The sequence below is a fragment of the Lampris incognitus genome, chromosome 14, assembly GCF_029633865.1.
Source record: "Lampris incognitus isolate fLamInc1 chromosome 14, fLamInc1.hap2, whole genome shotgun sequence".
NCBI lineage: Eukaryota > Metazoa > Chordata > Actinopteri > Lampriformes > Lampridae > Lampris > Lampris incognitus.
Window position 1 is genome coordinate 38,579,793 of NC_079224.1, and position 71,456 is coordinate 38,651,248.

Here is a 71,456-nt window from a genome sequence, read left to right on the forward strand (position 1 = left end):
TCCGTTCTGTTGTTGACAGCCAGCAGTCCAAAATTACAAAAGCAGCCAGCTGTCCAAAATTGCGAAAAATACAAAATTACAAAATTGAAGGTAGCTAACGTTAGCTTTGCTTCGCACCGAGTTGATAGTTGATTGTTTCCTTAGCAACGCAGCGGAAATCCGGCGTCCGTTCGCGAGATTTGGGACAGGGTACGGGATTTTGGCGAGGGCTATGTAGGGTTCATAATATCGCTTCCGGCCGGCAGTCTCGCAGGAGACGCCTCCCCACTTCCGGGACAGGGCGAATCCCGGCCGAACCACTGCTTTCCCCCCCCCCACACACACACACACCCAGAGACGCATTCATGTGTGACGAACACAAGCCGACTCCGCCCCCCTCCCGAAGACAGCGTTGCCAATGATTGCTGCTTCATCGAGTCCGGCCATAGTCGGATCTGACGAGACCGCGGGCAACTGCATCGACACAAAGCCGATGCTTTAGACCGCTACACCACCGCGGACTTTTTTCTGCTGCTTGGCAATTTTTTTCCACACACTTCTCACTGATAACCTAACTGATAGTGGGTCAGCTAAAAATTAACTCCACTGTTTTTAACCTTGACTTGGCTTAAGAATAACTGATCTTGAATCTGTGCAGTGTAAGCCACCTGCTCTCTATGCCCACCCACCTTGACCGCTAGCCAATCTATACAGTGTATTGCCGCTTGCTCACCAGTCACCACTTGCCCAGCCATCTCACCAATACAATAATCAACCATGAGACTTAATTTTCTAGGAAACTTTTATTTCATTCTGACCGGATAATTATCAAGAGAATGGGTCAAGCTTTGTGTCATATATCTGTGGAGCCCAACGTAAAAAGAAAAATACATTGTTTTTCTCCCATCGTGGAGGGCCCTTTTATGCTTAGGGGCCCCTGGGCACATGCCCAGGTTGCCCATATGGTAGATCTGGTGTAGACCACAGGGTTATCTACATGTATCGCCCTGAGCTTTTCCCCCATCATAGTGGATGAATGGTGTTGAAGGCACTGGAGAAATCAAAGAACATGACCTCACAGTGATTCCAGCCTCGTCCAAGTGGGGTAAGCTTGTTGTAGCAGGTATATGATGGCATCATCCACCCTGATATGCTGCTGGTAGGCAAACTGCACGGGACACACTGCAGGGCAGACCAGGGATCTGAGGTGGGAGAGAACCAGCCTCTCCAGGATCTTCATCACGTGGGATATCAGCGCCTCTGGTCTGTAGTCATTTGGTACACGGGGGTGCCTCTTCTTGGGCACCAAGACCAGGCAGGACGTCTACCACCTGGTCCCGGTGCCCAAGAAGGGTCTGTTTAAACATCTGTTGTGAACAATGGTCAGCTGTCCTGGGTCTCTCAGTTTGGCCAGGTTAAGGATACGATATAATAAAATCTCCAACACCATCCAGCAGAAAATGACGACATCCTTGTATGTGGACCGAATCTAAACGTGTTGACCGGGTCAAAATCCTCCCCCCTTTTATTTAGGTTTCACAAGATAAAAATATGCCGTCAATAACGCAACTGTATATTTTTTCTGTGAGACCATTTTGAGGGTCTTTTTGGGCAGGGCTATATGTCTTCTTGCTGTTTGCTGATGTAAGTCGTAGCTTTGTGATTCAACCAAACACATTGTGACAGTACTCTCACTCGAATTCGCACAGTCTGACAAGGGGGTTGTCAAGACTTCACCTTTTTCTCGCTGTGCAATAAGACATACAACAAACATTTGAGACGGTCACAATCATACAACCCTATACGTTTATAGGGATGGTATACCTTCCTGTGTGTTAATAGATTGGCTGTATTGAAATGGAGGACTTCTGGAGTAATGCGTCAGAGATTATCTTAGACGGAGCAGTCAGTGATACTCAATATATTGAGTGCTGTATGTTCGTTTGCTGAATTGTATGTTAATCTTTTACAACAGCCTAATAACTGTTGCAGCGTAGAAATTACAAGTTCACTTATTTTAGTTCGAGAACATCACATCATTTTCCATTTTTTTTATGAGAAACAAGTCAAAATCAACCATGGGTATGAACAGCAGAAGATATGCGAAACAATCATCTATATGTTGCCGCCTCCATTAGGACAACAAGGGACATTTCAACCACACATACGTATACTGGTGACAGAAAGACCACACAGCCCTCTTATTTCTGACAAGATTCAGTCCATTTTTTCCCTTTTCGGTGCAGGAAGATGGCGGCGCGAACTCACATTTGCAGCGGCCTCACCCAGTACCGGTGTGGGAAGATGGCAGCATGAATTTACATTTACAGTGGTCTCACCCAGTACCATCCATGCAGTGTCTTTGTCCATGTCTGGGTCTAAGTTTATGTCTTCATTTGATGGCTGGGACAGCTGGCGCTGGATTGGCTGGGAGAGTTTGGTCTGCCGCGTCCTGTGGGCCCAGGGACCATGGCCCTGCCCAGAGCTGCGCCCAAAGAGGAAACACTGAGGGTGGTCTGACAGGACGCGGAAGTTGGGCAGGCTAAGCTAACTGCTTGCCCATGCAGACTGGCAGTGCCGATAACACCGAGGGCGGTCTAGCGGCAGCCTCGCCTGGTGTTGACTGTGTTTTTTTCGTCGTTGTGTGGAGTGCAGGGAGGTGTATCAAGAGTGTCTGGCTGGGACAGCTGGCATTGGATCAGTTGGGGGAGCCTGGTCTGCTGTATCCAGTGGGCCCAAGGACCACGGCCCTGCCCAGAGCTAAGCCCAAAGAGGAAGCACCGAGGGTAGTCTGACAGGATGCAGAAGCAGGGCAGGCTAAGCTAACTGCTAGCTCATGCAGACCGGCAGTTCCAGCAGTCATCCTGGCTGACGTTCACTCTCTTGGATAGAGAAAAAAAAATTTTTTTTTTTTTTGTTGATATGTTAGATATATATGTTTTTGTAGTTTTTTTTGGGAGTTTGGATATATATATGTTCTTGTACTTTGGATATGTTTTTTTTGTCTTTGCACTGCTGTGGGCTGGGGGAAATGATATTTCATTTCATTTCATGTACACAAGTGCATGGAATTAAATGACAAATAAATGTTCCTGATTCCCGCTTTCATCCATCACTTCACTGTACAAAACTAGCCTTTCCTATCAGTCCAGAGCAGAGGCAGAAGTTAGAAAATTCTGTTGAATTTGAACTGATACGACACCAGGATCATCCATCCATTATCCAAACTGCTTATCCTGCTCTCAGGGTCGCTGGGATGCTGGAGCCTATCCCAGCAGTCATTGGGCGGCAGGCGGAGAGACACCCTGGACAGGCCGCCAGGCCATCACAGGGCCCCCCCCACACCACACCACACCTTCATACCTAGGGGCAATTTAGTATGGCCGATTCACCTGACCTACATGTCTTTGGACTGTGGGAGGAAACCGGAGCTCCCGGAGAAAACCCACAGACACGGGGAGAACGTGCAAACTCCACACAGAGGACGACCTGGGACAACCCCCAAGGTTGGACTACCCCGGGGCTTGAACCCAGGACTTTCTTGCTGTGAGGCAACCGCGCTAACTGCTGCACCACCATGCCGCTCCACCAGGATCATATAAATTTTAAATCAAATACAGATCACAGCATTATCATTTGCAAACATTCTCACACGTGGCTGTGAACAGGCCTCCACTGCAGACAGGTATGTGGTTTCACATTCAATTGCAGTCAGTGCTTCTGTCCCCAGAGGCAACTATACCACCACAGCAACAGTCACATCGACCAGGTGCCAAGAACAATGAAATTATCCCTCTATTTTCCACATTCCCAAGAAGAATATAAATCTTCAATTCGCAACACCAAATACACACTCGATGTTTCTAGAGCGAATCCGTCAAAGGAAATGGGGAGTTGTTTACCATTTGCTGTATAAACACAGAGTAAAACGTGACTAAAAGAGGCAGTCAAGATGTAATTTTGATAAAAAAATATAATACTAAAGGGATTGGTGGAACAAAAAGAGCTTGAAAATTAGCATAACCACTGGTGAGAGAGGGCACAGATAAAGAATTGGAAGAGTTTGGAAGCCTGATAGAGCGATACAGTAGATATGTCTGACAGAGATAGGCGGAGATAGAGAAGTGATAGAGAGAGAGAGAGACAGAGAGAGACAGAGAGAGCGTGTGTGTGTGTGTGTGCATGGGGTGGTGAAAATGGAAGCAACCTGGAGACAGATGGAGGGATGGAGAGAGTATGTGAATCAAGAGATATGGAGATATGACACGAATGGCCCAGAAAAGTCAATAGCAATATGACTAGAGAGAGATAAAGTGGATAGAGGGGGGAATTGGGGCAAGGTGGGCCGCGGGGGGGGGGGGGTAGATGACAAAAACGCTCTCAAAGAAGGGCCAAGGAGATAGCGTGACAGGATGAGCGACAACGAACGAGAGAGTGATAAAGGGAGAGTGATGGAGAAACGGGAGAGTGAGAAGATGTGAGAGGAGTTGTTTGTTTGTCCTCAGGCTGCTCTCTTCCAGGAAGGACAAGGATGTGTGGGTGGTTTGCAACGTTTACCAACACAAAGTGTATGTTCGTGAGTGTACTGGTGTGTGTGTATGTGCTCATTTTTCACGGCAACCAGCCACCAATAACATTATATAACTGCAATCAAAACAGTAGAAGTAACCATGGCAACGCTTAACTAACAGCCATGAGCTTTTCATGAACACAGACAGAAGAACAACAACAAAAAGCCTTGAAAAATGAGAGACTTATTAATGATGCGAGGTACCTTTCAAGCAATCTGATGGCAAGTATCCTCTTGATATCCAATCCTGTCTTTTTTGTTTAGCTGGCAGCCCTGGATGAGCACATGGATGAGGTGTGTTGTGCTTCTGCTATCGAAGAGGTGGGGTTCTTCGCCAGAGAGCTCCTAATGGGAACCCAAACAGTGGCAGGGGTATGGCTGTCAGGAGTCAAATGTATTTTGGGCCTAGAACAAATAATGATGGCAAGGATGGAAAGAGTAACAAGGCGTTGGGTTACTATTCCAAAACTACTCCCTGTTCCCCGCACCCAGACATGACCCTCGTAAGGCCGTCTGGATACCCAGCTTAGGATAAGATAAAGGGGCTAAATAAGGTAGCTCTGGAGAATGCTATTTTGCTAGACATAGCTTAAAAGCTCGTTTGCATCTGTTTCCCCCTTGCAAGGGTTTAAGCTGGGCCTTTTGTGGCCTGAATACCGGCATCTCCACCTGTCCTCATTCCCAGACCCACAAAATCTCCAGATTCAGAGGCTGCCGAGAGCTTCTCGGCCCCCGAGTCCACTGCCCTATGGCTCGCAGGGTCTGCAGTGAGACAGACTGTTTCCCAGCATCCCATCTGTGGGTATTTGTGTAATTTCCTCAGAACTAAAAATAAGGAGCTATCAGATGTTTGTGCCCTTTAGGCTGTACCACCTACTAGACCAGGGGTGGCTAACCATGTGCCATGGAGAGCCATGTGTATGCAGATTTTCATTCCAGCCGGGCTCCGCACCAGGTGATTTCACTGATTAGTAACCTTCAACCAAAGAGGAAGAATGTATCAGTGAAATCACCTGGTGTGGAGTCAGGCTGGAATGAAAACCTGCATACACATGGCTCTCCATGGCACATGATTAGCTACCGCTGTACTAGACAATAAGAATTATCAGTGCACCTCTTTTCCAGCATAAGGTACAAAGCACTTTTCATTTAAAAATCAAAATGGGGCATCCAGGTAGTGTAGCGGTTTATTCCGTTGCCTACCAACACAGGGATCGCCAGTTCGAATCCCCATGTTACCTCCGGCTTGGTCGGGCATGCCTACAGACACGATTGGCCATGTCTGCCAGTGGGAAACAGGATGTGGGTATGTGTCCTGGTCGCTGCACTAGTGCCTCTTCTGGTCGGTCGGGGCACTTGTTCAGGGGGGAGGGGGAACTGGTGGGGGGAATAGTTTGATCCTCCCACACGCTATGTCCCCCTGGCGAAACTCCTCACTGTCAGGTGAAAAGAAGCAGCTGGCGACTCCACATGTATCGTAGGAGGCATGTGGTAGTCTGCAACCCTCCCCGGATCAGCAGAAGAAGAAAAAAATCAAAACAAATAAAGCTAAATATGGTGTGAGCACTAAAGAGAACATAGGCAAAAGCAAGACCAGAATGCCATTACTTAACACAGTTGGCTAAAAATGACTTTTTAACCGCGGCGTGTTAACAGTGACAGATTAAAGTGGCTCTCTTAGAGGACAGATGTGCAACAGTTTGCGCTGTTGCTGTGTAATAAATCCTTGAATGAAAGTGAAATTTAAATCTAGACTGCAACAACCAAAACCGCAAGTGATGGTGGCCTGAATGGCCATCAAGTGATATGAGGACATAGCAACGTGGCGTTCAGGCAGCAGATGTTGTTGGGACCTTTTATGCGATTAGAGCCGGCGCCATGGAAAACAACAGGTGACACCTGATGTGATGTGCAATTAGTCTTCCTAGAAAGTAGAAGAAGTACGATTGTGTAGAATCTCGTCAAGACTTGTTGAATGAAGAAAGGAAAGCAGTTAATTGGAATTCTGCCAGAATTAATCTAATGTCTGCCTAACCTTTCACAATCTCCACGGTGACGCAATAAAAAGTCACCTTTCCGTCTTTCATCAACACCTCGTAAACTCCAAAATTGTAATTGTGGGTGAATGGTCATGTGTATGTGTGTGCGTGCATGCTTGCAATGCAAGGGTGCGCGCGGCTGTGTGTAGGTATCGGTGTGCATGTGTTTACGGAGTGTGTCGAACGGTGGGAGCTGGGCGTGTGGCCTGATTGCCTTTTTCTCAATAACCCGTCCTGATTCAACATTGTAATCGAAAGTGTGTCGGGACTAAACAGATGCAGAAAGCGTTCTCCCCGTGAAGCAAGTTTTCATTCAGAGCTAATTAACGGGCATCTGCCGCGGTAGGCCACGTGACATTCCATCATGCAGATGCCAGGAGCCATGTGGGTTATAGAAACATTATGGAAATCAAACCAGCCGTTTCACTGCATTACATTGCAGCCTTTCAGTTAAGGGTAGCAACTAAAACAAAATGAAATAGCATTTGATTTAGCAGAATTCCTCACCTAGCTCATTGCTTTTATGTATTTTTTTTTTAATTTGTGACAGAAGGTCGTTTTAAAAACATCCTCCTTTTTTTTTTGGTTCTCTTTCTCTTGGATAGTTGTATTTTACATTCATCTCAAAACACAGGTGAAACACGAGCTGAGCAATGTCTAGGTGTCAACGTATTGTTTCTGACACCGCCGCTGTATTTGTGAATATCGAACTGAACCAGTGCAGAGGCTGTGAAGAAAATGGAGCTCGTGTTGAATGGTACACACCTCCCTCTCTCTGCATGCACCACCATTTTCTTCTAATACCAGTCTGGAGGCTGATAAGCTGCAGGTGCATATTGGTAAGGCTTTATTTATTTTTGAAGAATTTCAGAATGTCCCATGTTTTCATCTACATACTCACCGGGTCCCTTTTCCAGATGCCCATCATGTACCCTATCACACTGGAGCAGGGATTGGAGATGTTTTCATAAAGGTGACAGCCAGCTGACAGATGGAGTTTCCTGGAATGTGGAATGAAGTGTTCAGATTAGATATTGTCCCCATAAACAGGTTATTGCTAACAAATATAAAAGCACATATACAGTGATCAGTTTTTCCAGTTTTTGCAATTTGTGTGCAATCCTTTCAACATGGCACTTTGTTCTGTGTGTGTGTATGTGTGTGCGTGTGTGTGTGTGTATTTACGTGCGCAGGAATGTGAACAAACATCGTGTCCGATGATCTTTTAAAAAGGTTTATGATATGTGGAAGGGCAAGAGGACATAACATGGAATCATATTGGTTGCTCCTCATATTAGACTCTGTTTTTTATGTGGGAAAACACATTTATTTCCCGGGGCTGTTCTCATCCGCCTGCTACAGTGGGAATTTCATTTTCTTTGAGCATCGATCTGATTTGGACAAGAGGTGTGAGAAGAGAGAGAAAGGGGAGAGACAGTGTTTAGATTTCCTAGGGTCTGCGTGAGTGTTTTGAGAGAGCGTGGTGGTTCAGAAGCAGTTGGCTGGAGAGCCCCGCTGCACCTAATCTGAATTGAGAGCACGGCGCCTTGATTAAAAACCCATCGAGAGCACGTGCGTGCACGCACAGACACACCAACTCACACACACACTGACTCACGTGCACACACAAACACATATGCTCATTGTCTTTGTCTGCCACTTCAACACCATTACTCTCTGTGATACAAAAACCTTTTTATTTGGTGGGCTTATGAAACATAAGAGATAAACAGAAGCAGTCTAGAGGCACAGAGATCATGGCACTGTCATATTGCTTATAAACAATCTTATCTAAAGCCAGTGTGTGTATTTGCATGCATGATAGTGTTTGCGTGTACGCACGTGTGTGTGTGTGTGTGTGTGTGTGTGTGTGTGTGTGTGTGTGTGTGTGTGTGTGTGTGTGTGCGTGTGTGAAGTGAGTAATTTCCCATGAAATGAAGTAAGCATGGTACTTAGCAGGAGATAGGCAGACTGTATCTAAGCTAAAATAAGAAGGGAGACCAGTTTAATGCCAAGCTCGCTGGGAAAACCTGAGCAGCACACGTGAATTCATAATGCCTTAACCCCTCTTGCCATTTACACCCCTTTGAGCAAGGCATTTAATCCCACAGTTGCTCAGCAGAAACAGTGGCAGAAGGCTGTGTTTGTGTTGACTGGTTCCTGGGGTTTGTTGTGTGTAATTGTGTGTGTGTGAAGTCAACCTTCTCTGAATAAACAAAGGTTAAAAAAAAGAGACACAAACATGCACACATACATACACAGACATGCACTCTGGTGGCGGTATGAAGGACTGTATTCTATAGGCTTTTAGTCAGGGACTGAGTGGTGATTAATCTTTCACCGCTCACCGTCATATTCTCTCTCTCTCTCTCTCTCCCCTCTCTCTCTCCTTTTACAACCCCTTCTCTATAAACCATTTCCAGTTTAGCAGCTCTTAACCCCCTGGTCACTAGCAAAGCTTGGTTATGGTTGGAGGAAAAAGACAAGGGAGGAGAGGGAGAATTTTAATCAGCTTTACGTCCGCTGCTTTCCCTAAAGCTGCCCGTTCCATACGCCCTTCTGACAGAATGAACCGAGGACAAAGCTCAAGAGAGAGAAAGCCTCCATTTTGCCTTCCGATTCACCTTTACAACCACATCTAGCCACCCCCCCCCCCATGCACGCTCCTTGCTGCACCACCCCATCGACTCTTACAAACCCTTGATGGAGAAAATGAAGGCTATGCTAAGTCTGTTCACACATAGGAGCGGCCCCGGTACAGCTGCATTCCCCTGTCGACCACCGAATGCCCTGGTCATCCTCAGGGAAGCCGCGGTAGACATGGCCAAGGGAAGGGAGCGTTAACCGTACCTACATTATCCAGGTCAGTGCAGGGATTTAGCCCAGTTTGCTAGCTAGCCTTAAGGCTATTGGTGCCTCATTCTTATGTTTGTTAACACGACGGCCGCTCCTTTGCCCGTAAGCTCAAAGAAAGGCAATTTAAGAGTTTTGACCTACCTTGCAGGTACGTGTACATATTTCGTCTCTTAAAAAAAACACCTCAAAGGAAGCCGTGTCCTCCATTACCACACAGTCAGGTGACGGCGGGAAAAGGGCGACGAAACGGCCAAGCGTGGCAAGCTACGCGGCTGTCCGCTCGCGCCCGGATGTCTGTTGACGCGGATAATGTTGGCATGGGCTTGTGTGCCGTGAATTTATAATTATCTTTTTTTAAATATGTTAAATAGCTAATAACGAACAACTCGTGGAAGTTGTAGTTTAATAATAATTTGTTTACAGTCTGGCTAATAAACTATGGCTGTGTCCGAAATCACATACTAGTGTAACAGTCATTTATACCGTCACTATATGTGGTATTATAATGACATAAAATCTGTGTTTTACTCAATTGTGTAATACTAATGTGTATTATATGTGTTACTAAACTGTTGTTAACGTGACATGCTTGCCATGCCTTCGGAGTCAATGGCCGGAACGTTTGTTCAGTTCCTGTTCCCCCACGGTCACTTCCGTGGGTCCCCCTCTATAAATTATACCGCCCGCCAAAATAGACGAAGAAGACGAAGAAGAAGCTGATGATGACGCGCGTTCTATGTGTGATACATGCGAGAGGGGTTGAAGACTGTAAGTCACTGTTACCGGCGGATTTTGATTGTTTTTGTTTTAACTTTGTCAGAATAAACGGAGGTTGCCTCCAAAGATATCCTGGTCTGGGCCAATTCAGGCACAACGAACAACCACCAGTTACACTAGCATACTGTAGTACACCAAATAGCATGCAAGTTTTTTAGTATGTCTGGAGCCACAATATTCATCAACTATCTTGATATATGCTCAATAATCCAGGTAAAAATCCAAGAAGGTTGAACCAGTTCATCTGGATGCAGCGTTTATTGACAGATACGTTTCATCACTCGACTAAGTGACCTCTTCAGTCTGAACTGAGTGCAGGTATCACACCCCTTATGAACAATACAGCTGCAGAACGACCAAAACCAACGATCAGTTTCATATGCAAATATGGGTGTGACCATCAACTAGAGTTTCAATGGCCTTGTGCACTATTCAGAGAGGATTTGGGAATGTTTGCAATCACAGCAGTGTAAGACAGATACACCCTTAGGCCCCCCCGTACCCCCTTTGGTTCAGGGATGGTGGTCCCCCCTGGCCTCTTTGACTCCCCGTTCCCCTGCAATTAAGATGTTATTTAGTTTAGTGACGATGAAACGTATCAGTCAATAAACGTTGTACCCAGATGAACTGATTCAACCTCCTCTGATATTCGTCAAATGGTACGTGAAAAATACCGGGATATCAAACCACGCCCAGGGACATTTCAGAGTATGCAAACACAATGGCCAAATCCAACGGGCGGAAGAGTTTATGTTTAAGCATTGCTTTACACTATGCTGAGCAGAAAATGTTAAAAACCGTCGTTTATTTTTACATTTGACAAAAAAAAGAAAAAAGATGTGGGTCACCAGTGGAAGTTTGTACACAGCGTGTCGCCATTAACCTGCAGAGGGCTGAAAGGAAGTGAAGTAATGTGTCCAAACAGCTGTTTTACTTTTTACTCATAAATATAGTACATCAGAAGATAGACACGTATGTAGTAGTTAGTAGTATGTGATTTCGTACGCAACCTATGTCCCCATATCATCCTATCCTGCTGTTTTGTTTGTATTTTTTGGGAGGGGGGGGGATATTTGGCCTATAAATGTCCATGCATTTTATAAACATGTATCACAGGTTAAGTTGGAAACAGCAAGAATTTCCCCCCCCCTCCATTTAGGTGGAATACGGAGAGAGGAAAAGGGGGGTGCAAATAATGAAACAACAATAAATCATGATTTGTTGATGCTTCACTGCGTCAATGGAGAGCAAAAAAGGGAAGAAAAAAAGAGACCGGTTTAGCTTGTCACACCATGACACATGTTTGCAGTTTCATGTTACCAGCTTTCACTGAAAATGAAACTTGTCGCCTGTTGCCTCGTCCCTGGTAATGGGAACGTTTCATTAGTCTACTTACTCTCTCCTACTGGCCAACTTCCTGTCCTCCTGATGCCTTTCTCCTCCCAGGATGTCCGTTTTGCATGAGTAGAGAAAAGCAGCCCTCTTAATCATCTCTGGTACCACTCAGTCCCCTGACTGCTGCTGACAAACACACACACACACACACACACACACACACCTTGTAGCTTTGGCGTATCTCATAGGGTTTATATATGGAAGGCTTCGAAAACCGGGTTAATGCAGTTCAGAGATATGAGGACAGAGAGGGAGCAGAGACGGGGAGCGGGGAGTGTGTGAGGGAAAGGGGGGGTTGGGATGTCAGAAGAAGAGATTAAGAACACAGAAGGGTGGGATAAGTGAATGAGAAGAGGGGCAGAGGAGATGAGAGAAGGGAGACAGTGGAAAGGAAGGGAAGGGAGTGACTTAGGGTCAACATATGATCCAGTTGGTGAAAGAAGTGTACATGAAAAGATGATAGAAGGAAGGGGGGGGTGGGTTTTGGGAAGAGGCGGCAGAGGAGGGAGTTCACTAAATGGTGAGGCTTTTTGATGTTGACCTCCGTTCTTGATGTGTGTCTAGAGATTTGCTTTGGAGCAGGCGAAGCGATGCACCAGCACATCGGTGCTGTAGGTCAAATACGACTCCGAGTATAAACACAATCATCCCAAATTAAATGGCGCGCACACACACAAATGCAACATCTCCCGCTCTCCTCTCTCTCTCTCCCTCTCTCTCTCCTCATCCCCCTCTTCGCTTGTTTTGTCTCCCTCTATCCTCCCTTGCTGTTTAGCTAAAGTGAAATCAAGCCTGAAAAAGAGTGGGATTATTCCAGCAGACTGCATCCTATTACGCCAGAGCCATGCTCGGCTGCAGAGGCAGCCAGGAAACAGTGGCTCGGCCCCAGCAAACACATCAGTCCCGCTACCTCTCCGACTGTTGTTTCCCTTCGGCGATCATTTCATATCACGGTTTTGTAGAAGTAGGCTAATTCTGGACGACTGTAGCCGAAGACCAAGCCTGTGAGCCGTGAAAAAAGCTGCTTTAGTTTCTTGATATCGAGACAGGTAGTAACTGACGGCCCCATCGCACATCTGACCGCGCCGAGAACTCGCTGATGGTGTGACGAGATACAGAGATGCAATTTATGTTTCTCCACCTAGGGTACACCATCGCTGCAGTGTGCTTTAAGGATGCGGGTCAGCTGATTCTATGACGATACCGGTGAAGACAGATGGGCACATTATGTGGCTGCTGAAAAGAGTCTATGCTTAGGTTCGTACCCGGGTCTCTCCCTGGGACTACACCGTGTGCAGGTTGTTCGCTGGGCTGGCAAAACAAGCATTTCATTACGAGGATAGGCGTAAACTGGCTTTCGTGTACCACAATAAACTGTTCAGCGCCACAGCTGGCACCGTTACACTGCCCAGCGGCCCCGGGAGCTGTCCATGCCCTCTGTTGTCATGTGTGTCAGCGCTTGTGCGTGTGTGTGTGTGCGCGTCTGTATGTGTGTGCACCCATGTGCACTCCCAAATATTATGTCTGTCCAAGCGGTAGCTTCCTCCCCACCGGGCTATTGCAACTGACAGAGACGAAAAAGGGTGCTGTCTTCTCAGGCGCATGTGTGTGTACGGAGGTGCGTGCCGGTTTGTGTACGTGTATCCCACACCGGCAATGATGTGTGCAGTGTTGCGTGGCCTATTCTTCCTCTGTGCCGGACAGCTGATAATAAGCCAATCAGAGGAGCTGATGGAGAGTGGTGGGTGATGGAGCAGGCTATCTCCCATGAGGGGATGGGACTGACAGGGGATGGATTATGTCCGCTGCAGGCTGGGTTGCTGTGGGCTGGCGTGACTATTGAACAGCTGGGGCCAGGACTGCAGCGACACGAGTCGCCGCCGGTACGGGCCCCCTGTTTTTACAGAGAGTCCATTCCCAGTATCGGTTCAACCCGAGTCTTAGCGAGGTGACAGCTGCAAAATCCCGTCCGTCCGGCCCCGCCTCGCACCCGCCGAGAGGCCGAGGCTTTTGGCACGGGTTGTTCGACGTCTAACCATTCTTTACACCCGTTTACTGTGCAGCAGTATCCCAGCAAATGAAGTGTTGTTTGGGCAAGCGGTCCAGCTTCTTTCAATGCTCCCCACCTACAGAACAGGACACGTTGATAAATGAGTTTCAGGTGTGCATTAATTGCCGCGCTCTAAGTGAACAGGGAACATAAATGGTGATCTCATTTTCATTTTGGCACCCGGTGAAGCCATCTAAAAAGGGGGGCTCCCGCACACGGCGGAGAGCGAGGCAGTATCTTAAGAGATAATATGAGGCATACATCAATCAGCCTCGTATCAACCCGCTGCAGCCGCACATGTACATTACCGCTTATTTTGCCCCCCGTTGTCCGGTCGTCTCTTCAATACAGGCTCTGCGTGTGGTGTCCTGGCCTCGCTGTTGGCGCCCGACATGCCGAAACCAAAGCACAGCTCCGGCATACCGACATATTCAAATGTCAGGGATAAGAGTATTCCTGGATATCTGTGACCTGCGGGACGGTGACTCGTATGTTTACAGAGCCCCGTTTGTGCAAAAGGCCCGAGAGAATGAAGGAAAGCAAGCGGCTGTGAGGCGTCCCCACATCCCTCACATCCAGCATTCTCCTCCAGGGACCCATTCACGCTCGCTAAAGACCAGAAACAGCTCAGCTGGGAACTTTCATATAGTGCATCCTTCTATGTTGTGCGCTCAAGACCAGAACTTGGACCTGCGGTTTGTAGCTACAGAATTCAGAGTGTTGGTCTGTCAGGCATCGAGTACAGACACGGACGTGTATGGCATGAGGAGAGGTCTGTCCACAAGTGTAAGTGAGGGCCTGCGGCCGTGAGATGTGTGGTGTGTGTGTGTCTGAAGGTGCTTGGGCATGTGTGTGTGTGCATTTATATATGTGTGTGCAAGTGTGAGTCAAAGCCAATGTCATGTTGACAAGCAAGCGTAATACTTCCTTCTTTCTAGCCAATCACTGGCCACAGATACACATGGCTACAAGGAAGAGGATTAAAAAAATAAATTCATATTGGGATACACTTATCCCCCCCCCCCTTCCCCGCCATGATTCCGGTCCAGACCATTAGCATCCGCCCATCCGTTATCCAAACCGCTTATCCTGCTCTCAGGGTCGCGGGGATGCTGGAGCCTATCCCGGCAGTCACTGGGCGGCAGGTGGGGAGACACCCTGGACAGGCCGCCAGGCCCTCACCTGACCTACATGTCTTTGGACTGTGGGAGGAACCCCAGGCAGACACGGGGAGAACATGCAAACTCCACACAGTAACAATAACAATAACAATAACAATGTTTTCAGCCAAAACCACCTTATTCCTAATTCTGATGCAGGAATCTCTCCTGGACGTTTTGAGATTTGCTCTTCCATCGGACAACACTTTAGATTGGTGTATTTCTCCCCCGATGGACCATGGCAGCGGCCCGTCTGTATGCTCCAACCTATATATATATATATAGCACATAGATAGATAGATAGCACATATATATATATGTGCTTCGGCGGTTTGTGGACAAAGATGATGACTGCGAACGTGTTTCATGAACATCAGTGAGCCACACAGAAGCAGCTATCCTTGTCGCCGTGTTAGCTGTCGACAGCAAGACGGCCCAAACCCGTAACTCTGAAACGCTAACTGGCATAACGACCGACCGGTGGAGGTGACTTGCAAGCTCGCTGCAGCTCCTCGGGTCGCAAGCTGTCTCAATCTGTCCTGCCTCTTTCATCCTGGTTTCTCCGCTTTCATCATCATGGGGGACATTGTCTGAGGAGTCTCATAAATCATTCATTTGACAGGGTCAGCGAACGACAGAAGACAATGTCTGTCTCTGAACTTGTCGATTCTTCGGAGAGCGTGCAGCATTAGTGTAACCCCGTATGTGGGGCATGTGTGTGTCTGTGTGTGTGTGTGTGGGGGGGGGGGCAGAAAGACAGAGTTTTTTATTGAGCGTGTTTGTGAAGAATGAAAATGAGTGTGCGCGCGGGCGCGTGTGACTATAACTGCGAGCGTGTGTGTGTGTGTGTCAGTGTGTGTGTGTGTGTGTGTCAGTGTGTGTGTGTGTGTGAGCGATATCTCTTCTCTTTTGATCTCCCTTGCCATTATCTCCTCTTGCCCGCAGTCAAGTGTGCAGCTGTCAAGGCACCCCGTGAAACAAGGAGACGTCGGAAGTGTGTGTGTGTATGTGTGTGTGTGTGTGTGGGGGGGGGGTCACGTTGAGCGAGGACTGCGATGAGTCCTCAAGTCTCCTCTGTAACCACACAAAACACATGTTATATAAGACGGGAGGATGGAGGACGGAGAAGGGAAACAAGGGAAGATGCTGTCACGGCGGGCACTGAAAGACGTGAAGAAGAGGAGAGAGAGAAAGAGAGAGAGGGGGGGGGAGACGGAGCGCTATCATCGTTAAGAGTCTGACTCAGTCCTATTGTTCTGGATATAGAACTGAGCTCAGAGGCATGTTGCAAATGTACGACAGCTCAAGAACAATTACGTCCCTTCAAACCAGGATTAGACGCACACTGTGTGAGCAAACAGGGCAGCCTCGAAAATCCACACCGAGAAACGATTCGTGTCCCTTTTGAGACGGGGAGGAGGAGGAAACGACACACTCACTTAAATACAGATGGTATGTTACACCTGGACGTCCAAGCCAAGGACGGATGTTTTAAACTACACGTCGAGGCCTTGACCGGAGCGATAGTAGAAGTAGACCACAAGCACGGTGTTAAAATCGAGTCAAAACTGAAACACTTATCGTTTCCAAACATGACTTGGTACTTTAATCTTCATGTATTTTGTACTCTCTCTTTGCTGAATAAATAAACATACAGAAGGTAGAATTCAGTTTCTTCTTATTTTTCTCTTTTTTAAAAGCGCTCCCCTGCCCTGCTTCTCTCAGCCAGCCTTTCTTCCTGGTGCTCGTGACGTCATCAGACACGCTCGTTTACATACAGCCAATCAGATCAGATCATCGAATGATCAAACCCCGCCGGCCAGCCCTCGCTAGCACCGGTCACGCAAAGGTCGGCTCATGAATATTAATGAGGAATAGACCACGCCCCCGCGGTGCTTGAGATGGCTGAAAGACCAGGACAGGACCAGATAATGGTGGATGAATAAAGGTATAAAAAACACAGTATTAGTCACATAAATAAAAAGAGGTTGCTGAATGTTTTCTTGTACTTTGTTCAAGGCTTTTGGACATGAAAAATTCAATCTGATTTCTGATTTTGTTCGTTCGACCGAGACCGTCAATCGCTTTCGGCCGAGGAAGTCAGCTAAGGGGTTGACTTGGCGGTGCCGGTGGAGGGGAGGGTTTGGCAGCGTTCTGAGGATTCGCTCAAACACAGTCACACTCCACTTGTTAACCTTCCTCAACATGCACGACCTGGTAGGTTTCTCTGTACGTTCTCTCTGCAGGAAGAGGCCTGTATTATCCTGAACCGTAGCATACTTGTTTTGTTTCATCGTAGTACTTCAGTCGGCATACCGCTGAGTTTTCTTTTAAATTACTGTCTGATAATGCATTTATTCTGTTTTACAGACCTGCGTGACAGAACCTTGAAAAGTTCGATTTCAGTTTCAACACACATTTGAAGGACCTGCAACTCTCAAACGCAACAAAGGAGTGCACGTCCAAAGTTTTGCAGAACCGAGCCGCAAATTACTGTTATTAAATATTAAGGACCTCAATCTCACAGTAACACGGGCCTCGTATCCGGAAGGCTCCAGCGATGACTCGTAATTACAGCAATTCTCCTCAATTTCTGTTCGGCTCATCTCCAGAAAGGATCGCATTAAATTCCTCATCCACGTTCACTTGATTCTCGGGATTGTTTTGGCCACACTTCTGAATGGTACCGCTGTTATGTGCGGCCACGCCAGCCAACTATGTGTTGTATATTCCGGCATATTCTTTCATATCCCCTCTGTCGTTGTAACCATGGTTATCCGGAGAGACAGATGAGAGCCTTGGCATCAGTGTTCAGCCTCTCTAAGTGCCTTCAGAAAGGACTGGATGTGAAAGCTGCAGCCAAATAGCTGTAATTATGTACAATGAATCCACGGAGAGGGGCTGAAAGGCTGCTCACATACCAGGGAGGGAGAGATGGATGGATAGAGGGGGATAAAAAGACAGCGCGATAAAGGGTACAGTATGATCGAGCAGCGAAGTAGAACAAAAAAAGAAAAAAAAAGCCGGTTTACAAACCAGATGGATAGGTTGCGAAAGAGTCATACTCAAAATTAGGCTGCGGCGGATTTGAATATCATCAAACGGCTGACAAAACACAGCAGGCCCGAGTCCTCCCCTCGCCCTAAAACCTTATATCTCGCTCAAACACAGCCACGTCCATGAAAAATGCATTTGAAATAGAAGCCACAGATGGCCAAGATGAAGAAAGACGCGCCAGGACGAACAGCTCATTGTAAACCTCATTTGGTTCACTGGAGATGTGGGGTGATGTGGGGGGGATGGGGGGGGGCAGATTGTTGGGAGGTAAAATGGAGCCCGAGGGCAGCAGGTAGCCGTTTGGAAATCTTCATTTCCGCATTTAATGGAGCAAGAGTGCTACCTGATTGACACGGGTGTCGTAATGGTAGTTGTGTGAAATCAGAGGAGACTACAAATCTCCGCTCTGTCACATTGCATCAAACATAACAGCCGATCGGTCTACTCTTGCCCACCAACACAGGGATCGCTGCTTTGAATCCCCCTGTTACCTCCGGCTTGGTCGGGCGTCCATCCCTACAGACACAATTGGCTGTGTCTGTGGGTGGGAAGCCAGATGTGGGTATGTGTCCTGGTCGCTGCACTAGCGACTCCTCTAGTCAGCTGGGGCGCCTGTTCGGGGGGGGGCGCTGGGGGGGATAACGTGATCCTCCCACGTGCTACGTCCCCCTGGCGAAACTCCTCACTGTCAGGTGAAAAGAAGCAGCTGGTGACTCCACATGTATCAGAGGAGGCATGTGGTCTGCAGCCTTCCCCGGATCGGCAGAGGGGGTGGAGCAGCGACAGGGATGGCTCGGAAAATAGGGTAATTGGGGAGAAAAAGGGGGAACCCCCCGGGGAGCCCCCCCCAAATATAAAAGACATAATAGCTGATAATCACGTTAACATCACCGAGTTCCCATCTTCCTCAAGCCTCCTCCGTCTGTGTGTCTGCCACTCCATTTTCAATATTTGCTGCAAAAAAAATTCTTCCTCCCTCCCCCTCCCCCCCCTCCCCCCCCTCCCCCCTCCCTCACTCTCTCTCTCCCTCCCTCACTCTCTCTCTCTCTCTCTCTCTCTCTCTCTCTCTCTCTCTCTCTCTCTCTCTCTCTCTCTCTCTCTCTCTCTCTCTCTCTCTCTCTCTCTCTCTCTCCCTCTCTCTCTCCGTCCATCTCTATCGGCTCCTTTTTCCACAAACTTGAACCTTGCTCATTTTCGACGAGCGCTTTCTTGAAAATTGATTACAATTTCATCCATTCGCGATTTCAAGAGACTGGAATGAGTTATTGATCATAGACACACCTGGACAGACATGTATACACACACACACAGAGCGAGAGTTACGGATGAGAGAGAGCGGGATGGGGGGTGGGGTGGGGATGGGAGGTGGGGGGGGGTGGACTGCCACAGTGAAGCTGCTGATATCACACTGACGAGTATATCTATAAGCCTTTTGCAACGAGAGATAGGGCCGTGTAGATGTGTAGATGGGTTGAATGGTCCACGTCGATAAAGTACCACTTTTCCACTCCATAATGGGCAAACTCTCCCCAACACAAGGCGCCCACAACACACCCGGCCTCTGACTCAGACTAATAGCCCACAATTTTGCCAATGTCTTACAATGCCCCTTGCACAAATAGTGATCAAATGTCCCTTATTGTTATATAAGCTGTGCTGAAAGAGTGGGTCCACTCAGTGTGATTGTGTGTGTGTGTGTGTGTGTGTGTGTGTATGTATGTGTGTATATGTGTGTGTGCTTGTGCTTTGCTTGATGTCCGGCCTGCCAATTTATGGTGTTGGTTTGTGTCGATTCCAAATGCTGCCAACATTTTAATCACTTAAAAGTGCTTTTAAATTGCAAGTCTTTTTTTGGTGAGGAGCACCTCTGCTGCAGCATCGGGGCTGCGACAGGCGCTGTGAGGCATCGGTCTGGAACCGCTCCTGTAGCGCACACTGAAAGCCCGGGTAGCCGCAGATGAATAGATGGTAATTAATACACATGGCACCGTGGAGACCTCAGCACAATCTCGGGGCAAATTACTCCATCAATAACACACAGAGCTCAAAGACTGTGTGTGTGTGCATGCGTGTGTGCGTGCGTGCGTGTTCTTGTTCAGCTATATTTTGTGAGGAACAATTTGAATTTTTAACCATAAAAGTGAGGCCATTTTAGCAAACTGAGAACATTCTGGCTGGTTCCTGACTTCTTCAAAGGCGGCACAGTGGCGCAGGGGTTAGTGTGGTCACCTCACAGCAAGAAGGTCCTGGGTTCGAACCCCCAGGCCGTCCCAGGTCCTTTCTGTGTGGAGTTTGCATGTTCTCCCCGTGTCTGCGTGGGTTTCCTCCGGGGGCTCCGGTTTCCTCCCACAGTCCAAAGACATGTAGGTCAGGTGACTCAGCCATACTAAATTGTCCCTAGGTGTGAGTGTGTGTGTGTGTGTCGGCCCTGTGATGGCCTGGCGGCCTGTCCAGGGTGTCTCCCCACCTGCTGTCCAATGACTGCTGGAATAGGCTCCAGCATCCTCATGACCCTGAGAGCAGGATAAGCGGTTGGGATAATGGATGGATGGATGGCCTTCTTCAAGGGGCTATAGGGTTAAGACCTGGGTTTAGGGTTAAGGTTAGGGGCTTTCATGTGAATATGGTCAACGAGGGTCCTCACAAGTATAGAAAAACAAACGTGTGTGTGTGTGTGCAGGGGGAGTGTGAGTTTATGTGTGTGTCTGCATACACATTCATCACAACTTAATGTCCAGGGTGTGCGGTGGCCGTCTCTACAAGACCAGAGATGTACGGTCTTATAACTGAGCCGTTCACCAAGAGACGACAATGAGCATTTATGAAAATGAACTTGGCATTTCCGACTAAACAGTGCCAACAGCCTGGCTGCCGCAGTTCCAATTTCTCTGACAAATTACTCTTCCTCTCCTCTCTCATCTCTTTCTCCCCATTTCTTTTATCCTCCTCTTCCATAATCTCATAATGATGAAATGGGGGGTCACCATTTGAGGAACGAGATCAATGGGGGGAGATGCAAAGCTTACACATGATGAAAATCCCTCTCCATCGCTCCTCCTCGTCGTCCCTAGCCCATGCGTCCTATTCCCCGCGGTGGCCATTACCGTCTACCAGCGCGTCACCTCTGGCTGAGCGTGTCATTCCAGGACACGGCGCGTCAGGCCAGAAACCCCGGGTCCACTTCCGCTCTCAGAGCGCCGTCTCTCTCCGGACGTCACTCCTCTCCTTTCATCTCCCACGGCTGGGGGAGAAAGCGACAGATCAGGACTCTGATGAGAAAATGAACCCCCTTCCTTGGCCCGAGGGCAGAGTCAGGAACACAACGTAACCCGGCAGAAATCCCGCCCACGGACCCCCTCGTTCACATGTAGAGGTCTATGGCGGATCCGCCATGGCCATAGAGTGATGGGGAAAGACACGTGGCCCCTCTGTGGCTCAAAGAGAATACGAAAACGGCAGTGAAGGTTTCACGGTGGAAGGCGGATGGTGCGGAGATCCCGCTCCCCTGTGGTAAATGGACCAGCCCACTCCCAAGGACGGGGGGGGGGGGGACTGACTGCATTGAATGTTATAACTGTCTCCATATAGCGCTTCGTATCCCACACAGTGGGACGAAAATAACTAAAATCAATTCAACACAAACGCCAGACTACGGGCAACTGCAGCAACATACAGCAAGAGAAAGCAAAAACAAAATGCCTTGGTAAACATTTTTTTTACATTTTTTTTTTGAGAAGAGCTTTCATGTATGTAATGCATGCAAACTGACCGATCAGACGCAGCTAACTGATCGATAACTCCAATTCGGTCAACCATATGAACACAAATGTACCTTTCGCTTGCGCGCATTGTCAAGAGATGAAGGATCACATTGTTAGCTCTCAATTAACTGAACGGAAAGGGAAATCAATTATGCAATGCAATGATAAATGATTGGCTTAGGTGTTTCGCGTCCTCTATGTGAGACAAGCTCGACTGCATTTCCTCTTCCTCTCTGCGCCCCCGTACACTTTATTCCGCATACGAGGAACATGAAGGAGAATCAGCCGAAGCTGCTCTGGTCGGGGGCCACATTCCCCTATTCAGCAAACCGCAGCGCTCCACACGGAGCTTCAAAAGTGGCTTTGCTGTGATGGAGCAAAAAAAAAAAAGAAAGAGAAAACTTTGATGCAGAGGAGACGTCTGTGATGGATAATTTATTCGCAGGTCTTGTCATCAGCGTTGCCTGCTCGTCCCACTGTGCGCTTGGCTGACCTCTCATGCACTTCTGTGAATGCAGCCTTCATCAGTAGCAAACAGCCAGCTGCGGCTTGTTTCACCTATATATCTGTTATCTGGCTTCACGCGCAATGCTCAGCGTCAACCACATGAAGGCGCAGTCAACAGCTCCCGCGTGCCGACTACATCAGTGGTTCTCAACCTTTTTGGGGTCCTGGACCCCCTTTGTATTTTTGATCTACCCTGAGGACCCCTCCACCTGATCTTGGGGGAGGGGGGTTGCAATTTGATAGAAACAGTAGAAACTGCATTTTAAATTGCATTATAGCATTTATTCACTCTTTGGGGCAAAAATAAGAGCTTTCAGTTGTAACTTAGATATAGTTAACAAAACAGAATTCTTATGCAGTAACTTTCAGATGTATGTAACAAAACAGAATATGTATTCAGTAACTTTCAGATATATGTAACAAAACAGAATATGTATTCAGTAACTTTCAGATATATGTAACAAAACAGAATATGTATTCAGTAACTTTCAGATATATGTAACAAAACAGAATATGTATTCAGGAACTTTCAGATATATGTAACAACAGAATTCTTATGCAGTAACTTTTAACGATGCAAACGGGAGCGAGATCTCTTATTAAAATACAATAAATTACACTTGTGAAACAGATGTAATTAGAGAAAAAAGTCCTGTTACCCTTTACAGTTTAGGTAGATAAAGGTCTCAGTCACATTTGAGTAAAATAATCCTATTTCTATAAATGTCATAGGATCTTTTTTTTTTAAAGATATTTTATTTTCACGGACCCCTTGCAATTACACCGCGGACCACTAGGGGTCCGCGGACCCCCGGTTGAGAAACACTGGACTAGATGATAATGATGCCGGTGCCGAAACTCGTACTGTGGTCTCAGCCTGCGAATACCACAGAGGTGCTGCCGTTGATGTTATGTCACGCTCCGCCATACTCCTCCTCAGCGAGGAAGAGCAAAAGACTGGTCCCCACTCGGTGGCGGAGGCCGAGTTTGTCCTTTGAGCGTAGTCCCCGTTACATAAGGATGAAGGGGGACAGAAAGCTTCATCCAACCCCGGATCTCTCCAGTGCCTGAATTTGGAACGAAGAAGTCCGGAGGCAATGTTAGTTCCCTTAATAAGGCACCAGGCGTCCGTAGGGGGGCTTGTGTTGTCCTCAAAACATCCCTTCAGACTTCGGTCCGAACTTGCCAGTGACCTTAACTGAAAAAGAGAATGAGAACAGGGACCTTTGACCTGTGCGAAACACCCGGCCGTGAGAGGAAGTCTGTTTGGTGGAGGGGATCGATTCGATTTGGAAAGAAATCCAGTTTAGCCAAAGAAAATGTGACTCTGAAACGACAGCGGTGGCACAAAGCACTGTTTACTCCCTCACATTTTAAATCCTAACTGCCTGTGATGGTAAATCTAATGGCCCACTAAACACTGAGAACCAAATGGATGACGGCATGCATTTGATTAATGACACATAAATGGCTCTAAAAGCATCCATATGCTAATACTGCGTGAGTATTCATGAGAATTAAAGGTACCCTACGGCACATCCATACATTAAACGATATGTGATACACTTTGTATGTTAAATACACCGCCAACTAAGCTTTCAACTGGAGGTCTTTAAATAGTATCGTGTACTTTACCCGTGTTGACACAGCTGGCAGTCCTGCTCAACATCAGCGCCCTGTGTGTAAAACAATAAAGGGATTATAAGACGCCAACCTGGATGTCGTTTGAGAAAACATTTGAGATAACATCCATTTCTTGGTAAATCTACCGACGGGCGAGGTCAGCGATACCGTGTGAAGCCCAGCTGATTCCCGATGGCCTTGCGATGGCGTGCTACAGCAGGAAGGCCGCCGTCACAGCAAAGGAGTGAGTCATGGACGTTTCCCACAAGCTACGCCTGTTTACCAGCACTTCCTCCACCCACCCGTTCAGACAACCACTCCTGCAACCGCTCCTTCCTAATTATAACCCACCTCACGAAGTAGGGCGGCACGGCGGCCCAGTGGTTAGCACTGTTGCCTCACAGCAAGAAGGTCCTGGGTTCGAACCCCCAGGCCGTCCCAGGTCCTTTCTGTGTGGAGTTTGCATGTTCTCCCCGTGTCTGCGTGGGTTTCCTCCGGCTGCTCCGGTTTCCTCCCACCATCAAAATGACTTCATGTTAGGGTTTATACGCCTGTCTGTGCCCCTGAGCAAGGCAGTAGGAAGAAATAACTGGAGTTGGTCCCCGGCGGCTGCCCACTGCTCCTGGCTACACAGCTAGGATGATTAAATGCAGACAGGGAATTTCATTGTATGTATGTACAAATGAGAAATAAAGTGTATTCTATTCTATTCTATTCTTTTCGTCTGTTTTCACTCTCTCTTTTGTGGCTCCCATGTCACAAACATCCAAATACATTTGCTGGGCAACTTCAGAAAGTGCAGACATTTAACAAAACCCTCTCGCCTTATCAAAGCAGGTGGGCAAAGTTACATCCGGTTTTCTTTTAGGTATCGGCCGAAAGGTCACCCGCCAATGAAACAACTGGCAAATCGAGGCACAATCTAATTAAAATACTGGATGCGCACGAGTGTGTGGACATTTGGAGGTTTAACAAAGACAGCTAGGGAAAACGGAAGGGCTCCGGTTGGTTTTTACCCTACATCAGGGACACCAGCTCCGAAAAGTGACAGATGTACCGTGACTGTTATCTAAGAGAGTGGCGCCCTCTGGTGGACTAACATGGAATAATATCATTAGTATGTGCGGACAGAGGTTCTGATAGATTGTCGTTGAGTGTTGTAACAGTGGAGGATGCCACCAAATGAGACATTTCTGCTCTACACTTACGACGCTACTTGCAGGAGAAGAAAACCTACATTTCAGTCACTTCTTTTCTCCTCATTGCATCGCCAACTGCTCCCTAACATGATCAAAATCCCCCTTTTTTTGCGTGCTTGTTCCTTAAACGGGGCACGCGCACTTGACCCGATTGATGTAGTTTTCCGAAAGCGGCCCACCATTTGTCAAAGTCTTGTAATAACCCCACTCGCCCTCGTCGCGCACCCCGCCGGCTTCCCCATCTCGGGGTCGGACAGCTGTATCGCTGCTGTGTCGACCCCGCCTCGCTCAGCCCCTCTTGATTGACAGCTCAATGGGGTTTTTTTTTTATCCTCCGCCACCTGTGCTTGGCAGTCACGCCATTCAAAGGAAGGGGGGGGGGGACGACGACTCTGCTGGCGTCTCTGGAACGAGACAACGGCCCTCTGACACAAAGGATCCCCGACACTGGCGTAGGGGGGACGCCTTCCGCTGAAGCAGGTAAGTCTTTCTCCGACTCGGGTCAAAGGTTACGGCGAGACTGCGCGAGAGGCTATACGCGGTCGAAAGCGGTGACATCTGCCCTTTGTTTCGGGGGGGGGGGGGTCAGTCGTGTACGCGCGGCGGGGCTGTGTATTCTTCTCTCGCGCCCCCGGGTGACATTGCTTCAGCTATTTATAGGGCGGCTAAAACATTAGCGCGGCGTCACATCAGAAATGTCAAGCAAGACGCGGCGGCCCCGCTGGATTAAGATTTAATCTTGACGGTAAGGGAAGTGTGTCGGGTTTATTCGTGTGCAGGAAAGGTTATTCACACACGCGGGGGGGAACGTTATTCACATGATGGAAAGGTTAGTCACACACCGGAAGCGGCCCCGCTTGTATTGCCGTGCGCGGCTCAGAGGTGTCCTGCAGAGAGGGAGGGAGGGAGGGAGGGAGGGAGAGGGGGGGCAGAGAAGGACGCGAGGATTTCTACACACCCCGCGTTCACTAGTTTTACTAACGACTATGCGACGTAACGTGCCACAGCACATTTTGGATAACACCGGCCGGCAAGAGCCTCTAAAAGTACCAATAACTTCATTTGCTTGACTTTGCTCAGACTAAACCCTGCCGTGTGTGCGTGCGTGCGTGTGCGCGCGTGTGTGACGTACCAAACCAGGCGTGTCCAAATCTGCTGTCTCAGGGAAGGGATGGAAGACAGTTACGAGACGTTTGAAGAGGAACTAGGACCGCCACAAGCATCTCTCCCTGTGCGTCAGAGCCACAGACCAGGTGCGGACATACAGGCCAGCGAATAAACACCAACACTCAACACAATTCACATGCACACGGATTATGCCGTGGCGTTACAATAGATCCTCTGCTTCAGGATCCCAGGGCACTGGGGTATATGAATATTGGGAAACAGTAAAAAGCCTGTGGTCACTTCATGCTGCTGTACTCGCCAGGCCAATGAAATGTGATCCTTCAGCTGCACCGGCGTGATAATTCCCCTCACAGCCAAAGTGATGGCGGTGGAAGGGAGGCAGAGGTGGTCGCCATGCCAGTCACATTCATATCAGCGACCAACGCAGTGCCGTGGGTGCTACATGACCCCCCTCCCTCTAGTGCGTGCACACACATGATTTTCTCTGGTCCTGCAGATGTTCTGCTTTCTGGTTCTATTCTGACACCACAGCCTGGTCTTGTTGCGGTACCTGAGTTTACTCAGTCGTAGATTCAACAGGTAACAACAGGATCTGTTCCCAGTGCGTTGAGCATCCACACCACAGAGATGCCCTGGCACGAAACCAGAGAGACGAAACAGCATTTCAATTAATAGCCGGGGATTGTTTTCTGATGTGTGTTTTTTTATGTTTGTGCAGACCGGTATTTTGTGTATTTATTTACTTAATTAGAAAAGCTTATCTTTCATCGACTAATTTGACGATACACATAATAAACGCGATGTAGTGAATTCCAGATGAAGGAGGTCGATTGTTTTTAAGCCTTTGGTTGTTATGGTTTTGGTTGGCATCATCATGTCACTCCATGTCTTATTTTTCAGAAATGTACACTACCAGAAAAATGAAAGAGGTGAGTTTAAACCCAACAAACCCCCCCACCCCCCGTTTTCATGAGATCCACAGCTTCCCCGTCAGCTACCACTACTCGGAGGCAAAATATTGAGAAAACAAAAAAAACACGTCTTTCCCTTTAATAGGAATCTGCGCCAGCTGCACAGCCGCCTCCACTACCAGTCTCCAAAGTTCAGCCGAGAGAGCCCAGCCTCCCCAGAACCAGTAGGCTGCTCTCATCTCTCTCCTCTCTCACATTTTTCACCGCCACTCATCTGTCTGTGTTACCTTTGAATTCCCGCATCACCCGACCAACGCAAAGTATTTAAGCATTCTGTGTTGCTCTTTATCTCCGTTAGTGTCTCTGCGTAAATCCATGTCCATCCAGAATCTAACGCTGACTGAAACGCCTTGGGAGAATGTAACCCTCAACCGCTGTCTGTTTGTTGCCATCACCCTGCTGGTGCTGACGTCCGGCTGTCAGAGGCTGCACGGTAAGCAGTGATGGAGAGCTAAGAAGTGCAAGTACTTTGCTGCTGTACTTGAGTATATTTTCCAAATACCTGTCATGACGGGCGTCCAGGTAGCGTAGTGGTCTATTCCATTACCTACCAACACGGGGATCTTCGGTTTGAATCCCCGTGTGTTGCCTCCGGCTTGGTCGGGCATCTCTACAGACACAATTGGCCGTGTCTGTGGGAGGGAAGCTGGATGAGGATATGTGTCCTGGTCGCTGCACTAGCGCCTCTCCTCTGGTCGGTCGGGGCGCCTGCTCAGGGGGGAGGGGGAACTGGGGGGAATAGCGTGTCCTCCCACGCGCTACATCCCCCTGGTGAAACTCCTCACTGTCAGGTGAAAAGAAGCGGCTGCCGATGCCACATGTATCGGAGGAGACATGTGGTAGTCTGCAGCCCTCCCCGGATCGGCAGAGGGGGTGGAGAAGCGACCGGGACGGCTCGGAAGAGTGGGGTAATTGGCCAGGTACAACTGGGGGGAAAAATACCCAAAAAACCACATATATACATATATATGTATATATCTGTCATGACGACTTAAATAGATAGTTTCTGAGAATTTTTACTTACACAGTCACGTTATTTTGTTTTTTATAAGGCTATATATACACATATATATGCATATTTTTGCATAATTGCAATTCATTATCATCGTTTGTCTACCATTTTTTGTTGTCTTGTAATTTGTAACTTTTTTTGAAAAGTTCTGTATAAATAGCTATTATTATTATTATTCAACGTGTATATTGACTTGGAGAAAAAACATCTGATTCAGATTTCGTCTTTATCGTTCACAACTGTAAATTTGGTTTGTCGTTAGATCTAGGTCACATAGGGTAAAAACAGATAGAGACTGGATCTATGAGACATCTTGAAAGGACTGCTGGTTTAGGACTGCTCATCAACGATTCATTAGGTCCATATCCACGTACATTACTACTGTATGACACTACCTATATTATTTTTTCGTAAGTTGCAGTCAGGGTTTGCATTAGAGGTCATCTGCAGAAAAGAGATAAGTAAACGTACCTTAAGTCTTATTATAGGCTCCTTTATATCAGGGCACTGAATATAACAAGTACTTTTTACTTTTAATACTTGAAGTAAATTTTTTAGCAAATATTTCTTTTACTTAAGTAGAAATGTCAATGTGGTACTTTCATTTTTGCTAGAATTAATTTTGTGTCAGGATATTTGCACCTTTTAAAGGTCTGAGTACTTCTTCCGCCAACTCATGGTTTGTAAATCATTGTGGGGGACCGGAAACACAAAATACCCGAGGCCGCCATGACTGACTGTTGTGCTCTTTACGCAGAAACTTTGCGCGGCCAGAAGCCAGTGGAGGAGGAGGAATATGGACTGACAGTCAGACGCTCAGGTGGATTAAGACACAAGGCGCAGCTACCAGAGGTGAAAAAAATATATAAGACATGTCACATTCAGACTTAAAACACTTTTCAGTGACGTCTGTGGAACGTGTTCTTTAGCTGTTTCGAGATATACATCAACAATCAGGGCAGAGATTAAACCTTTATGTCTAGACCCTACACTGGTTGCTTGTAGAGTTAAATATATCGTGATTTTATCAGCCCTCCAACTGAGTTACCACCCAAAATGGCAGGTAGAGCCGTCGGTGATATCAGCTACATAATTACTGATGGAGGTGGGGCATCCGGGTAGCATAGCGGTCTGTTCCGTTGCCTACCAATACGAGGATCCTGGTTCGAATCCCCGTGTTGCCTCTGGCTTGGTCGGGCGTCCCTACAGACACAATTGACCATGTCTGCGGGTGGGAAGCCGGATGTGGGTATGTGTCCTGGTCACCGCACTAGTGCCTCCTCTGGACAGTTGGGGCACCTGTTCGGGAGGAGGGGGAACTGGGAGGAATAGCGTGATCCTCCCATGCGCTACGTCCCTCTGGTGAAACTCCTCACTGTCAGATGAAAAGAAGCGGCTGGCGACTCCACATGTATCGGAGGAAGCATGTGGTAGTCTGCAGCCCTCCCCAGATCTGAAGAGGGGGTGCAGCAGTGACCGGGAAGGTTGGGAAGAGTGGGGTAATTGGCCAAGTACAGTTGGGGAGAAAAGGGGGGGGCCTTAATGATGGGTTCCACTTTAGGATATCTCTATTAATGACTTAAATGGTTATGGCATTACAAGTATTATACCTCTTCCCATTTTCTAAATTCACCCATCTCTCAGCCAACAACATCTATATGGGAGGTCATTTTTTGGTGGCTGCCAGAGTTCGATGATGACGATGACGAGGAGGACAATGATGATGGAGGAACCAAAAGAAGGAAGGCAAAGAGAGGAGCTGCAGAGGGAGCATCGAGAGGCCTCAGGAACAGGCCGCAGCCAGGCAAAACACTGACAAAACAAAGAGCAGACACATTAAAGGACAGGAGAGCCAAGAGAGACAGGGATGACGAGACGAGAGACCCGAAAAATGACAAGGAAAAACGGGGCAAACAGAGAGAGGCGGAGGAGGAGGAAAATGAGGATGAGGAAAAAGATGAAGGCGCGGCAACTATGACGAGCAAAAAGCTGAAGGAAAAGAAAGAGAAGAAACAGGCCCACAAAGCCTGACATGAATTTGTCCTCTACAGCTTTTTTTTTCTTGTTTGCGTAAATTGATCTGGAAACATTTGTGCAAGAAAATTTGAGGGTGGAAGCTATGGCCAATGAGAAAATGCACAATGATGTAAACAGAGAAGATGTATAAAATTTAATTATAGATGTAAATACTGAAGACCTTCAAATGATGAGTGCTACCAGTCACATCTATTTTCAATGAGAGTCACAATGAATGCATCTACACTACTTTTCACGCTTTGCCTGGTTAAATGTGTGATATCTTGATTGCCTGTAAAGAGGTCTTATGATTGTAACTTTTAAAGGCAACGTCCGACATAAAGACAAAATCAATGATGTTCCAAAAAATGATGGACATAATTTGGCAAGCTTTTAAGTTGACTTACAAGTATTTTACTTGTGCTCTATTGAAAGACACCAGCTTAGGTGCCAATATTGCTTTCCTAGTCAACTAAGAAGAAGCACTTTGCTGTAGTTTTTAATGAGATGGCTATGTGAAGCTCCCTATGGAAAGATTTGGGAGTGTAGATTATGATGTTTCCTCTGTGGCCCTGATCACAAAACCACTAAATGAAACAATATAAGCTTACAATGTGCTTCATTTGTGTCTTTTGTAAAAGTCAGCAATTTTGGCCAATGATGTGAGTGAGGGAGGAGGGTGGCTAAATATACTTAGCACAAAAAGTAAGGAAATTTGTGTTTGGTAGATTATTTCTTTGTTGTAACAATGCTTCTTGGCAATAAATCTTATACCGTTGGAAAGCCTGTTTATTTCCCTTTTAAATGGCGCCACATTTGTAAGGAACATGCATATGTGAGATGAGCAGCAGAGCTGAGTATGTGGGTTGCGCCCATGAAAAATTTGCCAAATCTTCTCTGCCAATGCCAAACAGCTTATTTTGCTGTTGTTATTGACTCTTGTTTTGAGCTTCTGGTACCCCAGGTGCTGACAATCAGCTGCCTGATATAAGATTTATTGCCAAGAAGCATTGTTACAACAAAGAAATAATCTACCAAACACAAATCTCCTTACTTTTTGTGCTAAGTTTAGAAAAGTCCTGTGTGCCATTGGCTCTTGGCACGAGCAGTCCCGTATGAAGAAAAGCAACAGAATGGAGAAAAGATGAGAAATAAACAGGAGCAAGGCCAACATAGTCACAACAGTTGCTCTACACAATTTCAAGGAAGATGAGGAAAACTTAAGCTGAGACCGAGAGCTCACTGGCTCGGGAACATTGCCTCTTGCTATTATTCAGAAAACGAAAAGCCTTAATCTTCTCCACCTCGGTACTCTACAATTTAGCAAGGATTATGTTATTAGCACATTTCAGAAATATAATGCCGGCATGCTTTTCCTTAAATCTCACCACTCTGCAAAACCATAAAAGTGATGGACTTTCTGACAACTTCTCTCTCTCCCCATTTGGCTACCTTCACTTATTCTGAGTAGGCTAAAATCATCTTGAATGAACCTGTCTGGGAAATTTGTCTGATTTGCAAGACTATGGTGAGCGATCCATCCCAGAAACCTCAAACAGCGGCCAGGTGAATGTTCACATCCTCATGGATAGGAGTGAGTAATGCTCAGAAAAAGTCCCAGCAAAATGTCAAAAGATAGTCCTGCCCAACACTTCTGTGACATTCTGACTTGCTGAGTGTTTGACAATAACAGACAAGCGATAACAGCAATCTAAAATATTTGGCTGCCATTGAGTAAGTGCACAGCCCTCAAATTGATTCTGCAGCTACATAAAGCTTAACAAGCCAGGAATGATATATTATTTGGCAGGCATATTTCAGAGCAACTAGGAGAAGATGGGGATGGAGAAATTTAAACTGCCATAAGACTGCAATTTACAGACCTATCAGACATAGTCAACACCACCTCAGGACCGGAAATTAACATTCATCGCATACACAATGGAGGATTTATTACTTAGAATTCACTTTGCCAATGGAAGTTGAAGTCGGTATACGTTCTACAGAAGCTGGAGATTTGTATTCACATCCACTACTCGTGCCCTCTACAGTTAATGATTTCTGGCCACATTTGTGATTAAATGAGCATCATCACAGTGGCAACTTCTAGAGCAGCCAAAGTGAGCTGCTTCCTTGAGCCTCTGACAAGCATTTCTGACTTCTACTGAGAAGGATGTGTCAACCCAGATGCTCATTCATTCTATTAGCCCGTTGATGTTGAGACAGGGCAAGTTTAGAAAGTACTGGGTATTGTTGTAAACGGGAACAAGGGCAACTGCACGATGCTAAAGATGACTGTTGAGTCTTCTGAATAGATGCGAGTCTGACTGTACAGGACATCTTAGATGGAGAAAGTCTACATGATAATTCTAATTGCATACCTGCTGTCACCCATTTTTACTTTAACATCCAAAGCAGTTTTTTTCCTCTCCCAGAATAGCACTAGGGATAGTTATGTAGTATATTGGTTAATTGCTTGACCATATAAAGTAGCAAGAAATTCAAGACATAAAAATGTTCTTGTAGTATTTAATTACAAAGAGATTTTTGAGATGAAATCTTATTTGTCAAGTGAAACTCTATAACCAGAGGCAAAAGCATTTATACAAAACAATGTGGCCATATTTTATTTCATGCTATCACAAAGACTGCAACAAAGCAGCACTTCCGTAAAAAAGTAAATCCAGTGAATATGGACTTTCTGTATAAATCTGTTGAATAAAAGCCATGAATGCTTCCAAATATCTAAAATAAGATGGAAACTGTACTGTCAAAAATTAGATAGGCAATGTGATAGCAAACAATGGAGACTAATAGAATACACTAACATTGGATTAGTTACTTGATATCGCAAGACCCTCTGGAGGTGGTGGCCTCATTGGCATTGGGGGCATGGACATCTGTGGGGGCATCTGAGGAGGGATTGGAGGACCGCCTGGGGCACCAGGAGGGAGGGGGACAATAGGCATCCCTCCTGGTGGGGGAGGGGGCATAGTATCATTTGGGGGACGAGGACCAAGACCAGTCATTAGAGGAGGGGGTCGCTTCACTCCTGGTGGAGCTGTAGATCCACTGGACTGGGGAACAGTTTTTTCCATTTTGAAGTGGAACTGCAGGAAGAACTAGGAGCAAAAAATGAGTGTAATCAGATATCTATGTAGCTTCAATTGGATTTATAAAAAGAAAAACTCACTGAAATACTCTATTCTTTAATGCAATGACCAATGCTTATCAGTACCTGTTTAGTTTCTCTGTTCCAGTGTGTCCAGAAGCGGTTCTCTGCTTTATCAATTTCTCTACTGGGAACCTAAAAGAAAAAAAAATGTTACACACATTTCAAAGAAAACAAAAATGTTACACACACACACACGTTACTACTACTACTACTACTACTACTACTACTACTTTCGGCTGCTCCCGTTAGGGGTCGCCACAGCGGATCATCCGTTTCCATTTCTTCCAGTCTTCTGCATCTTCCGCTGTCACACCAGCCACCTGCATGTCTTTCCTCACCACATCCATAAACCTCCTCTTCGGCCTTCCTCTTTTCCTCTTCCCTAGCAGCTCCATATTCAGCATCCTTCTCCCAATATACCCAGCATCTCTCCTCCACACATGTCCAAGCCATCTCAATCTTGCCTCTCTTGCTTTGTCTCCAAACCATCCAACTTGAGCGGTCCCTCTAATATAATCATTCCTAATCCTGACCTCCTTTGTCACTCCCAGTAAAAATCTTAACATCTTCAATGCTGCCACCTCCAGCTCCAGTCTTTTCGTCAGTGCCACTGTCTCCAAAACATATAACATAGCTGGTCTCACAACCATCTTGTAAACCTTCCCTTTAACTGTTGCTGGTACCCTTCTGTCGCAAATCACTCCTGACACTCTTCTCCACCCACTCCACCCTGCCTGCACTCTCTTCTTCACCTCTCTCCTGCACTGCCCCGTTACTTTGGACAGTTGACCCCAAGTATTTAAACTCATATGCCTTCGTCACCTCCACTCCTTGCATCCTGACCATTCCACTGTCCTCCCTCTCATTCATGCATAGGTATTCCGTCTTGCTCCTACTGACTTTCATTCCTCTTCTCTCCAGTGCATCCCTCCACCTCTCCAGACTCTCCTCAACCTGCACCCTACTCTCGCTACAGATCACAATGTCATCCGCGAACATCATCGTCCATGGAGACTCCTGACTGATCTTGTCCGTCAACCTGTCCATCACCATTGCAAACAAGAAAGGGCTCAGAGCCGATCCTTGATGTACTCCCACCTCCACCTTGAACCCATCTGTCATTCCAACCGCACACCTCACCATTGTCGCACTTCCCTCGTACATATCCTGCACTACTCCTACATACTTCTCTGTAACTCCTGACTTCCTCATACAATACCACACCTCCTCTCTTGGCACCCTGTCGTATGTGTTCCCTATATCTACAAAGACACAGTGTAACTCCTTCTGGCCTTCTCTACTTCTCCATCAGCATTCTCAAAGCAACATTCTTAAAGCACACCCATGTTAAAAAAGTAAAATTTTTAAACTGGAACAGACATGCAACTCGGATACCTTGAAGGCAATGGTCTCATAGGGTTCTGCAGCCAAAAGCAGGTACTGCCAACGACGATCAGGTGGTTCGATGCGCTGTTCATAAGCAGACATGAAGCGATGTCTAGGTCCGATTCCTTCAGCTATCTCTGGGTAGTCAATCTGATGGGTGGAAGTAGGTGAAAAGGATGTTCAAACGCATATCTTTAAAAAGGCTCATATCTTAACAGCTGGGAATCACATTTGTTCTTATTTTTCATTTAAGAACATTCTCAAATTAACATATGTCACATTGTAAGGCCAAGACAACACACTAACCTGGAAAAGTAGAGACTGTTGCCCACTTTCTGGGTCCCTCTGTTTGGTTACTATAGGTAGTATGAACACATTATCAGTTATTGCCAGTCACTGTAATCTTCAATAAGGCCAATAGTAAAATGAAAAGATGACAGCATTGACGTATGTCAAGCAGCCACCTTACCTTTGTATCCTGGTCGACCAATCTTCACAAACTTCTTGACTTCAACCTTGACTTTCTCTGGAGCTGGCTGAGCAGGAGCTTCTTTGGCCTCTTTGGCAGCTCTTCTAGCTCTGAAATTAATGAAAATGTAGTATTTCCAGTTAGTCTACACAACAGACAGAGTAGGGTTATATGCGACATTCACATTCAAGTAACACAAAGACTTACAAATTGGTCTGATGTTTCTTTCCCTGTGTGTGAGCTAGATAGCTGCCCTGCAACAGACAGGAACAGTGATTTAATTTTTAAGCAAGGGGATCTCAAAACAGCGAATGACATCGATTGCTGACAAAGTGAGACCGTGTAGTAGTTTATGTTAATGCTGATTTACCTCATTGTTGTGGAGTGTCAGACAAAGTTTGCACTCATATGAGCCTAAATGGTTCTTCATGAAATAGGGGTCTTTGTTGATATCGATGGTCTCCAGGGCCAACTGACGTAACCGCTCTCGTCTGTCACGGTTACTCTCAGAGGCAGAAGCAACCCCACCGCTCCCTGTCTTTCCGCCAGCTCGATGCTGGAAATCCATCTTCGCAGAGAAATGGACTCAACCACACACACGTAAGTCTGGTTGACACTGGAGTCAGTGTTATTCCAAGCAGAACTCTACCGATCCCCTGTGGAATGATAAAGGACACATTATTTACACATGCCAAGAATGGTGTCAGGAATAGTCCCAATACCGACCTTTTGATTTATTCACTTGTTTGTTGGTATCAGTGACTTGATAATATTCAAGCAAAATATTGCAGTTTTTAGTGCACACACTTGATATAAGACAATAAAACATACGGTTTGAATGCATACAACGTAGGCAAAAATGACTTGGACACATCTATATAGTGTGAATACACGTGAACAGGAGGAAAGTTTTAAAGAATCTGAATATTCACAGACTTCAAACGCATATGAATGTATACTGGACGTTGTATTGTCCTCGATTGATCGTCAAGAGTTCGGGTATAAGCTTGAGTGAGAGCAAGAATATCACAAGATTTGATCACTTCTTTGACCATTGAGAATCATAACAAGGTGGCCAGCTTTTGACGGAGGGTCAGCCAAGCTTCCACCACACAATGACGGTTCGGTCTTGCAAGTAACAGACCCAACCTCGCACTGAGTTTCATACAAAACATGCTAATGCATCTTAACGCTAACGTGACTTAAGCTAACGTACGTTAGCATAAAGATGAAAGTATTTGTAAGATCAGAGCCATCGAACTGCATAGTATAAAGAGGACCATATGGGTCTATATGAAACAAAACCCACCAAATACGTATGGATATACATATTTATTTATATAGTAACATATATATATGTTCTTTCTTCAGCTACACTTACCGACTCCTAGACGTTGCGCTCACGCTAGTAACACAACTTACTATGCGCATGCGCGACCTTTTGTGAATCTTTATTGATAATTTGTACCAGTTTGGTGTCTTGTATCGTTAACCCGCAAAACGACTTTTAAGATCACGTAGGAAAGCTTTTGTACGGTAAATATAACGCTAATGTACTTGAATTCGGTATTATTTGCACAACCTCATTTGTGACGTTCGTGGTTTGTTGCCGAATGGCTACAGCATTATACGCGTTCGTATGCCGACACGGGCTGTCAATCAGAGCCTCGGAGCGGAAGTAGCTACGTTTGCGCGTGCATTTTGAGTTATGTCCACCCCGAGCTCCCATAGAGGGAGTGTGCTCTCTGTGGGTTGACGCCGCTATCGCTTGCCCGGCGTCGAAATGACTACCCACAGTGTGACAACCAAGATCTAATAGGCAGCAGCGAATTGGTGATCGGAATAGTACACGTAGCTGTCTACTAGAAATCGTGTGTGATTGAGAAAATGGCTGAACAAAACTAACTGGGGTTTATGAGGTAGCAAGTCAACGTGAATGTCCTGTCACCAACCCTCGTACCTTAGTCCGTGAACGGGATGCGTTTCAACGAGAAGGAGCTAGTTTCGCTTAGCCGCCAGCCCTCCGAGAAGGCGGCGGAGCTGGGGATGCGAGGACCAAAAAAAGGAGATGGTAGCCTGACTTTCCACTATACCAGCGTTTTTCGTTTTCGGGAAGTGCTTTCCCTTTCACGAGCGATGCGCTAAATGTTTAGCACCAAAGCCAACGTGTTTTATCAGAATAACGATGTGCTCGCCTCACAGTCAGTCGTGTAACAGTGCTACATTCTATCTGTGTTGTCAATGTCAAATTTGTTTCAGTCTGATTCCTAATTGTTGTCGTGCAGTTGTAAAGAAAAGGCTGGTGAAACTGGTTGTTAACTTCCTTTTCTATTTCCGGACAGATGAGGAGGAGGTAAGAAAAAGTGTGGAAAACATAATTTAGAGATTCACCTCTTCATTATGCTTTGTGCATTGAAAGCAACGATTGTCTTGCATATTCTGTTCTATGTTACATCACCAGATTTGGCATATCACATCATGTGATTTTTTTTGTTTGTATGTATTGCAGTGTATGATGCATATTGTTTTTTGTCCATCTATGTTAATACCCTGTAATGCACAATGAGGTGGCAGATGTTCCTTTAAAGTACATACAGATGATTTAATTCAACTTAAGCAACGTTTATATTTCAGCCGCTTGGGGCTTTGCTGCTTGAGCAGTGTCGGGTAGAGAGGGAGGACAGCCTGGCCTTCTCTATCGGTGAGTCAACTTCATTGTTCTTTTCACTGACATTATTCACACATGACTTTTCACCTACCTTGTGTTCGTACTCTCCAAGTCAAAAGTGGCGAGTAAGCTTACTTGAAATGTAGAGTAAACAGCTCTCTGGGGCTGTCGATTGCATCAAAAACTCTGCGTCATGGTCTGAACTGAGTAGGCCTACATCACCTCAAAACTTTTGATAGTTAAACTAATTCCAGTAGCCATCATGTCATCAATACAGATTCTATTGGACTGTGGCGGAAGTATGCATTGATTTGTCTATGTAAAGCGTTATTTGATGGGTCAGCCTTTATGGTTTGCAATTTGGTATCTGTACATGCATGTGTTTGACAGTAATTCAACAGTTTCAAAAATGATTTTATTGAAAAAAGAGGGAAATGGCAGATACATTCATACCAGAGTTTGTGAATCTGGTCATTAAGTACGAACGAAGCATTTTTCCTTATTTCTAGACATACTGATAAAATGTTCAATTTTTGTGTTGCAGTATTTCTGGATGAGGCAGAGAGGAAGTATCTGTTTGAATGTGACTCCGAAGAGCAGTGTGTGGAGTGGATAGACTCCATCGTCAAGGCCAGGTAAGATTGCATACGTTTACATCCCAGTGCATCTGATTTGATGGCATATCTTGATCGTAGTGGTCCATGAAGAGTAGACATTTCCCTTTAGAAATATAGAAAAAGATCAACTTTGTGTTTGACAATTTGAATTTACAAAGACTGAAGAAAGAAATGAAGAAATCCTAACTACCTATCATGTGCTCTATGCGACCAGAGATCTTAGCCAGAGATTGATTTTTTTACTTTTATGTTGCTTTTCTCCTGGTATCACATCTTTTTTCATTTCACTTTTTCAGTTATGAGTTTATGAGGAAGAACCTGATATTCTATCGTACTGAAATCCATAGGCTTACTGGCAAGGTAAGATTTATCACAATAGCATATCATGGTACTTGCCATTTTGTCTTGTTTCTGTCAATACCATACAAAATGGTTCACGCATAAGTTTCAGTATATTCATATTGGGACCGAACCCCCCTTTGGCTATGTTAGTGCTTCATTGTGCCAGAACATTTAAATTTGCTTCTATAATTTGTAAATTTTCTACATACACTGAGCCTTTTTTAAAGTAATGATTTTTTTCCCCCCTCGCCCTCTGCTTTCTTCTCCTCAGGACCCTCTTGAACAGTATGGCATATCAGATGAAACTCGCTTCCAGGTCAGCAGTGGCCTTTAACTAATACCTAAAGATACCTCCTCCATGTAGTTCAGTCTCGCCTATATCCACATTGCCTTTTTGTCTTGTCACTACACTTGTGAAGTCAATCGTCACTACCCCTTTTTTGCCTTTCTATTAATATTTTCTTAATGGTTTAAAAATCATGGCCCTATCAAGTATCTTGTAGCTTTACCCAACTCACTTTTAGTATCTCAAGTCTTTGCCAATCTGTAATAAACCTTATTCAGATATTACAGAATATAAGTGCATACAAAGTGATGACCAGGAATGTTTGTACTGCGGTTGTCAGCATCACTGGTAAAGCTGGACTCGGCAATCACATCACTGAACTTTATTTTGTGTTAAACAAAAAAATATTTTAATGTGTTTTTTGTTAGTTTTGTGTATGTCATTTTCAAACATTGCCTTGATTATTTGATTGATTATTTGCCTGAACTGTAAATATGTTTTATACTATGATCTCTACTGGTTGTATACTTGCTGTATTCTTAGATAATGTGATAATTTTAGCCTGTGTCTCCATTGTTAACCCTGAGGAGCACAGGTTGTTTTGCTCCAGAATTTTTGTTCAGGATTATCAGCTTGAGTAAGTTAGATGGAACATGAGTGCTGTAGTTATGCTGGACAGAAGTCTGTGTATCATTGGAGTAAGGTTAGTGTAAGCTAATGAATGCTAAGAGCCTCTTAGATAAGAACTCTTTCCTACTTGGAACTTTGGAAATGCACTATTTTTGTCTTGATTTGAAACGCTTGGGCCGTTTTTTTCTGCAGAGTAGAGCCATTTATTTTACTTTTATTGTTTATGCAAAAGAAGAGTTTTAGTTATTTATCATTTATGTACAGTATCACTCATTTACTTGTAACTGCTGTTGCTACATTACGGGACTTTGACTGAAATTTCTTACTGATATATTTTTGTTGGACTATCTTTATTGGTCTTAGCAAAAATATTCTTTCAGCTGAGGAAAACTTCATACCCAGCCACATGTCATTTCATGGCACTGTTGCATTCTGTAAATCTGTGGGAAACAATGGCAAGGATTGGTCATAGTTGATTTATTTACACAGGGGATGTGTTCAATCTTTGCATTTTTACTTCATGTTGGGTCACGGACATTTATTTCATTGCCATATTTCAGTTCAATGATTTTTTTTGTAATAAAATCTTTTTAAAACGTATCATGCACGGGGGGGGTGGTCTGTTTGAATTAATCAAATATTATGTAACAATAAATATTACAAGTGATGATGGCACTTACTTAATCATAGCAAGATAACATGCTTTTCAGTGATGTGAAATCATGCCGTCAAACATTTTTCAGAATCAGAATCATGTTTATTGGCCATGTAGGTTTGCACTACATGAAATCTGGCCTCGTGGCTTTCTGTGTACACAGAATGTCAGTGTAACGTAGAATAACAACACTACAATCTTCAGATATATATATACATAAGGATTGACTTATACAGGCGAAATAAGGAATGAAAAGTGCAGTGGTGTGGAGAATATATCAGAGATGCTGAAATGTTAGCAGGTTACTTACATACCACGTGTCTGAGGTAGATGTACATGGCAAGAGTGTACCAGTACACGTCACAATTTCAGCAGCAACATAATTTTGGGAAACATACAAACTGAATGTCACCCTGCTAATAATACCCTGTCCCACTTCTACCATTGCCACCTGTCAGAGATAGCTCTATGCTGCCCTACACGGAGTCCGCCATGGGGAACTTGTTTTATTTCAAGCACCTCCGTGCAGATTGGCGCTTTCTTTGACCGTGCTGAAACGGTGAGAATGTGACTGGAAATACGGGGCCCGTGGGTCATGCTGATTAGAAAATGTTCTTGTAAAGGTATATAATACGAGATGAATAACACTAGAAACAGATGGAGAAAACTGGCCAACCACTGAGTCACGTGTATTAAAGGTCCTGAAAAGCGCTCTGCCGCTCTTGCACCACACGTGCACTCTGAAAGGTCCATCTTCAAAAGGGAACTTTCTACCACCTTTGATTAAACCAAAACCGCCGAGACTCAAACATAACATCTGTTTGTTCCTGATTAAACCGCTATCCAGTCATATACCAAGCACCGCAACCGTAAACGTCAATTCGGACCCTTAGTTAAAAAAAATAAATAAAAAATTTCTACCCGAAGACCATCTCTCGACTCCTCGGCAGCCTGCCGGAAGGCGCCGCGTTCCCTTGACAACTCGAAGTGTGCGATTCAAAAACGGTGACGTCACAGCTTTCCCATGATCCTTAGGGAACCCCCCCCCCAATTGAATGTTTGGTAAAAACAGTTTCCGTTTATGCATTACTCTGTTTACAGGGGGAACAATCACGTAACGCCGGCCAAAGGGACCTACTCCGGCAAATCAGGACGACAAGCAGCACATATTGGCAAAACTTCAATCTTGCGACGGTACGTCTCTGTAAAATTGTTTTTGAGGACGGACAATGTTGCTAATACGGCGTGCTAGCCAGTTTAGCATACGGCTGAGTTACAGTTGTCGGGCGACCGGTACCGCCGGATTCGATCCGTTTTCAGCCCAACTCCTTCGGTCTTCTTTTGAGTTTCTATGTGAGTGGCCGCGACCTACAGTTAACTAAGTAACCGGCGGTTGCCTTCCCAGCGGTGTTGCATACATTCATCTGAGCGAAGTAGGGCGTTTAGTGCGATAATGGTGTCGATCTGATCTGAAACACTCCGCCGTTAGTGTTTATTCACGTGCCGCTGGCGTTAGCCGCCCGGAACCGGGACGAGAACGAACTTATGCGGGAAATCTAGGAACGGATCTTTCTTTGCCGTAGAGTTGGCGAGGCTCGTGCCGAAACGCGAGCCAACTGATATTACCCAGAACTCAAGGACGAAACATTCACCAGTGTATTTCGGCAACGACGAGTGACTAACTAATCCATAGAAGCTGTATGTATGGTAGCGAATTCGGGGGGACAACGCGACCACAGGAACTGCCGCGGCCGGGACGCGAACCCGTATCGCCCGCACCGCAGGAGACATCGCTAAGCGTTCGACTAAAGGGTCAGACCCGCGAGCCAGCGGCCAGCGTGTCTTCTTATGCATGCACGTTACAGTATATTACGAGTTCCTCTGATCGTCAGAATGGTTTATTGACAGATTTTACTCTTAACTATAGTCATGGACCAGGACTACGAGTGTAGACTTCTGCGGCAGATCAACGTCCAGAACGAGAACGCAAGCCCTATGGTAAGTGAATATCCATGTTCTACACGGTCTGCTCATTCATTCTCTGGGAGCTGAATGCATCTGGCATATGTTGTTAGTGTCGTTTCTGTCGTTGAGTGAGGCTCTGATTGACCAAATGTTATTTTTTTCTTTTAATTTTTGTTTTCATTTTATACACATCCCTTTGTCAGTGTTAAAGCTCTTTTATTTTAGCATTGCTTGGGGTTTTCCACGGTGTGTGTGTGTGTGTGGGGGGGGGGTTCTCAACAACGTGAGCTGAAGTTGTATATCACGCATTTTTAAGGCTATATTCTTTTTTTCTTATTTAAAGTAAAGATGGTAAACTTTTAAAGAAAGTCTATTACCTTTAATAGGACTAGTAGGGCAAATGGTATAGGCTTATTTTTACTTTAGTTAAAATTTGTTTAATAATTAATAAAGTAAATATCTATCTATCCATCTATCTATCGACTTGAATGGGCATAATAGTGGTTCAGCGTCCTGATGACTAGTTTGTGCCCCAGTGGATGATGAGAATCAAACCTTAAGTACTGATCAATATGTGTTGGTTTACGGGTAAATATCAACAATCAAATGTCCCCCATCACTAACTGCAATTTCACAGTCTAAAAAGGCTAATCTGTCATTTTCTCATTCTCCTTGGTGAACTTGATGTGGTTGTTCACCGAGCTAATGTGGTACGTCCTGAGATTTAACTTTGACCCAGGTGTCGTCCACAAATCTGAACCAATGGGTAGGTGGTGTCCCTGGATAGGATATTAGAGCCCTCGTTTCCGCTTTGTCCATATACAAGTTGGCCACTATAGGTGAAACTGGGGGCACCCATAGCACACCCATGCTTCTGCCTATAGTACTGCCCCCTGTATGTGAAATACATGGACTGAAGACAAAGCTTCAGGAGCAGATACACTTGGTCAGTGTTAAGGGTGATCCTATAGCTAAGGGTGGGGTCATCTTGTAATTTCATATGGAATACCTCCACTGCTTCATCAACAGGAACACACGTGAGGAGAGACTTAACATCATAAGAGACCATTGTTTCATCCCCCTCCATAATCATGTCCCTCACCCTATCTACAAAATCCATAGTGTTCTGAATGTGATGTTCATTACTGCCTACCAACGGGTTAAGAATAGATGCCAGAAAGTTAGAGATGCTATAGGTCACTGAGTTAGTCATACAACAATAGGCCATAATGGAACATTCTGTTTATGTATCTTAGATAAACCATACAGACTAGGTGTAGCTTCCCTTGGGTATAATCTATGGTACAAAATCCTGTCAATAGCATTTTCCTGTTCTAATGGCTTCAGACAATCTTATCACCTTTTTCTTGTAACCACTGGATCTCGTTTAAGAGGCTCATAAGTCTTAATGTCGCTAAGAAAAGTTTCTCCCAATAAATGTTGTGTGATTCAATGATGAACAAATGAACTGATTCAATTTTCTGTGATTTATATTATACAGTTTTAAATGTTATTATTTATTTGTGTTGTTCCAAATGTCTGGATAAAAATTACAGTTAGTGCAGAATGGTGTTTATATTTTTGGGTGTGTTAGCTGGAGGTGGGGGGGGGGGTAAACACAATTTTTGTTGGTTGGGAGGTGGGGCTGGAAAATGGAAGCCATCACATCCCACCTTACATACTGTAATTGGCAATATAATGAGGGATGTTTTCTTTCTTGGAAATGTTTATATATTAGGCTAAATCATAGACTACACAGTGTATGGATAATTCTAAGTGCATTTCCAAATGGTTTGAGGCGATTTTCCCACGTAGTTTGTGCTGTTGAATCACAAGCATTCATGGTTAGAACGCTTGTTTTGTCAATCAAAAGTATATAAAACTTCAGAGTGCTAAACCTCATTTCACTCAGAAAAAGCAGGAATTTCCAGTCAATATAATCTCAAAAGCAAATGGACCTATCTGAGAGGATGACAGGTGAAATAAAAATACATGGGCATTAAACCGATTTGGGAGGCTTCAGTCGCATGACTGACATTAAAAGCATTAAAGAGTAGACAAGCGAGTTCTAAAACAACACTCCACGTCATAAATCAGCATGATACAATTGGTGTGAAAAAGCAGTTCACAATAACAAAAAAACCATGTGTCTATTTTGTTTACTGGAAAGAAGCAGAAAACCATTTGGACTTAAATTGGCAAACTCAGCAAATTTGTGGCCTCATCACCTGTCCTGCGTTCTCGTGTGACTGACAAACACACACAAGCAGTGAGTGACAGTTTAGTTTCGCCTTTCATGATGTAAGCGCCGCGCAATTGGATGCAAGGCACCTTACATCAATAGGGTGAGAAGCAACTGGCTGTGGGGGGGGGGAGAGAAAAAAAAACACCAGGAAGAAAGTAGTTGGCTGGAAATGTTTTAATATCTGGCTGGCAGGCGGCTTTTATGGAAAACTCTGCTTGCTTGTGTATGATTGCCCCATTATGTGAATACAAGAATTATGCTTTTCTCTTGAAATAATTCTGCACTAAAAGTGTTTAAACTAGCTGAGGCATAGATGCAGGATCAACTGGCGGCGAGGTGCAAAAACAACAGCCTCTCCCTAAATATAGAAAAAACTAAGGAGGTTATTATTGACGTTAGAAAGACCAGCGTCCACCATACCCCTCTGACCATCAATGGTGTGGACGTGGAGAGAGTCAGCAGTGTTAAGTTCCTGGACCTCTCCTGGTCCTCACATGTCACTGCGCTCTCCAAGAAGGCCCAGCAGTGTCTTCACTTCCTGCGGTTTCTGAAGAAGGCGAGTCTCCCCCCACCCATCCTCATCACATTCTACGGAGGCACCATAGAGAGCATTCTGACCAGCTGTATTACTGTCTGGCATGGGAACTGCAAGGCCTCTGACCGCAAATCCCTACAGCGGCTAGTGAAGACAGCTGGAAAGATCATAGGAACTGCTCGCCCATCCATCCAGGCCATCTATGACATACGGTGCACCTGGAAGGCTCTCGGCATCGTGAAGGACCCCACCCACCATTCCCACATCCACTTCACCTTTCTACCCTCTGGCAGGAGGTACCAGAGCATCCATGCTGCCTCTACCAGACTATGCAACGGTTTCATTCCTCAGGCTGTGAGGTTCCTCAACAGCCTGAACACTTGGACCTTCCATAAAATGACTTTTGGGCCTTCCTACTCACTGTCTGTGTCAGGTGTGCTTGTGATGTATAGGTCTGAAGCAATTTTGTTTTTAATGCACTTTTCGTTTTTAATATTTATTGCATGTTATTTGTTTTTATGTGGCACTGTGGCCCATGTTAAACATAATTCTGTTCCCTTGTATGTATGAGACTTAGATATAAGGCAATGACAGTAAAAGCAGTCCAAGTCTAAAGTTGTCCGCTCTAGTCATTATCTTGATAATAGAATGATACCAGCTCCTCCCAAATTGTCCTTCATAAGTGGCAGCAGTGTTAAGGTGGCAGGAGAAGGTTCTCCACATGGAGCCACAAGCAGTGTAACCAGTCAGCCTATGTAATTTGACAGTGTCACGTTGTGGAGTGTGGATTAACATTAGGCTGAAGTGACCAAACGATTGGCATTTTGTGAATGCCACCTCCTCTTATTAACGCCTCACAGAAATACTTGTTAGTGTGTGGATCCCCACTGGAGATGGTCTTTCCTCTCTTCTCATTTGTAGAAGGCCATAGAAGCCGTGCGAGCGCTGACACCCACCAATTCCCCCTTGTCCTCCCCCAGCAAGCATGGTGACCGCTTCATTCCTTCCCGGGCAGGTGCCAATTGGAGTGTCAACTTTCATCGCATCAACGTGAGTCTCCTGCAATGCATGCTCAAACAAATTCCCATGCTTACTAAAGCGACCCTCTTCTCTTGGCTTCAAGAATATCATGTTGAATTACGGTTCAGAAGGAAACACTATTATTCATATGCATACTGCTTCCAACTTTCTGTAACTCCTTTGGGGTTTTTTTGGCTGAGAAAAATGTCCTCATTATTGCTACTTTGCTTCACCTAGGAAATTGAGAAAACACACAGTCAGAGCAGGAAAACCAAAGATGGCACAACGGATAATAGTAAAGGTAATCAATCCACGTTTTTCCTCAGAAACATTCATGCTTTTCTATTATATATATGTGGCTGCACTCTCTTTTCTTTTACAGCCTATTGCCACTATCACCTGCATCTGTCTATATATATATATATATATATATATATATGATAATTTTTCTGTGGCAGGACCTGATGCTGCAATTAGTGGCATTATTTGGTAACACTTTAGTATGGGGAACATATTCTAAGTAAAAAAACTTAATTACTAGTGAATTAGTAATGATCAAAATGTCACTTTAGTATGGGGAACATATGTTAAGTAACAAAAACTTAATTTAGAGTAATTTAACACTATTAACACTTGTAGTGTTGTGTTTTGTTATGTAAGAACAGACCATATTCATTAAGTGTTAGTAAGGGAGAATAACTCTTCTTGTGGTACTACCACCTTATAAAGTCCATACTAAGCAAAGCATATTGAGATGGTACTACTAATAAGCAATAATTCTGAGGTTATAGAGGGAAAACTCATAGTTAATGGCTTACTGGTTGTATATAAGGCCATGCAGAATAAGGCATTAATGAGTACTTAATAATGACCAATTAAGAGCCAATATGTTGCTAATTTGCATGCTAATAAGCACCTACTTAATGGTGACTATGTTCCCCATACTAAAGTGTAACCCATTATTTTAATGTAGGACAATTCTGCTTAACTACTGGCAACTCGGAGGTAATCAGGTGATTGTAGTCCTGTTCAAATCTCCTTAATGTATCACTTCATCACTGCTGGATGAAATTGGAGGCTGTGCCACAATATCTTTTGGCCCTTGTTGTGAATCTGCCAGCTACTGACATCACATCATAGAAACTCATCAAAGGAGAAATAAAATAACTTAAGATTGAAATCTCAAAGAGGATGAGACTTGTTTCTTTTATAGTAGTATTAAGTAAGTAATTACTTTGCTGAATCCATAGTTACAGAAAATACAGGATTCCTTTTTTCCGCATAGAAAATTATTGGTTATGACAGTTGAAATAATGCTCGTTTGACTGGTCAGAGTGCACAATTAAGAGCAAGTGCAGACCATTAAGCTTAACATTAACAAGTAATGAGCAGTAATTTGAGGTAAATCAAGAAATCCTGTATTGAAAACATGGTGCATGAAAATAACCAGACCTGGTTTAGTAAAACCAGTCCATTAAATATTACTTAACTTTAGAATTTGACCTTTTCCCATTTCAAAAACCCTTAAGAGGCTTTAAGAAAATTGAGGCAAGAAAAGAACATTCTGTATGATTTTAAAATTCAGTCTTGCTCCCTATTTCCCTAGCCTAAGATTTTTAAGATCTTAGGATAAAGATTGAGTTACGGAGAACAATGTGTTTTTAACTTTAAACACATTCGGGAACACGGTGTGCCCTCCCTTCCTCAAGTTTTTTTTGCCTCCTTTCTCTGTCTTTTCCTCTGCCTTTAGCGGATGGTCTGGCTTACTCGGCCCTTCTGAAGAACGAGCTACTAGGCGCAGGCATAGAGAAAGTCCAAGACCCCCAATCAGAAGACCGCCGTCTCCAGCCTTCAACCCCAGTCAAGAGGAGCCTTTTCAGTGTAGGAAATAACATAGCTACAGTTGATATGAGTTCCTAATCCTATGAAAAGTTACATTTGTCTTTATAATTTTTTAAACCCATATTCCAGTGCGTGTTAATTGCAGGCATCTTTTGTAAGCAACATCAACCATCTATATGTGTTTTGCAGTATTCTGTAAGTGCCAAACGAGCTCTTCCAGAAGAAGATGGCAACGCGGTCTCTCCATATTCCCTATCACCTGTTAGTAGCAACAGGTAATGAATGATAAATCCTTGTGTTGTTATTACTGTTATGGTATCTTTTGCAGTCAAGGAAAAAACACATTATCAGGTCAGTCAAACATAGAGCTACATGATTATGGCTAAAATGATAATCACGATTATTTTGCTTGATATTAAAATCAGTTATCGCAATTATTCATCCAATTTGGAGAACAGAATTGTTTTAATGAGCATTTTAAATCAACAGAAAACGGCCTTCACATTCATAATGTATTTTGTAACCCTATAAATAAATAAGTAAATAAACATTCACATGTACAAATTTTCAAATCAAAATAACCCTTTCTTCACCCTTGCTCTGCCCATGATCAATTAATTGTGGAAGCCAATATCCAAATCGCGACTAATATATGGTTAATTGTGCAGCCTTAGTTTTAATTTTTTTTAATTCTCCCCAATTGTACTTGGCCAATTTTCCAGTTTTAACTTATTTAAATTGCCTAGTTAATTCCAATCAAAATGTTTTGCCTTCCAGCCAAAAGCTGCTCCGTTCACCAAGGAAACCTACACGTAAGATTTCCAAGATTCCATTCAAAGTACTTGATGCTCCTGAGCTTCAGGATGACTTCTACCTCAATCTAGTCGACTGGTCATCTCTCAATGTCCTCAGCGTTGGACTAGGGACTTGTGTCTACTTGTGGAGTGCCTGCACCAGCCAGGTGGGTGTGATAAGTTAGCAGGATGTATTAAGGACACCAAAGAGACATTTGTCTCAAATGTAGTTAAGAACATTCTAAGCTGTAGGAGATCCAGGATAACTTGTCTTTATAATTTATGCAGAAATTCATTTGCATGACATCGTCACTACAAATTAAGATGTTTGATTTGCCTTTATACAATTTTTGTTCTATTTATCCATCCACAAAGATGAGGCTATTGTGGTTTGTAGATGATAACTCATGTAGAAGAGACAGAGGTAGACTTAGAAAACTTTAATGTCATCTGAGAGGCAATTTGTGGTACAGCACAGAACATTGAGACACATTTAAAGCACATCAGATAAACAAAAACAATAGTTCCAAGATCATGTATAGCAGCCATCATAGATATCATCACAGTCCAGGCAGGCATTTAAAGTGCATGTCTATCTGTATACCAACAGTTGTAATAAAAATGAATAGTGAGTACACTGCACATCCCCTATCTAGCCATGTATTTCACATCCCCTAGTCCATATATTTCCCTAGACTTCCCATGGGTTCCGCATCTCAATTAAGTTATCATGGGGATAGTTTTTTCCTCGGTTGGCTCTGATCTATACCTTCAACCAGAAGGGAGTGGCCGGAACTCCACTGAAAGTGTTTGGGATGTATCCATGTCCTTGTCTGCCTTCTCAGTCAGTCAAATTTCTGGGGAGATTTCATCAAATTCTTGAGTAATATTAAAAATAATATCTGCTGCTTCATCAGCATTTGCTTTGGATGGATATGAACAATAATGGGTTACATTTAATGGATTACATTTATATACTGCATTATCTAGACACCCAGAGTGCCTCACAGAGAAGGGGCTAAACTCACCTTAACCACCACCAATGTTTAGCACCCACCCAGGTGATGCACAGTAGCCATTTTGCACCAGAACGCTCACCAAATATCAGCTTGAGGTAGAGACACTGGGGGACCCCATATTCTTTGCAGTAAGACCTTTAATGATCACAGTGAGTCAGGACCTCAGTTTAACATCTCATCCAAAGGACGGCATCTCCTACAGCACAGTGTCTCCGTCACTGCACTGGGATCTATTTATTTATTTTTATTAGGGCCAGTGGGAAGACTGCCCCCTACTGACTTCCCAACAGCACTTCCAGCAGCAACTCAAGCTTTCCCGGGAGGTCTCCTATCCAAGTACTAGCCAAGCCCACACCTGCTTAGCTTCTGTCATTCGGCATTCATATGTTGGTATGGCTACCGGCAGTAGTGAAAAATATTTGTGGGAACTCACATGGAAGATAGGAGGGGCATAGGGACACTGAAAAGAGTTCAATATCGGGGGTACAGATCCTCTTCTTCACCACTGTTGTTTTGCACCACCTGTCATTTATCACGACACACACACACACACACACACCCTCCTTGCCTGTGGCATCTCTGCATCGGCCCATGCGTGTGACAGTAAATCCGTCTGAAAAAACACCAGAGGTATTATGGAACTGACATCATAGCTGTTCATATTAACGTCTCTTTGCCTATCTCTTTATCTTTGTAGGTAACACGTCTGTGTGATCTCTCTGTGGAAGGAGATTCAGTAACGTCAGTGGGCTGGTCAGAAAGGGTAGGTATTTTATCTCACCACCTCATGACAAATGTTTTCTCCCAAACGTTATGCCACGTTATGGGCATCCTTGACTAACTTGCATTCAAATTTTCTTAAATTCTTTTCTTGTAGTTATGGAGAATATCCTGTATAATTTTTCTATTAAGTGAAGCACACTTAAGTGTATTTATTTCCTTTAGAATCAAAGATAGCCTCTATGGTCTTTCAAGTCATTGTGTGTTGAGATGATTTCTGAATCTGAATGACTTCTATATCATACAAAATAATGCAGCTTCTGAGTGATGAATATTTCATGTGTATTTGAGCCAGCTAGCCAAATAACTAAATCACTAGCACTCTAGTCAATTAATAGTGGATTGCATTGCTTATCTACCAAGTTTATGGTAATTTTTGGAATAACATTTGTCATTCAGTGGCTAGAAAGTAGGTTGTTGCTACAGGTTTATGGAAAATGTGATATGATGAAATATAAAATGAAATTATAACTGAATTATAATTTATGATGGATCACATCTTGCAGTATATGATTGTATGATTTTTTTTGTATAATGTTCATTGATAATAACATTCAAGTGTTGAATGTGAGTCACTAGTTGCCATTGTTATGAGACTCACTGGCAGTGTAAAGATGAAATTACAGCACAACACATGCATGCCGTACAGTACTATGTAATAACCACTGAACATTTCATCAGTGGTTAAGTGACATTTTCAGTCTTCTTAGACTGAAGATGTCAGTCTAAGAAGTCTATTAGAGGCCTGGGAGGAGTTTGAGGGTTCTGTGCAGTATCTTAGCTGTAACTAGAACTGCACTCTTTTGGACAGAGACCTCTGATGTTATTCCTGGAATCTGCTTGAGCCACTCACCCAGTTTGGGGGTTACAGCCCCAAGTGCTCCTATTGCCATTGGGACTACTGTGGATTTCACCTTCCACATCGGATCTAGTTCTTCCTTCAGCACTTGGTATTTCTCTAGCTTCTCATGCTTTTTCTTTCTGATGTTGCCGTCGCTCGGGGTTGCAACATCGATCACTACTGCTGTCTTCTGTTCCTTGTCAGCCACCATAATGTCTGGTTGGTTAGCCAGCACCTGCTTTTCAATCTGGAACTTAAAGTCTCACAGGATCTTAGTTCTGCCATTCTCAACCACCTTTGGTGATGTCTCCCATTTGGACTTCGGAACTTCCAGTCTGTATTCAGTACAGATGTTCCTGTACACTATCCCAGCCACTTGGCTATACCTTTCAGTGTATAATTTTCAATTTCATTTAGCAGACGCTTTTATCCAAAGCGACTGTAGTAGCAAGGTAGTTGGCTTGTATAGCATTGGGAGTCTACGCCACGGACTCTTATTCATCCCAACTGGGGTTTGAACCCCCGATCTCCAGTGGGAAAGCCGGCGTTCTAACCTATTGAGCTATCCAGCTGCCAGTGTCCCCAGCTAGCATCTTATACCCTGCTACTAAGTGCTGGACTGTCTCAGAGGTGTCTTTGATCAGCCTGCATCTAGGGTCTTGTCTGGTGTGGTAGACCCTTGCCTCAACCGATCAGGTGCCAAATGCCTGTTCTTGTGCTGCTATGATCAGTGCCTCTGTGCTGTCCTTCCGTCCAGCCTTTTCTAGCCACTGGTAGGATTTCTCTGTCAGCCACGTCTTCTATTTGGTACATCCCATGGAGGGGCTTAGTCTTCAATGATACCTCCTCTTCTTCTTTCTCCCCAAACTCTTGTCTTCTGCTGCCTAAGGTACTCACATTCAGCAGTTCATCCTTGGGAGCCCTCTTTCTGATGTACTCATGGATGTTCCTTGTTCCATCCTGGATAGTAGCTGTGATACTCACTAACCCTCTGCCCCCATCCTTTCGTTTATCGTACAGTCTCAGGCTGCTGGACTTTGGGTTGAACTCGCCGTGCATTGTGAGGAGTTTCCATGTCCTGATATCTGTGGCCTTTACCTCCTCCTTTAGCCAGCTTATTTTTCCAGCTGGGCATCTGATGACTGGTAGGGCGTATGTGTTTATGGCTTGGATCTTATTCTTCCTATTGAGGTGGCTCCTCAGGACCTGCCTTGCTCTCTGGAGGTATTTGGCCATAGCTGACCTCCTTGCTGCCTCTTCTTGGTTCCCATTTACCTGTGGGATACGTACTTGTAACTGTCCTTAATGTCTGTTATACTGCCATCTGGTAAGTCAACCCGTTTCAGTCCTCACCACCTTTCCTCTTTTTGCCACCATCTGACCGCACTTGTCTAGTCCGAATAACATCCGGATGTTGTCGCTGTAGAACATGTTGAGGTGGATCAGCGAGTCAATGTCTTGCTCATTCCTGGCATACAGCATGATGTCATTCATGTATAGGAAGTGGCTGATTGTAACTCCACTTCTGAACTTGTATCCATATCGACTCTAGTTGATGATCTGACTGAGGGGATTCAGGTCCATGCAGAACAGCAGCGGAGAAAGTGCATCACATTGGTATATACCACATTTGATGGTTATCTGTGTGAATGTCTTTGAGTTGGCCTCTAGTGTTGTTTTCCACTGCTGTATTGAGTTCTTGATGAAGGTTGTTAGTGTCTTCCTGTTGGCTTTGTATAGTGCAAAGCACTCCAGCAACCATGTGTGAGGTATTGAATCATAGGCTTTTTTTGTAGTCAACCCAGGCTATGCTTGGGTTGGTCTGTCTGGTCTTAGAGTCTTGGGTGACTGCTTTATCAATGAGTAGCTGATGCTTTGACCCTCTGGAGTTTTTCCCAGTTCCCTTCTGAGTGCTGCTCATATATTGACACGTGCCCATTCAACTTAGCTGCTATGATGCCTGACAAAATCTTTCATGTTGTGGAGAGGCCGGTAGTTTGAAGGTGTTGTACCCTTGTGGGGATCCTTCATGATCAGTATTGTTCCCCCCATGTTAGCCAATCAGGCTGAGACCCAGATGTTTGCAGCTTGTTCATCTGTGTCGCCAGGTGTTCATGTAGTGCCGTTAGCTTCTTCAGCCAGTAGGCGTGAATCATGTCAGGGCCAGGTGTCCAGCTGTTTGTTGGATGATGGTAACTGATTCTTGTTCTGGGATATTGCTGTGGTCTGCTCTTAGGTATACCAGCCACTGGGAATTGGCGTTTTGTAATGCCTCTTTTTCTCATATATCCTTCCAGTATTGCTCAGTCTCTGCTCTGGGTGGGTCTGATGTTGTTCCCTTGTTACTCTGCAGCTGGAAGTACACTTTGGATGGTTCTTTAAGGAACAGGCCATTTACTCTTGGTTTCTGCTTCTCTGGTGTATCTCTTCAGCCTTATGACCAGAGCTGTGAGCCTTTGTTTGGCAGTTTCCAGGGCTTCACTTACAGATATATTGCTGTACTTCTTCAACCAGGGCCTGTATTTCATCACACCTTTCTGCACCTCTGTTAAATGGCTAACATCTCTCTGAGCTGCTTTGATCTTGGCTTCCAGCCTTCTCTTCCATGGAGGGTACTGTTGGTGACCTGTGTTCTTGATCCTCTACCCAAGCATCTCCAGAATTACAATTGCAGTGGCATATGCAAGCTCATTGGTCTCCTTTATGGTGGCAATTGAGATACTGCGCAAGGCTGTGTTCACATCCAAAGCAGACTTTGTGATGGTAATTTGTCATTGAGGTCGAACCTGGGGGTTGACTGTCTTTAGTCTGGCCGTGATTCTCATTTGAACCTCAGTAGCTTCAGCTGTCGTGGCTGGTAGGATTGTTTCAGCTGGTTGGAGTCGGTCCTCATTTATCGCCTGCCTACTGGGCGGCCCTTCAGGGTGCTAATTGTATAGTCATCCGGTTGGAGCCTCTCCATCTCAAGTTATTACAGTAGCTTCCTTCTATTTATGTTCAAGCATTTAGCCACTAACTGCTTCTGAGTCAGTGTGGAAGTAGGTCTCCTACTGATCCACAGTTTCCAAATATGCTTCATATAGCCTCTCTCCTGGGGTCTGCAGTTATAGTAGCGTTCCATCAGTTCCACGTTCTTGGCCCTTTGTCCATGAATGTCTTGTTCCTTGTTCCAGTAGTCCCATTTCTCATCAGGTTGTCCTTGTTCCTTAACACCTGATGCGGACCTTGTTAACCCAGGCAATGTCCAAGCCGGTATGATTCTATTCGTGTTACTCTCACTCATGTCTGAGGTAGTTGGCTTGTATAGCATTAGGAGTCTAAGCCACGGACTCTTACTGAAGACTTGTCCCAACCGGGGTTTGAGCCCCCCATTCTTGGGCAGGAAAACCGGCATTCTTATCTACTGAGCTATCCAGCTGCTATATAATTTTGATGTGTGTTTCAGGGTAACCTCGTTGCAGTGGGCACTCATAAAGGCTACGTGCAGATCTGGGATGCGGCAGCAGGGAAGAAGCTCTCAGTTCTGGAAGGACATACAGCCAGAGTGGGTGAGTTTAAAAGGGGTGACTGAAGCTTTGCGGAGTGGCAGTATCGTAGCCTATGAGGTTTATCCGAGGCGCGATTATTGCTAGTTGAAAACTTTACCCAAAAAGGGGGGATTGAGCCCAAAGGATGCTTTGTGATTGAAAAAATGCGTCAGTGTCATTGATTTTCACAAAGTTAATTGAGCACCAGTCACATGCAGTCATTTAATGTTATTTTTTCAACGTGTATTTGCCCGCAGGTGCGTTGGCGTGGAATGCTGACCAACTTTCGTCGGGGAGTCGCGATAGGGTGATCCTGCAGCGTGACATCAGAGCCCCGCCCCTCCAGTCGGAGCGTCGTCTCCAAGGGCACAGACAGGAAGTCTGCGGACTCAAGTGGAGCACCGATCACCAGCTGCTAGCATCGGGTGGAAATGATAACAAGGTAATCAGAAAGGGGCTCAAACCAGAGTCTTTTCTTCTCTTTTAATAGCTTAAGTAGTATCATACATTTTTCTATCCTTTTGACATTTTCTTATTTTTTAAGAAGGGACCACAGGCTAACAGGAATCTTCTTTTCTTTCCTTCTTTTTTCCTCCCACTGTGGTTTTCTCTGCCTCCCAATTCTCTCTAGTTGCTAGTGTGGAACCACTCCAGTGTCCTGCCAGTGCAACAGTACACAGAGCACCTGGCTGCAGTAAAGGCCATTGCCTGGTCTCCCCACCAGCATGGCCTGCTGGCCTCTGGAGGCGGCACGGCAGACCGCTGCATCCGATTCTGGAACACACTGACAGGCCAGCCGCTGCAGTGCACCGATACTGGCTCCCAGGTTTGCAACCTGGCCTGGTCTAAACACACCAATGAGCTGGTGAGTCAGTAGATGGCACGCATCGATCCACATATGCTATCTCGTAGTAGGATACACGTCTGGGTTTCTGGGATAAGTGCAGAAACCTTTAAGCTACAATTCTGAAGATCGTCAGTTTTAACTTACTAACACCTTTGGTGACTCTGATAACTGCAGTGGTGTCTGACTGCTCCAAATCCCAGAGATTCATTAATATTCATATTCATTAATATATTCATTATATATATATATATATATATATATATATATATATATATATATATTCATTAAAATTTCAGTTGATGGTGAATTATGGTGTATGGCTTTTTGATTCTTTTTCATTCCTGATGTTGCTGGAAGTATTAGTTGTTGAGTAACTGACTGACAGAATATCTATTCTGTTGTTTATTTATGTTTGAGTAAGGGGCAAGCAAAAGATTTTCTTCCCCCTGCTCCTTTTTAATCATGGAATGTGTAAATTGAGTTGCGTTTGATCATGAATTGCTTGTTTCTTTCTGGAGCTGTGTATTACCATGAGTGGAATAAATAATAATGAAAAAATGAAAGAAAAAAAAAATCAAAATAAGTCACCAGCACTGTTGTATAGGTACCTTGCCCCCTTCTTCTTCTTTTTCTTCTCTCGGCTGCTCCCGTTAGGGATCGCCACAGCAGATCATCCATTTCTATCACTTCCTGTCCTCTGCACCTTCCTCTGTCATACCAAACACCTGCATGTTCTCCCTCACCACATCCATAAACCTCCTCTTTGGCTTTCTTTTCCTCTTGCCTGGCAACTCCATCTTCAACATCCTTCTCCCAACATACCCAGCATCTCTCCTCCGCACATGTCCAAATCATCTCAATCTTGCTTCTTGCTTTGTCTCCAAATTGTCCAACCTGAGTTTTGTCCCTCTAATATACTCGTTCCTAATCCTGTCCATCTTTGTTGCTCCCAACAAAAATCTTAGCATCTTCAACTATGCCACTTCCAGCTTCACTTCCTGTCTTTTCATCGGTGCCACTGTCTCCAAACCGTACAACATAGCTGGTCTCACTACCATCTTGTAAACCTTCCTTTTCACTCTTGCTGGTACCCTTCTGTCGCAAATCACTCTTGACACGCTTCTCCACCCACTCCACCCTGCCTGCACTCTCTTCCGCACTCCCCGTTACTTTGAACAGTTGCCCCAGGTATTTAAACTCCTCTACCTTCGCCACCTTTACTCCTTGCATCCTCACCATTCCGCTGTCCTCCCTCTGGCTCACGCATATGTAGTCCATCTTGTTCCCACTGACTTTCACGCCTCTTCTCTCCAGTGCATACCTCCACCTCTCCAGGTTCTCCTCAATCTGCTCTCACTACAGATCACAATGTCATCCGCAAACATCATAGTCCAGAGACTCCTGCCTGACCTCATCTGTCAACCTGTCTATCTCCATTGCAAACAAGAAAGGGCTCAGAGTCGATCCTTGATGTAATCCCACCTCCACCTTGCACCCATCCGTCATTCAAACCGCACATTTCACCACTGTCACATTGCCCTCATACATATCCTGCACCACTCTTACATACTTCTCTGCCACTCCCGGCTTCCTCATACAATACCACACCTCCTCTCTCGGCACCAGGTCATATGCTTTCTCTAAATCTACAAAGATACAAAGTAACTCCTGACCTTCTCTATACTTCTTCATCAACACTCTCAAAGCAAACATCGCATCTGTAGTGCTCTTTCCTGGTGTGAAACCATACTGCTGCTCACTAATCATCACCTCTCCTTTTAACCTAGCTTCTATTACTCTTTCCCATGACGTCATGCTGTGGCTGATAAACTTTATACCTCTAGGTAGTACTACTGCCCCCTGCCCTAAAGAAAACTTTTATGAACTTAAATGTTAGCTTCTGATGTTGCATCAGTTTGTAAAGGTCTTCTGAGGTTGTTTTGCCAAATCTACTTAATAGCTGCTACTACTAAAACTTTACTCCGCCATTACCCGCCTTATTGTACCACATTTGACTCCATTTGGTTAAGACATAAAACGCCATGCACTATATCCTTCTTTTTTCTTAGAAATTCTTGCTGTGAACACGTGAGCCATTATCCAGATATTTGTTGATTGTCTTAAATATGCCAGCAATAGAAATTGGTTTGCAAGTAGTAAATCTTGCTTGTTGTACCTTTAAATTTTGTATATCAGATATGTGCTTTTTCATCACAGGTGAGCACACACGGTTATTCCCAGAACCAGATCCTGGTATGGAAGTACCCCTCTCTCACTCAAGTGGCCAAACTCACAGGGCACTCCTACAGAGTATTGTACCTGGTCAGTAAAACAATATGTTTGTGCTGCTGCAGAACAGTGCCACCGTCTTTATAGAACTTATTCTAACACACATATCTGCAGGCCATGTCCCCTGATGGAGAGGCCATCGTGACGGGTGCAGGAGATGAGACACTCAGGTTCTGGAATGTCTTCAGCAAGATGAGATCTACTAAGGTAACCATCAACATTTCTCCATTTTATGATTTACTCTGAAGTCTTTGTTTGGTTGCCCCTCCCCCATGCTTTACTGAAACCACTCTGTCAGATACAACGCTGTGATTTGACTTGACATTTACAGTATCCCTTTAGAAATGAATGTCTGTCAGTATTTGTTCAAGAGTCCTCGGTATACTTCCTTCATGTTGATTTTCTGTTCTCCATCCTCATCAGGAATCCGTGTCAGTACTGAACCTATTTACAAGGATCCGGTAGTAAGCAGACCTCTGGGGAACAAAAGATGGAACAGTCTCTGGGAGGGTGTTTTATTTTTTGCATGTAGTTGCATTAAGTTTATGGAGTCCAGTCACAGTAAATGGGGGGGCCCCCTTACAATTGAGTCTTCGTCTCGGTGGTCTACAGAGGCCCCTTCGTTTGCCCTTAATTAGACAGTGGAGTTGCAGCTGAAGCTGAGGGAGCCATTTAACATGGTTGAGCTGCACCGACTGGAGGAGACCTGTTGCCCACTTTCTTCAGATTTCTAGAACCACTGTCTCTAGCACATCACGCCCCTCCATGAGACCACCGGGGCCCTCCTGTGAAAAAAATATCAGGGTGTTCTCCCTGTGTGATTCTGTTTTGTTTACAGACTGTGCATGGCTGCCAAATATTGTGTTTGTATTTTTATGAATGTCTATTTATTTTGTATTTTTAATGTACTATGACAGACTTTTTCTTTTCCTCTGTAGTTTTGATTGCAGATGTTTGTCAGATTTGTGTAGTTTGGAGGGGGATTTACTTTGTTCCTGCCTTAAAGGGATAGGATGTGGAAGAAATGGTTGTCCTAAATTTTGATATCTTACTGAAGAGCAATGACGTTTCACAGTTTGAGACCATGCTTCCCCATCTTGTACCGTTTTTTTTAAACTAAATGGTTCACCGAGTGGGAACAGGGAGCTCACGCCGTTTTTTGTCTTGTTTTTTTTGGATCCAGTCCACCCTTGATTCTCTTATTCTGTACTCTCCAGCTAACATTGAGTTTATTTCAGTCTAATGTTCGCAATTATTGGCTAAAGATTTCTTATAATCTGGTAAATATGCATGGTGTTTACATTTGTACAACTGAAAAACTGCCAGTTTGGGTAATGTCTTTTCAAGGTATACATGTGTAAATTGCTTATAAAAAATAATGGAAGATAAAAAATCACTGCCCTGAAACTAAGAGTGATACTCTTGTGTTTTTCTTACCAATCTTAAAATTTATTTTATGACATTGTAAGTAAGAAAGTAGGGAAACAAGCAAAGCGACAATCATTTATGCTTGTTTCCCTACTTTTTTTAAAGTGAATATTAGGTCGAATTTCTTTTTTTAAACATGTTTGGTTAATTGATATAGTTTGCTGTAAGAATTTAAGTGAACTGTAAACTAAAATATTATAAAAAGGCATCAAAATGCAATCGTGTGTGTGTGTGTGTGTGTGTGTGTGTGTGTGTGTGTGTGTGTGTGTGTGTGTGTGTGTGTGTGTGTTCGTTCTCTTTGCTTCATGCCATTTCTCTATTGAAAGTGAGAAACTGACGCCACAATTTACGTCTGTGTTTTTGTTCATGTTAAGATTGAAATGTCTTCTACGCTTCTCTCCTCCATTCCAATATTTACCCCTCTCTCAGTTGAAGTGTTTTGTCTGAGTGAACTATAACGCAATCTTTAAATGAAAAGTATATATTTTGAGCCATGTTAAGATTCTCGTACGGCCATGGCATGTTGTTTTTAGTTTAACGTCTAGTTTGAGGGGAAGCTGAGGGGCAGTTTCAGTTCCAGGTTTTGTGCTGTCTTTTCTGCCACTTAGAAAACAATGCTACCTGATTCCGAATCATGTTTATTGACCATGTAGGTTTGCACATACATGGAATTTGACTCCGGTTTTGTGGATCTCTCAGTGTACTTAACAGAATAACAACACTACAACACAACAATCCAGATATATATACACAAGGATTGAGTATATACTGGCGACATAAGAGGTGATAAAGTGCAGTGGTGCAGAGAATATATCATACATGCTGACACAGATGTTAGCAGGATACATACATGCCTGAGGTATGTATGTAAGTAACCTGCTAGCATCATGTTACAAAGATATACTGACAAAGTGATGGCTAAATGATATTTTTTGTTGCTTTTATTTGCTGTCCTTTGATTAGACAACATTCTGGATGGCTGTAAACGGTCAGATTAATTAAATGTATTGGAATTACGCAGAAAGGTTTTTCTGATTGATGGCAAGTCCCAGGATAATGTAATGGACCTTTAGGTACTTTGTAAGAGTTATGAGCGCTATCATACTGATACACTAGTAATCATACATGCAAAAACTGAAGTGATCTTTGTTCTGGGTCACATACAGTAGCTACCATCTTCTAGAAACTGACGTTCTATTGCCTGATTTCAACCCAAACACCAGAGGGGGCCATGCACTGCAGTTTTCCATTCAGTCAGACATGCTTAATACTAATCAGTCTTTGCCACGTTTGCTTCAGACCTGAAAATGAGATGAGGCACCAGCTAGCTTCACTGTCTAGCAGTGGATTTAACGTATCAATTCATTTTATAGATTAACTGACTCAGGTAAATTTGGATACTGTGGTAAAACAGTCAGCTGGTGAAGTACACCAAATGCCAAAAGTGCCAACTCGCCTGCCAGCCAGGAATCCCACTGGTCTCACTTTTGCAGCTTGTTGACACCCACCCGGTTATTGCAAGTTGGCTTCGATCATAGATAGAAACTGGGTCTTGGATTTGGGGGTGACATGCCAATTCTACTGCTGCTAATACCAATTCTAATCATGTCAAATCTTGCAGCAAAGATCACGGCCTGCTGAAGATCAAGAATCAGGAACTTTATCCATCCATTATCCAAACCGCTTATCCTGCTCTCAGGGTCGCTGGAGCCTATCCCAGTAGCCACTGGGTGGCAGGCGGGGAGACACCCTGGACAGGCCGCCAGGCCATCACAGGGCAAAAGAATTTAACAAAGTTGTTATAAACGTGAGAGGTTTAATTTCATGTACACAAGTACATGAAATGAAACGAAATATCGTTTCCCCCAGCCCACAGCAGTGCAACACAAAGACAAAAACACATATCCAAGAACTACCAGAACACACATATCCAAAAATCAATATCCAAGGGAACGAGCACCAGCCAGGATGACTGTCGGAACTGCCAGTCTCCATGGGCTAGCATTAGCTTAGCCTGCCCCGCTTCCGCGTCCTGTCAGACCGCCCTTGGTGTTTCCTCTTCGGACGCTCTTCAGGCGCAGCTCCGGGCAGGGGCCGTGGTCCTTGGGCCCAGCGGACGCAGCAGACCAGGCTCCCTCAGCCGACCTAACGCCAGCTCTCCCAGCCAGACACCCTTGAACACATCCCTGCACTCCATGCGACGACACCAAAAACAACACAGTCAACGCCAGACCAGACCGCCCTGGGTGTTCTCGCAACTGCCAGTCTGCATGGTGTTACGGATATGTTTTGGGGTCTTCCGTTCTATTTTTTTGTGCAGAGCTGATTGTAAACATGAGATGCCACAGCTATGCTTATTATTATGTGTTCTACGCTGTGTGACACCTGGGGAGTTTTTTTTTTTTAAAAAAAAAGGGAAAAAACTACAAATCCCAGTGCGGCAGGTTTGCTGAGTGTGACATCACGTCCTGCCCACTCGTTTGGCAGGAATAGCTGATTGATAATTGGTTACCGCCGGCGGGCACAGGAAGTGAGGGAACTGTATGGCACACACTCAGTGGAAGGAACAGCATTTTTCTACACACCTCTCTCTCCACCGAAAACAAGACTTGAACACCATCTAAAACGAATAGGACTGGCCCCTCACGGGAGCTGGGATTGCATTCTTCGGACCACTGAGGAGACATCCTCGCGGGGGTCCCAAACTGGCTCACGGCTGCAGTGACGTAAGCATAGCTGCCAGTTTATTCGCCTCTGTTTTCATACCAGCTCTGTGTTTGGGTTCTCTCTCTTCATTTCACATTGTGCTACTGCAGTGGCAAGTTCTGGTTGTGTGCTTGTCGTGGCTGTACCATAACAATGGGCTAGCAGTTAGCTTAGCCTGTCCCGTTTCCGCGTCCTGTCACACCGCCTTCGGTGTAACCTCCTCGGGCACAGCTCCGGACAGGGCCGTGGTCCCTGGGCCCACAGGACGCAGCAGACCAAGCTCTCCCAGCCGATCCAGCGCCAGCTCTCCCAGACATCAAACGAAGACACAACTTAGACACAGACATGGACAAAGACACTGCGTGGACGGTACTGGGTAAGGCCGCCGCAAACGTGAATTCACGCCACCAACATGACAATATCATTTGCCAACAGCAGGCATAATACCTTAATAGCACCAAATTGGATACTTAATAGCCCTGAATTGCACCTTGATATCCTGTCCATCCAAATATTGATCTCCTCACACATAGAGTGCCAAAGTTGTAATGACTAGAAGCATTACACATATATTTACATAATATCTACACAACATCAAGTGGCCCTAACTTGTGCTTCACCTTGCAAACAATATTTCCATCTTAAGACATTTGGCATTGGTTCTTAGAATTAAAGTGTTTTAGTGGCAAGTGGAAAAAAGGTGAGATTTTTTTTCCTTTCTGTTTTCGATACCTCAAATTAGTTTGAAGCAGCCATCAAGATAAAATCTACAGAAGCAATCATTCTTTTTTTTCAGGACTCCATTACCAGGCAATGATGAAGAAAGAGATCATCAGTTTTCTTACTGTGACAGGGAGCTTCATTTCTTTTTTAAGGAAAACAAAATCTTGATCTTTTTTTTTTAATTGCGTTAAACCTCAAACTTTCTTCTACATTATCAACACAACCACACCTCATCAGATCATAGTTTTGACGCTGGGCATGAAAAACACAATAGAAACGGATACCTGTAAATGAAAACGGGGGAATTTCATCACTGAAAACAGCGAAGAGAAAGCGGAGCAGTTTCATTCTCTAACACTGTTCAGAGTAGGAAAAAGATCATCTACGGCGTTATGCATTTTTATTTTTGAAATGTTAATGGCTGCACCCACTATAAGTTAATAATGAATATTAACCCAGACCAAGTTTTAATTTCCTTGCCAGCAACCATTTGTGAGATGAGCTGGAACTGTTCGATATCGATGGCTGAGAATCCTGTTGGTGGAGATCATAAGCTGCGTGTGTCGTAGCCGTAAGCTATCTCCAACAGACAGCCTGGGGAAAGATGCCCCCCCCCTTCTCCACCCCCATTTAGATTCAATTATAATGCCGTATAAATAACACCCATTGTCCATTGTGAAGATCAGATTAATCATTTGAATGTAGAGCATCCGGGGCAGTCTGCCATCTCTGCTCTTTCTGTTAGAGAATTGTAACACGACGCCCTGAAAACAGGGAGGGAACAGAGGCAGATAAGCAACGTGCATAATCCCACCTCCTGATGTTTCTATCAAGAGGCAGCATGGAGTTCGATCTTCACCATATGACTAAGCCTCGCAATACAGCGAGCCGGATCTTCCCCCAGGAACCTCGCTAAGCCCAACTCTTGTGTTGCACTGACATCAGCCTACAAGGATATCAAAGGGAGTCGGGCTTTTGTGATGCCTAATGGCTGCGACCACCCAGGATCCTCCTGGCCACTTTGTTAAAAAGAATCGAGAGAATGGACAGCACATGAGAGGGTCACTCACGAGCCTAATTTACAACTAGACAGAGATGCTCCCCCCAAGCGTTGGTGGATTTATACGAGGGGGAGGGGAGGAGGGTTGGGTAGATATTAGATGGACCGTTTCTTTTCCTTAGCCTGTAAACTACAACATACTGTCCAAATAACAGCCTCCTTTACTATGTAAAACTAGGAATACATCAGAAAACAAGGAAGGATTGCAAGGGTCCCTAAAAAACATAGCCTGAGACATCTTTGTATGTCATTCAGTTCTCCCTTTGTGTGAAAGATAAAGAGACACTTTTTAAAGATAGACAAGCCATGTAGAAACCACATGAAGCAAAAGCAATATGACTCACATTCAGTTTTTGAACACGAATTCGGTTATTGTACATGGGACTTTCTCAAACATCTCTCGCGACGCAGTAACACGGGATAAAACATTATGATGGCATCCTGGTTAGGGAACCTGGGAGGTCACCTGTCCAGCAGTGGTGTTTCCTTTTACTGAATAGATTTACTCATGCAGGTAAATTAGAGTGCCGTAGCTAGAACAATATCCTGGCAAAGTATGCCAAATGCCAAAGGTGCAACGTTGCCTGCCAGACAGGGAGCCCTCCAGCCTCACTTTCTGCAGCTTGCTGACAGCCGCCTGATTATTGCAGAACAGCTTTTATCTTGGATAGAGCCGCAGTCTCCGATATGGAGGGGCCATACCCACTTTAACAATAATAATAATAATGATAATAATAATAAATCAAACATATAGCGCTTTTCTATCACTTAAAGTCGCTTTACAATAAACGGCGGTGAAACAAGACAACAGATAAACACAACACAGACATACAGGGGTGGATGGGAAGGGGGGGGGCTACGAGAGGGAGAAGCGGCAGCCACACACGACGCCAGCAGTACTCTCCCACTTGAACACATACAAAAGGACAAGAAAGACAAAAAACAACAGCACTGTAGACATTGATTTTCTGTAGGGGTTTACTCCCGTAGCCTATTCTTCTCCTGAGGTAGCCACTAGGCAGTGGCACTATTTAACCCATAGCTGGGGGTGGTTCGTGGGCATCAGGGAATAGTAACACACCGGTGGGCCTGCCTACCGCACGTCTAGGGACCAGATCTCCTCCGAGTCCCTCGTAGTTCAGCTAGGGTCCAAGGTGTACCCAGTTACCGCGTGTCACCGCGAGGAGTCACTACATAGGGCTTGCTGTTGGAGAGGCTATGTACTAGCAGGGAGAGACTTACATGCTCGGCTCTCCTGTTTGCGTTTCTGCTCGCCAGCGGTGAAGGTTGAGACACTTTAACCATCTCAAATTCAGCAACCATCACTTCCAATGCACATTGGAGATCACAGGGAGATGAAACCAAGAGGACATCACTCACCAACAGCAGGCATAACACCCTAATACTACCAAACTGGATGCTCTCAAGGCCTCAGGTGCACCTCTGTCTGTACAAATAGCAAATAGGAGAGGGGACAGAGTGTATCCTTGTTGGAGTCCTTGCTCTTTTTCAGCCTTCCCTTTTTTACATTCATACAGGGGCTGCGACACTCGTGTTTGGAATCCGCTCATTACAACCCCAGCTCTGCTGTCAGCCATTACGCAGCGCCAGTCAGGAAATTCAGACGGGTAACCTTCTGGTGACACCACGCTTGCCTCCGTAGGCAAGGCCACAGTTATCGCTGTGACCTCGATCTTTTATTGGTATCATCACTGGATGATAATAAACACTGACCTGTATCAAATTGACACAACCTATGTGTTCGACTTGAAGCCAGCATCCTCAAATGCACTGACATCCCAGTTCCCCCTATTTTCCATCATGCTGTTTATAGAAGGCATGTGGCAAATGCTGAGACAATAGTTAAAGTCGTCACTGCTATAAATGGGCATTGCTGCACACACTGACTCCTGAATAACATCATAAATTTTACCCTATAATGGGTCACGTCAGATGGAAAGTCATTCATCTTCATTTGATTGAATGCGCTCTGTGAAGATGTAAATATGTTTTTGGCCATCTTCAGTAAAAATGTTACGGATTAAAAAGGGTTGAGCATATGATGATTGATGAGACGGAGGAGTATTAATAGGCGTACACAACTTGTGTTTTGGATGGGCCAAGACAGTTTAACTCTTTAAAAAGCTCTCAGAGCAATTTTGACTTCCATTTTGAGCATGAAACCCATTTGGCATGGGACAAATCATATTTAGGAACAGGACTTGAGGTCATCTCTATCACAGTGGGAGATCTGAAGAGTGTAAAAACTGTAAATTGTCCCTTTCATTTGTTGATCAATATTTGAACCTGGCTTTTCAGATGTTAGTTCTGGCAGGTTGGTCAATTGAAGTATGAAAACTGTTTTAGGCCAAGCCAAAACCAAAATCCTTAGAGATTCATGTTAGTTATATCAATGTACCTCTAGGGTGGCACTAGATTATTTAACCCCGGAATTGCTGTTGCAATAGTTCATAGTTCACTGAGCCCTTCTTGTCATCAATTTTGAATACGAGGATCCATTGCACCGTGCTGAATCATACTTTGAAAGAATATCCTTACCCTGTTCATCCCGATGTGACATTTGTTGACCCTGGCTGGATTCCTTGCTTACCTCCACCTTTGCCATTCAACGCAGGAGAAAATTATCGTCATGTCTCCGTGATGAGTTTGCAGCCAGACCAGGTCAACTTTTATCCATCTCACTAGTTCCAGTCTCTAGTTTTCCAAGGTCATTTCCTCCAGCATTGTTTCTCCTAGGAAAAGACAAACATAAAATGAACTGATACATTTTCTGCTGGGTTACAGTGCTAATGTTACAATTCCATCAACATTAATAGTAAAATGATGTGCTACACAATTGATAGTACCCATCAGTACTTCAATGCAGCCATGATACTGTGGGTCATGTCAGATTGCGTGACATGCGTCGGGGTGACACTAGCTCACGGGGTAGAGCAGATCGTCTGGTAACTGGAGGGTTGCCGGTTCAATTCTCAGCTCCTCCTTGCAAAAATGTCGAGGTGTCCTTAAGCAAGACACCAAACCCCTAACTGCTCCCGATGAGCTGGTTGTTGTTACTTTGCACGGTTGACACCACTGTTGGTGTGTGAATGTGAGGTATTCGTTGAGTGGCTCTTGCAGCTAGAAAAGTGCTGTATGAATGCAAACCATTTACACATTCATCTTCAGAATACCTTATGGAGATAATACATATTTTTATAAATAATTGGGACAACTTGAAAACCGACATTGCAGAGAGCTCTTGATTATTCTTCAATTTTATAAAAGTTACAGTTATCGTAAATATCAAACTATTTCTCAAGTGCATTTTTGATATTTTGTATTGGTATGCTATGGGCGTAATTGGGCACTAACACATTCCAGAGCAGGAATTGCAGCCTTTTGTCGTGTGAATGACATACACTGCAGCTTCAAGAGAAGGGGAACTTGCTTTAATTCATTAAAGTTGTGATTTGAAATAATAAAAACTGGCTGTGATGCAGTTGCAGGTGGTAGCCAGTTTCAAAAAGGAGGCAAACAGACAACTCCTGCTGCACAACACACACACACACACACACACAGTCACATCTCAAGTTCCCCTAAGCGCACCGATGGGCTCCTATTACCAGGGGCGTTTCCAGGATTTGAGGACATTCGGGGCTTAGCCCGGACTTCTGTACGGGGTTCCGGGAGGGGGGGATATTCCCCCCGGAAATTATTTTTGATAAACAAGCGCAATTTTGATGCTTTTTTATTCACTCTGACACCTTATTTACATTCAAAGTACATGTCTTCATCATTGAAAAGTTGAAATGTGTACTTCAAAAACTGTTGTTTACTCTCCAGATTAATTACGAATTGTGATGTTAAAATATTAGTAGCTGTTAGTAATTAGTATGAATGAATCATTACCGTTGTAGTTCGTTTTATGGTAATTTATTTACGAGAACCCCCCCCCCCGCTAAAGGACAATAAAAGCATGCTGTGGGATCAGACGAGTATGGCCCGCTAGCTAAACGGCACCTACGATTTTCTCTTCATGGTGATCGTAGCTGCCGAATCCAAATCATATTGTAACCGGTTATTTTCTTGCCCGGTGCGGGATTCGATACGGAGTGTACTGCACCACAAGACGACATCACTAACCGCTCGGCCAAAGGGTTAGACCCGTTAGCTAGGGACTAACGTGTCTTATTAGTAGTTTACAATATCATAAATCAACAGGCGATTTCAGCCGTTATTGAAAAGTCACTACATAGGCTAAATCCTTACCCTTCCTTCTCTTTGGGGAAAATCCAGAAAGATTGAGTTGTTTTTTTCCTGCACGCTCTGCCCCCTCTCGTCTCTTCCTGTTTCAACGTGTGTGACGTCACTCAGCGCGGACCACCAGACCCTCCCACACATGTGCGGCGCGCGCGCACACACACACACACACACGCGCGGAGTTAGTTTAGAGACCTGCGTTTATGTTGACAGGCTGTCATGTTACGAAGACTATCAGACATTCACACGCGTTATTTTTTTTCTTTTCTTTTTGTCGTTGTTGTCGCGGTTCTTGCGCAATTACAGCAAGTGCCTGTCGTCTCACACCGCGCAGAGCCCTAGAAAGAGAGAGTTACGTCAACTCCGTAGACGTCAATGGGCCAATTATTTAACAGCAATGGCGGATCATGGGAGCCCCGGATAGTTCCAAACAGTGCGACCCGGGGCAACAGGATTTCTATGGCGAAGGTCTGTTTCTCGCATTAATCGAAGGTTAATTTACAGGTAAGAAGCTACAGTTGACGTTTTAATGATGACAATTTTACAAGTACGTTTGAATCAAATTAACGATGTAATTTAAAGCGTAATAGCTCGTCAATTTCAAACAAAATGTCAGTTTTAATGTTCCTACACATGCGCATAGAGTATGTGTCACGTTGGAATATATCTATATATAAATGTAAAAATCTGAAAATATTGGTTAGTAGTGTAAACTAGTAATAAGACACGTTAGCCCCTAGGTAACGGGTCTGACCCTTTAGCCGAGCGGTTAGTGATGTCGCTTTGTGGTGCAGTACAGCCCGTATCGAATCCCGCACCGGGCAAGAATATAACCGGTTATACATTGGTGGCAGCGGTGGGATCCGGAAGTGTGCCGCGCTCCTCAGAAGTCTCTTCGGAGCGCGGGAATAACAAAGCGCGAGGGCGCGCTTCCGGGGAGACTTCTGAGCATCTGCACACTTCCGGTGATGGCTGTACTAATAAGACACGTTAGCCCCGAGCTAACGGGTCTGACCCTTTAGCCGAGCGGTTAGTGATGTCGCTTTGTGGTGCAGTACAGCCCGTATCGAATCCCGCACCGGGCAAGAAAATAACCGGTTACAATAGTTACCAGAAATCGCGGCAAAGCAGTTCACTTAAATGACCCGCCAAGCTTCGTTTGGAACTATTCGGCGGCCACATGAACCACGTGACCCTCTCGCGTTCTGACCCCTCATTGACGCAACTCTCTCTTTCTAGGGCTCTGACACTGCGCATTGCGTTTTCTGCGTTCAATTTGCCAAGCCTGTACCCCTCAAGAGCGCGACCCGGGGCCTCATTCATCAACCGTCCGTACGTACAAATTTGTTCTTACGCACCCATGGGATTTTGTTGCCCCTGAAGTTTTTCTCGGAGGTCAGTCTAGAACCAGGGTGACCGCTGAATTTAGACACCGCTTGGCTAACACTGGTATCCTCGCGAGCCTGGGTGATTGCACATTACGAGAGGTAGACGATAGATGTAAGGGGTAAGGAATTACAAATAACCACCAGGCTAGACCTCTACTGTCAGATAAACCTCAGGGCTAAAAATCCCATGGGTGTGTAAGAACAAATTGTGACGGATGAGACCCCTGGTAACCGGTACTGACCGACGCCCACTGTTTTACCCACGCAACACTGCAGGGTGGGTGAAGACTGCAGGGGGCGGTGATGTGCATCTCAGATGGTGGCAACGAGGCGACAACGTGCTACGTTCAACTTGTCCAATAGCTTGGTTAGCAGTTTCGTCTCATGATGACGAGTATGCACCATCCATGTAGCAGCTGCTGTATGTTTCTGCATCTCTACCAACGTGGCTGCGCTGTTGTTATTTTAGCACCACAACAACGTTCAGTACGTGGTGGAGCAGCGTGGTGGAGCGTGGTGGAGTGAACCAGCTTAATTAACCCAGGGCCGATTAATAGCGTCCACACCCTAACAAAGAGGCATTAGAGAGAGAGAGAGAGAGAGAGAGAGAGAGAGAGAGAGAGAGAGAGAGAGAGAGAGAGAGAGAGAGAGAGAGAGAGAGAGAGAGAGAGAGAGAGAGAGAGAGAGAGAGAGAGAGAGAGAGAGAGAGAAAGGGGTGGCGCTGTGGCAAGCTCTCTCCCCAACCAGTCTGGTGTGTTGAGCTCTCGGTTTCTCTCTTAGTCCACGTCTCTGGGCCTGAGAACCACAGTCGCGGTGGCACTTTGCCACAAACCATTAATCCCAAATCGTCGATGAGTTAATTAGGCGGTCATGAAATGAAATGGCTGCATTTTTATGGGCACTTTTCTGGTGTGTGTGTGCACAAAGTGCTTTACATGTTATGACTACATTAGCCCACACACAGTATGGGAGGCCCCATTGGGAATCGAACCCTAAACCCCTTTAATGCAGGGCACACGCTCATAGCTCAGCATAAACACAACGCGTATCGTGCCAGTTGTTAGCAAATCTAATAACAGAAGTAAACGATTTGTCTTGTTGGGATCACGACAGTGGGACATACACGAGTCAGGGCTCAATCAACCGAGAGAAGTGAAAGGAAGGCTCTTGTTATTTCACTAATCATGAAGGGTAGGCGTTATAAGCTGCAGCTTCAGCCTCAACCTTTCTTTTTTTTCTTTTCTTTTTTTTCAGGCTGCAGAAATTTTTAAGTTGGGTTATGGTGATGTTTTGAGTTGATGTTCTTAGGTATCTACCTCCTTTTTCGTGTGTTTATGTATGTATAAAATATGAATTCTGTATATGCAGACCGGAAAATAAGTGTTTCAGATTTTAAACGTTATAGTTAATAAAAACTTAAAACCAAAAGATTCAGGTGATTGGTACAGGATGTGTTTGTCAGATGTAGGCAGGCAAACGTGTACATAATGTTAACATCTGTACATGGTGTCCTATTTGGACTTCCCTTTGTGTAGCCGGTGCTTCGCAATCCTGGTCTTTGAGTATCTCCAACTGCTTATGTCAGGTAGTCATTTACATTCACTTGTGGAGTCAGGTCTGCAAAAAGCTGATTAACTGGCTGGGCCACCTAACACCACAAGTGGAGCATTGGGAAGCATGCCCTAGTTTTGTGTGTGTGTTTGTTTGTTTGTTTGTTTGTTTGTGTGTTTGTTTGTTTTCCAAAGCAACAATTTTGTCAGTGCAACCCCATGAACCTCACATTTCCAGCGTTTAACTCCCTTTTCTATCCAGTATAAATGAATCAGGTCTCTCTTTGAGGTGATGGAGATAAGTAA

At 44.8% G+C, this 71,456-nt stretch overlaps 3 protein-coding genes and 1 pseudogene across 4 annotated transcripts; 3 read left to right on the top strand and 1 right to left on the bottom strand.

The window, feature by feature from the left end:
- Positions 1-32,622: 32,622 nt before the first annotated feature.
- sf3a2 (splicing factor 3a, subunit 2) lies at positions 32,623-36,774 on the bottom strand. Of its 2 annotated transcripts, none has more exons than XM_056293531.1 (8): positions 36,713-36,774; positions 35,501-35,786; positions 35,338-35,384; positions 35,131-35,240; positions 34,968-35,017; positions 34,671-34,811; positions 33,339-33,407; positions 32,623-33,222 (listed from the first exon to the last, which is right to left on the bottom strand). In XM_056293531.1, the coding sequence occupies exons 2-8, from the start codon at positions 35,696-35,698 to the stop codon at positions 32,935-32,937; spliced, it is 903 nt and encodes a 300-aa protein (XP_056149506.1). In that variant the 5' UTR covers positions 35,699-35,786; positions 36,713-36,774; the 3' UTR covers positions 32,623-32,934. The 2 variants fall into 2 exon arrangements, with proteins under 2 accessions (XP_056149506.1, XP_056149505.1); XM_056293530.1 differs by lacking the exon at positions 36,713-36,774 and adding an exon at positions 36,512-36,540.
- A 102-nt stretch (positions 36,775-36,876) lies between these two features.
- plekhj1 (pleckstrin homology domain containing, family J member 1) lies at positions 36,877-40,278 on the top strand. The gene is made up of 6 exons (XM_056293538.1): positions 36,877-37,201; positions 37,416-37,483; positions 37,765-37,831; positions 38,343-38,433; positions 38,712-38,775; positions 39,029-40,278. Exons 1-6 carry the CDS (start codon positions 37,108-37,110, stop codon positions 39,089-39,091), a joined length of 447 nt encoding a protein of 148 aa, XP_056149513.1. The 5' UTR covers positions 36,877-37,107; the 3' UTR covers positions 39,092-40,278.
- Positions 40,279-41,399: 1,121 nt separating this feature from the next.
- On the top strand, positions 41,400-59,569 carry LOC130124112 (fizzy-related protein homolog). Its single transcript, XM_056293523.1, has 14 exons — positions 41,400-41,522; positions 42,256-42,326; positions 45,995-46,123; positions 46,331-46,394; positions 47,844-47,974; positions 48,125-48,210; positions 48,713-48,896; positions 50,446-50,511; positions 54,815-54,917; positions 55,154-55,338; positions 55,528-55,761; positions 57,961-58,065; positions 58,147-58,239; positions 58,456-59,569. The coding sequence occupies exons 2-14, from the start codon at positions 42,258-42,260 to the stop codon at positions 58,495-58,497; spliced, it is 1,491 nt and encodes a 496-aa protein (XP_056149498.1). The 5' UTR covers positions 41,400-41,522; positions 42,256-42,257; the 3' UTR covers positions 58,498-59,569.
- LOC130124609 (U4 spliceosomal RNA) lies at positions 54,941-55,022 on the top strand (annotated as a pseudogene).
- Positions 59,570-71,456: the final 11,887 nt, after the last annotated feature.

What these genes read in the sequence shown, in the direction of transcription:
- LOC130124112 (XM_056293523.1), top strand. Translation starts at nt 42,258, where the DNA reads ATGGACCAGGACTACGAGTGTAGACTTCTGCGGCAGATCAACGTCCAG. An exon ending in TCACCTGTTAGTAGCAACAG is followed by an intron (nt 48,211 to 48,712) that starts GTAATGAATGAT and finishes TTTGCCTTCCAG; the next exon opens with CCAAAAGCTGCTCCGTTCAC. An exon ending in AGGACATACAGCCAGAGTGG is followed by an intron (nt 54,918 to 55,153) that starts GTGAGTTTAAAA and finishes ATTTGCCCGCAG; the next exon opens with GTGCGTTGGCGTGGAATGCT.
- sf3a2 (XM_056293531.1), bottom strand. Translation starts at nt 35,698, where the DNA reads ATGGATTTCCAGCATCGAGCTGGCGGAAAGACAGGGAGCGGTGGGGTT. An exon ending in TGACACTCCACAACAATGAG is followed by an intron (nt 35,385 to 35,500) that starts GTAAATCAGCAT and finishes TGTCTGTTGCAG; the next exon opens with GGCAGCTATCTAGCTCACAC. An exon ending in TGGTCGACCAGGATACAAAG is followed by an intron (nt 35,018 to 35,130) that starts GTAAGGTGGCTG and finishes TACTACCTATAG; the next exon opens with TAACCAAACAGAGGGACCCA.
- plekhj1 (XM_056293538.1), top strand. Translation starts at nt 37,108, where the DNA reads ATGCGTTTCAACGAGAAGGAGCTAGTTTCGCTTAGCCGCCAGCCCTCC. An exon ending in TCCGGACAGATGAGGAGGAG is followed by an intron (nt 37,484 to 37,764) that starts GTAAGAAAAAGT and finishes TTTATATTTCAG; the next exon opens with CCGCTTGGGGCTTTGCTGCT. An exon ending in CAGCCTGGCCTTCTCTATCG is followed by an intron (nt 37,832 to 38,342) that starts GTGAGTCAACTT and finishes TTTGTGTTGCAG; the next exon opens with TATTTCTGGATGAGGCAGAG.